The 60,992-nt window shown below is 45.3% G+C and overlaps 4 protein-coding genes across 8 annotated transcripts; 2 read left to right on the forward strand and 2 right to left on the reverse strand.

Annotated features, from left to right (window-relative positions):
* Positions 1-4,864: 4,864 nt before the first annotated feature.
* On the reverse strand, positions 4,865-11,822 carry JMJD6 (jumonji domain containing 6, arginine demethylase and lysine hydroxylase). Of its 2 annotated transcripts, XM_065896810.1 has the most exons (7): positions 11,529-11,657; positions 10,621-11,009; positions 9,881-10,167; positions 8,864-8,999; positions 7,458-7,596; positions 6,546-6,673; positions 4,865-4,901 (listed from the first exon to the last, which is right to left on the reverse strand). In XM_065896810.1, exons 1-7 carry the CDS (start codon positions 11,655-11,657, stop codon positions 4,865-4,867), a joined length of 1,245 nt encoding a protein of 414 aa, XP_065752882.1. The 2 variants fall into 2 exon arrangements, with proteins under 2 accessions (XP_065752882.1, XP_065752883.1); XM_065896811.1 differs by lacking the exon at positions 4,865-4,901 and having other exon boundaries at positions 6,255-6,673; positions 11,529-11,822.
* Positions 11,823-12,342: 520 nt separating this feature from the next.
* Positions 12,343-18,420, forward strand: METTL23 (methyltransferase 23, arginine). 2 transcript variants are annotated; one of them, XM_065897500.1, is made up of 5 exons: positions 12,343-12,417; positions 16,583-16,687; positions 17,688-17,925; positions 18,011-18,095; positions 18,255-18,420. In XM_065897500.1, exons 2-5 carry the CDS (start codon positions 16,604-16,606, stop codon positions 18,418-18,420), a joined length of 573 nt encoding a protein of 190 aa, XP_065753572.1. In that variant the 5' UTR covers positions 12,343-12,417; positions 16,583-16,603. The 2 variants fall into 2 exon arrangements, with proteins under 2 accessions (XP_065753572.1, XP_065753571.1); XM_065897499.1 differs by lacking the exon at positions 12,343-12,417 and having other exon boundaries at positions 16,599-16,668; positions 17,686-17,925.
* Positions 18,421-18,859: 439 nt separating this feature from the next.
* Positions 18,860-22,060, reverse strand: SRSF2 (serine and arginine rich splicing factor 2). Of its 2 annotated transcripts, XR_010656781.1 has the most exons (5): positions 21,479-21,840; positions 20,950-21,260; positions 20,568-20,671; positions 19,829-19,937; positions 18,860-19,319 (listed from the first exon to the last, which is right to left on the reverse strand). XR_010656781.1 is itself a non-coding variant. In XM_065896784.1 (3 exons), the coding sequence occupies exons 1-2, from the start codon at positions 21,838-21,840 to the stop codon at positions 20,957-20,959; spliced, it is 666 nt and encodes a 221-aa protein (XP_065752856.1). In that variant the 5' UTR covers positions 21,841-22,060; the 3' UTR covers positions 18,860-19,937; positions 20,950-20,956. The 2 variants fall into 2 exon arrangements, 1 of the variants encoding a protein (XP_065752856.1); XM_065896784.1 differs by lacking the exon at positions 20,568-20,671 and having other exon boundaries at positions 18,860-19,937; positions 21,479-22,060.
* A 1,010-nt stretch (positions 22,061-23,070) lies between these two features.
* On the forward strand, positions 23,071-46,001 carry MFSD11 (major facilitator superfamily domain containing 11). 2 transcript variants are annotated; one of them, XM_065896899.1, is made up of 13 exons: positions 23,071-23,166; positions 23,674-23,729; positions 25,224-25,331; positions 26,248-26,327; positions 26,450-26,546; positions 27,598-27,656; positions 28,202-28,346; positions 32,038-32,078; positions 37,466-37,531; positions 39,022-39,147; positions 43,924-44,098; positions 44,818-44,953; positions 45,837-46,001. In XM_065896899.1, exons 1-13 carry the CDS (start codon positions 23,071-23,073, stop codon positions 45,999-46,001), a joined length of 1,350 nt encoding a protein of 449 aa, XP_065752971.1. The 2 variants fall into 2 exon arrangements, with proteins under 2 accessions (XP_065752971.1, XP_065752972.1); XM_065896900.1 differs by lacking the exons at positions 26,450-26,546; positions 27,598-27,656.
* The last annotated feature ends 14,991 nt before the right edge of the window (positions 46,002-60,992 follow it).

A 60,992-nucleotide genomic window follows, 5' to 3' on the forward strand; every position in this document is an offset into this window, starting at 1 on the left:
TCAGCATCATTTTAGACCCGAGCAGGTCATCTTAGAGCACTTTGGAATTGCTAGCTGGGGAATGCTAAGGGCCAAGTAAAGACAGGAGGGTTCACTAGACGGTAGCTCTGGACTGCCTGTAAGACAATGAAAACACCAACTCTGCTTACTTTTAGCCACTTTATAGACACGTCACCAGCTGCTTTTACTCCTTGGGATTGCTCTGATACGTTTTCACAAAGAGGACGTTTCTAGGTGCTGGCCGGTGAAGGCCCCTTCCCGGTCTGGACCCAGCGGCCTTCCACACGGGCCTCAGGGTATGGAGGCTGCCCCCAAAGACGGGCTTCAGGAATTCAGCACCAGGTGCCGTGGGTCAACTCTATTTCCCCTACTGTCTTTCTTCTTCTCATAATTCTGGAATGTAGGAGGGTGGAATGAGGGAAAAGAAGCCTACTGTTTTTGTTTCTCCAGACCCTTCCAGGGCTGTCACTGAACAGTGTATGCTGGAGACAAATGCACTGCAACCGAAAACTTCATTTCCTACCACTCCCAAACACTGCTCTAGTTATTTTTGAAAAACAAGGAGTGGACAAAGTTTGTAAGGTATCATGCCAAACACAGGCCTCATATTGAAAAACCAGGGTTCCGGTTTTTGTTTAGGATGCATTTAATACGTTTTTAGAAAACGTACAGTGATATCTGATGTAAGCCAAGATGCCGGAAGGAGTGAGTGCCTTTTTTTTTTTTTTTGAAGAATTGCTTCTTTTTTCTTTGGCTCCGCCACACAGGGTGAGCTTAATCCTGCTGCATCACATAGTACTGGGGGGACACGCAGAAAGAATTTTAGTCGCAGTTGATGAAAGATGCCCCACGGCTATAAAATGTGGAGTGAGGTTTATCTCTTGGCTACTGGCTTTTGACCAGGGGGCACTTTCAGCCTAAGTGTTTGGGCCTTATTTTTGTCACCTGTCCACCTTGTTTTAAAATATACAGTTGACCCTTGAGCAACATGGGTTTGAAGTGCATGGGTCCACTTAGATGCGGGTTTTTTCCAATAAACGCATACTGTGGTACTACACAATCCGAGGCTGGCTGCAGAAACCAGAACCACAGATACAGAGGGCTGACTATATGTTTTTCTTGAATTTTCCACTGTGTGTAGGGAGGGTTGTTACCCCTAAACCCTGAGTGGTTCAAGATCAAGTGTATATCTAAGAGGTCCTATTGTGCAGACCAACTCAGTACACTTTATTGACTTTCGGATGAGTAAGAATGAAAACAAGGACAGGACAATGCAAACGACCCAACCCCAAATCAAGTTGCTTTATTTAAAATGATGAACAAGTTTCATCCCAGTGAAAAGTTAAAAATGCCAATCCAGTCGCGGCCCCACCGGCATTTGGTGGCAGACCCCACGGGTAAGACCCAAGCAGAACTAGGAGGCGCTCAGGGTGCTCTACGTGACCCCGGAGGAGACACCAGGCTCTCAGCAGACAGTCCCAGTTCCTCTGTAGTGTCCAGTCCCCGCGGAGACAGCAGGCAGGCGGGGCCAGCTCTCCTGCTCTCGGGAGAGCAGAGGATGGGGTCAGGTGCTCCAAGTTTTTGAACTTGAATCATGAGACAAAGTTGAGAGCCACCTCTGCAGTTCTCCTGCATACAATGTAACATCCGTGTAACCTCATGACAGAAGCCGGGGAGGGGTGGAGTATGAGGAGAAACCAGACTCCACGTGCAACCATCAGCAGGACCCAGTACACAGCAGGAACGACTTATTTGTGGAAATGCTACATACAATTCAAGAAACCTACAGCTGCGTGCTTATACGCCTACTTCCTAGACAGGGGTTTTTACATTTACTACAAAACCCCGGCTCCACCCCACACTCTTTTCTGGAGTCCTAAACATATCAAGGCAGAAACTCTAATAAATGTGTAAAGCACTTGCACCAGCAACCTTCTTGCTGATCCTTTGTTTAAATACCTTTAGCTGATTCACAAAGAAGCTGTGTCCTAAGTTAAAAATACAGCTATAATTATAATTATGTTCTTTTATGAAGATCTCATAAACTTGCATTTAGTAAGGACTGAACTTGCTTTTCTGGTCACGGAGATGGACGTGCACGGCTCTACCCACTCTGACCCGTGGCCCTTGTGAACAACAGCCAACTTCACTGTCTGTGAAGCTCCACGAGGTCAGGGAGCTGCGTTTATCACTGTGGCGTCTACAGCACCTAGAATAGTGCCTGGTGCTGAAACATTTGTTGACTGTTTTTTTTTGGTATGCGGGCCTCTCACTGTTGTGGCCTCTCCCGTTGCAGAGCACAGGCTCCAGACGTGCAGGCTCAGCGGCCATAGCTCACGGGCCCAGCCGCTCCACGGCATATGGGATCCTCCGAGACCGGGGCACGAACCCGTGTCCCCTGCATCGGCAGGCGGACTCTCAACCGCTGCGCCACCAGGGAAGCCCTGTTGACTGTTTTAATAATTAACAAATGGGCATCTGCAAGCGTGAGCAAAACGTGAATAATGTCCCTGCTTTTGGTGGCTCTCCCCTCAAAGGCATCACCCTCAACACAACAGCACTACTGACCCCAGAGGCCCCTGTGTGCAGCACTGACCACCTTGGGCTGATGGTCAAGCCTTTGGCACCTCCCTCATCCCCAAAGACCCAGAGCCCTCCTGATGTCCTGGGTCCCCCACTCCTGTCTCGCCCACCCCACTCCTCCTCTACAGCAGTTATTAGTCCGGATCCTTTCTTCCAGGACCCAGCTTGTCGGCTTTAAGATCTGCTGTCGTGTCAGAAAATAATCTTTAAAAATAGTTTAATGTTGTATCTTTCTCCTTACTATCCTTGACACCACTCAAAGGAGTAGCTCACGCCAGGTGGGTAGAAAAGGTTAACTTTAGAACAGATGGACCCTTGGTTCCTGCTTCCTACCTCACCGTGATCACCCAGCCACACTCCACTGCTTTCTGTTTCCCCACCTCGGCCCTACTTTGCTTCCACAGTGGTGTGTTTGCCTGGCCCACCGTGACAGTAAAACGGGGGCTTCTGAATCTCTGGCCTGGCTAAGACAACGAAAGAGTGTCCCACAGTCATTCGTGTGGGGTGGCGAGACCCAAATGTAATCCGTGCTACCCAGGCACTTTCAGGAGAGGTGACTGCGGGCCTGTCAGACGGGCTGGATCCCTTATATCTATCTGGGTATTGTTTTTCAAACAGGAATCACTTTTGGCATCTGGGGAAGTAAAACTGGGTGGCTAGTCTCTCAAACCAAACTTCCACTTTACAATCCCTGCTGCTGCAAATGCATCCCACCACGCCCCCTGGTGGCAAGAAGCCTGTTTGGTGGTTTCATCCTTTAAACTGAAGTGGAGGGAGGCGCAGTTGGTATGGATTTTAGAGGAAAGGGAGTGAGTGACAGCCCGGTAGCAACACTGGGAAAAGGAAAAAAGCATTTTGAAGATGTCAAGAAAAGTTTTTTAAAAACGAGGAGGAATGCCATTCAAATATGAATAAAATCTCTCAGGGTTTGGATCTGCTCACAACCACAGACACTGGAGCCAGAGGGCCAGTGAGGGGGAGCGGCAGGTAGAGCGATGCTAGGAAGCGAGCAGACGTACCATCCAACCCAGACGCGTGTTTTGCTTGGCATTTCAGAATGCAGAAAACTGGACGAAGACAAAATAGGGGACCAGCCTTCTAGAGTAAAAGCCACATGACCGACCCAGAGAGTCAGGAAGTGATAACTGGTCTATCAAACATGGAACATGTGGCAAAGAAGCGACCAGGAGTTCCCTGATCACACCCGCTTGAAGGGAGGCTTTGGAGACACCCCACCATACAGCTCCAGCCACCTGCCCACACACCTCTGCACCAGTGAGGCTCCTCAGCCCCAAGCTACCGGTGCCCTTCGCTTCCTCATTCCAGCCCAGAAAATGCTTTTCACAGGGGCATGCCCTCAACAACCCCCTCTTAGGGTGAATTTAGGGACAGATGAAGGCGAGCAGGTGAACTGACAGGGCAGGAGATGGAACCTGCTGGGCAGTCCCTACCAGAGTTAGTTAGAGGCCTAAACAGATCCCAAAGGCCAGAGGCACCACCTCTGCATTTATTCCCAGCACGTAACACGATCCCCCACCTAATGTCTGCAGGTCCAAGAAGTGGGGACACTATCATGAATCCTCTTACAGAGTGAGAGCTTCTGACTTATGGATCACGTGGTGGGAATGATGGTGACAAATCTTTTAAGAACTTGGCCCTGTTTATAATTTAAGTTCTGTGATGACAAAATTATCCCTGGACTCTAACAGCTTCTCTCATTGTGGAGAAAATGTAACAAATCCTAAGATAGCACTAGGCAGTGGTGAGTGGCCGGGTTACTGCCACCGAATGCGTTTCTGGACGGATGATGGCATACAGGAAGGCGGCACACTCGTGGTCCTTCTTACACGTAATCTCTTCACACAGAACTCACCGCTCACCACTCTCGGCGTCTCCGCTTGCGTGCAGCCGGCCACGTGGACGGCGGGGGTCCCTCACCAACACCAGCGAGGCAACAGATGCAACAAGGCATTCAAAGGATCACAACCCTCCAGCCTTGAGGTCGACCAGCTTGGTTTTAAAGGAGAAGCACAGCACCTTCTCACGCGACATCACGGAGGCCTTCGGTGCTTCACTAAGCATGCAGAGTTTTTTAACTTCTTGACAATCTAGTCTCAGTAAGCAGAAAAAAACAGCATTTGACCGGAGACGGGAGCTTGGGCCAGAGAGGATTATCCAAATTCAAAGAAGACAAAGGAGAAGGTAGGAGCAGAAGACAGGAAAACTGAGTTGGGTGGCTGCCAACAGCTCACGTGGGAGCCACTTCAGGGAGAGCTTCTGCTCAGGGGTGAGCACGGCCTCCACAAGTGTCCCTAATCCTGCCAAGGAAAGTACAACTGCCTGTAATCAGCATGTAGACAGCACAGCTTCGGCAAAGCTGGAAGGATATGTTAAAAGCAGGACCCCCAGGACCCCAGGTTGATATAATGGTAGGGCTTTCTCTAAAAACTTTTCTTACAAAGTCACACCCCAAGGGCAGACATAAGTCTACAATATAGAAAAAACTTAAAAAAGCAAGAAGAGAAATCTAAGTATGCCTGGGAAAAGGACAACTCGGGTTGAGAAATGCACCATCTAGTCTGATAAATCCACTTGATTAAGACACCCGAATTTCCCCCACGGAATTCCAGCCAGACCCCAGAGAATGAGGAAAAGACGACAGAAAGGAACGTAGGTCCTGTTCATCACATTTAAGCAAGCGCTAGGCTGCTTGGAGATACAGAGAATGTAACAGGAACGTCAGCTGCAGCAGTCAGGGACTTTAGACAGAATCCCACAGGCCTCAGTATTTCACTATCTTTGCAGCAGTCAGGGACTTTAGACAGAATCCCATAGGCCTCAGTATTTCACTATCTTTGCAGCAGTCAGGGACTTTAGACAGAATCCCACAGGCCTCAGTATTTCACTATCTTTGCAGCAGTCAGGGACTTTAGACAGAATCCCACAGGCCTCAGTATTTCACTATCTTTGCAGCAGTCAGGGACTTTAGACAGAATCCCACAGGCCTCAGTATTTCACTATCTTCCTTGAAACCTCACGTCTTTCTCTCTCTCTTTTTTTTTTTTTTTGTGGGCCTTGTCAGGCGGCATGTGGAACTTCCCCAACCAGGGATCGAACACGTGCCCCCTGCATTGGAAGCTCGGAGTCTTAACCACTGGACCGCCAGGGAAGTCCAAAACCTCACCTCTTAATGCTACCTATAGTTGACACTTCAACTAGCAGCACATGGACAACAGGGTTCTGGGGTTTAAAGACCCTGGATGCACGCAGAGTCACCAAACTTCAGTGGGAGCCTGTCGTGTGCCCAGCACCAGAGCAGGTGCTTGCAAAAAGATTAGCTTATGGATTTTTATCTAAAGTTTTAATTTATTTAGATCCTATAGGGTTTAAAACAAAAACCAAAACCCACTGGAGACATGATTAAGATTTTATAAGGAATCTGCAAGCGCTCAAAGCAGCAGTGGCAAACTGGGAGAAAAAGCAGGAGGCCACGCCTCAGGCTCTTCAGAAGATATGAGGTAACTCCTCAGCATTCTCTTACTTTACTGCGGCAACTATCACTTCCCCATCAAGGGCACCCACCAGCGGAAACACTATCTTCTCCCAAGATCATGACAAGAAGAGCAACAAGGGGATATTCTGGTATTCTCCAGGAAAAAAGTTCCCAAGATATAAAATGAATTTAACTTTTATTATTAAATAATGTAAAGGGTTCCCTTGGCACCATCCACGTAGATTCTCGCCCTTATGCATAAAACAAGCCACGTTCACTTGCATCGGTAGCGGAGAAAAAAGCTACTGTAGCAAATGCTAAGTGACTGGACTCCCATTCCCAGAGCATCCTCATTCTCTGGCTTTCGCTGGCCCTCCCGGGTCTGCCGGATCCACAAGGCTGCCCCCCAGGGCCCTGCCGCAGGCTGCAGGCACATCCTTGCACACAGACGACAGCCACGCGCGGTCACCTGGAGGAGCTGCGCTCTTTGCTCACACAGTCGTCCTGGGAGGTGGTGTCCCCGTTTCCCACTGCACTGCACGTCCTCCTCTTCTTCCTGCGGTGCATCGTCCCCTCGCCTTCAGAGCCAGACTCGCACTGGACACGGGAGGAGAAAACAGGGGTTCGGTCGGATACAGCCCAGTTCTTCGCTAAACGAACCTCGGCCCTCAGGAGACAGCACGATACTGTCCACGCCTCCCTGAGGCAAAAGGGCCATTTAGGACACAGTCGGGATATCCGTCTCCTCAGACCCCAAGGGTCCCTCCAGTGTTCTCTAACAGAAGGGGTGTTTGTTTGAAATCAAGATCCCCCTCTAAGACTGTGTGAGAGCCAGCACTTTGCGATGGCATCGTGGAATTTCACCGCACAGCACTTAACACTCATAAAACACACGGCCTCCTCCAAAGAGGAGGCAGGATCAGCGGACCACACAGTCATGAGACAGGCATTTCATCTGCTAAAAGCACCGATGCTCTTACCCAGTGTTGTGTTAGCTTAAACAAGGTGACTGAATTCGCTGAGTTTCTAGGCTTATAATTTACTATCCACGGGGGAGATTCCTAACGTGGGCTTTGAGTTTGGAGAATTCTTGGAGGTGGAATCCTGACACCAGTGTCCGCTAGCTGTGTGATCCCGGGTCATTTACAGAATCCCCGGACACTCCTCTCACCTCTAGAGATGATTGTAACGATTCACTAATATGTGCACAGCTGTAAAACGGGCAAAATTCACCCCACAGCGAGAACGTGGGCAGCTGCAGTTCTTGCAAGAAAGCGAAACACGTTCCCAGCGTCCTCCCTCCCGGGTAGGAGGCGGGAAGGTCACAGCTGGTTTTCAGGGCGACCAGCCCCGGAGGCCTGGGCCGCGAGCACGGACTCACCTCTGAGTCCGAGTCAGACGAGCTGGAGCTGGAGGAGCTGGACGAGTCGCTGGAGCTGTCGGAGGCGATCCCCGTGGACTCCTGCAGGTCGACGGAGTCAGCCAGCACCGCCAACTCAGGGTGCTCCTGCCTCAAGATCCTGAGAGACAAGACCCGGGTCCTCAGTGCTGGGACAGGCAGTGACGCCCACATGCAGTACCCCAGACTCAGAGCTGAGCCCTGTCTCTCCTAGACGCGCCCGTACGGTGCTGAGGACACGCGGATCCACAGGTTGGGGACAAAACCCCCCATGCTGCTCAGGCTTTCCTGAAAGGAAAACTAGCCACACACAACTCGCTACCCGCGGTGCAGACGAGACAGACGTGCTGCTGAGACGCGAGGCAAACCTTCCTCGAGTTAGTCTTAGTTTTCCCCTCGGGAGAAACAATCTCTCTCGCTCGTCGTTTTTCCTGAACCTTTCCTAGCTGTTGTTTGTTAACCTCTCCTTTCCACAGCACAGTACTTAACGATGGGAGCTGGGCTTGGTTACGTTGGTTTGTAAGAGACAAGAAGTATCGAGCAACAGAGAGGGTCCCCCCTCGCTGGAAGCTGAAGCTGAACGGGACCGTCGGGGCAGCAGGCAGCCCTCCCCTTGGAACCTATTCTGGCGGCCACTGCAGCCAGGGACAAAAGACCTGCTGTTCAGGACGGCCTTCAGCGTGACCGAACGGCAGCACGCGGCGGCCTGCGGGACAGAGTCAGTGGGCCTCAGATGCCCGAGAGTCTGGGGAGAACAAAGCCACCACCCTTGCTGGCCCTCTCAGCAGGGAGGTTGAGCACTGAACAAGCCAGAATCCCTCTCTTACCCCGAGAGCTGGTCCCTCCAGGTCAGGGTTGGGACACAGTGGCACGGGGTGGCTGGGGGTGGCTTGCACTGCCGCTGCCCGTGCTGTATCTGTTCTGTGGATAAACAGAGGAGCTAAGTCTCCAGGGCAGTCACCTCGCTCACAAGAACTGAAGGTCATAAGTTTAAATGGGAATAATGCTTTGCGGTAAGAAAAAGAAATAACCAAAATAAAACCCAAACAAAACGGCTTCCTTTGCTAGTGCTAGCTTTGGGAAACCAAACCAAACCAAACCAAAAACAAAACAGAAAACGAGGAACAATCCCAATTGTGACCATGTTTTGACCGAGTGGCTTCAATCAAACATGCAGTCTTACTCTGTCACCTCAAGGCTGGCCAATATCCTGAGAACTAGCCCTGACCTCGGACCCACTCTCCTCTCCCCGTGAGGTTTTGCGGCCCCGGCTTTTCCCAGGCCCGTCTAAAATCAGCACATGTTATGGCACCAGTGGACTCTTTCCATTTTATCTCTGGGGTAGAAGTTGGAACAAAGCAAAAATAAGGAAAAAAAAAGTCTCTCACCTATACCATTTCCTTGATAACTTTGGTCTCCCTCTTACCGTCTTGTGCCAGACAACAGGGAAGTTGGTGCTGCTGGCAAAATTCTGGGTAATCGCAATGGTGGTGTCAAGGTTGAGGACAACGTGCCACCAGCCTCCTGAAATCCAACAAGTAAACAGTTAAACACGATTGGTTCTACACACAATCGCTCCATGACATAAACTTCACATAACGAACAACACAAACTTCAGAACCTGGGGATTCCTGTCCACAAGGGACAGCTTTAGAGACACAGGACCCAGAGAGGTAAATGCTCCTTCTGAGGGCAGCACTCACCAACGACCTGTTTGTGTAAAGTTTTACTGGAGCTTGGCTGCACCTGTTCGTTTATGGCTTGTACGTGGCTGCTTTCCTGCCACTTGGGCGGAGCTGAGCAGTTACAACAGAGACTACCCAGCCCGCAGTGCCTAAAATATCTGTTCTCTGGCCCTTTTACAGAGTAAACGTGTCAAGCCCTGTTAATCCAAAGCTGTGACCAGAAGTGTAAAGGTAGCAAGTTCTTCAGTTTCTAGATGGAGGATGCCCATCTGGAACACCCTTACTTCCCACACTCAACCTATCAAAACAAAGTGTAGTTTTCAGGTGTAGGATTTCCTGCCTCTTGGCTCCTAAGTCACTCTTTCCTGACTCAATCCACCCAGTGCTACACTGATCAAAAACCCCATTTATAGAAATTAAGCACAAGTCACTGAACATATTCAATAAACAAAGACACTAAGTATCTACTCGGAATAAAAATGAATAGGCTCTCTACATACAGGAAGTTTATCCACAGTCATTATACATTCAGGTTACAAGAAACGTGGACAGCAGCCCCCTGAGCGTGTGACCACACAGCAACACATCACGGTCAGAGGCGGGAACCAGTCAGTTCACCCAGTCAGCGTGCAGAGGGATTTCTTTGACTCCCCCTATATAGTTGTGTTCCAAAGTTACAAATTACTGAATTCAAAGAATGTACTTTCAGTTCATCTGTACCTGGTACAAAGACAGTCTCTCCTGGTTTTTGTAAGATTTCCAGGGGTTTGAATTCCGGTGGCCAGGTTGGAAGCTGTGTCCGGGGATAGATGATATTAAACCAAGTAATAGCTTCATCTTGCTGGTTCCCTCCTTCTTCTCGGGTCACCTTGATGAGTTCCCTGGGCGTGCTGGTAGGGAACAGGCACCAGCGCTTGTGGCCCTGGACTAAGGCATTCCAGGCACTGGTTCCCAGCGGGTCGATGTGAATTCCGGTTCCAGAGCGTGGTGGCCCCATCACAAACCACCTAAAGGATGGAAACATCCAAGATAGGATGTGTAATTTAACCACACATACACACCACAAAAGAAGCTTTAATTTTACACAAACATGTTACCGTTATTTCGAACACTACACACATTCTGGTATGCAGAAACGCTGAGGAAATTGTGCATGGACTGACCCCTAACAGAAAAAGGAAAAATCACCAACATGTCTTACTGCTGGACTTGAACTATTAAAATATCCCTTAGAGATCACTGGTTCAACTTTGTTTGCACGTCGGAATCACCTGGGGAGCTTTCAGAAATCCTGATGCCCAGGCAGGAGGCCCTGGGCAGGCACCAGAAGCCCTCTAAGTAAGGGCCATGTGCGGCCAAGAGAGAACCACTCACTGTTTTGGAAATAGATGCGCTGACTGAGCTCAGCGGCTCCTGCTGCTCTAGACAAGATTATAACCATACCACTGCCCAGTATTTACCTGTAAGGGGGCCTGCGCTTCTCCCCCGCATACTGGAAAAGGTCATCGGTGAAGAACTTGGGCACCTTGTAGTCTTCCAAAAGTTTCCTTCTTTTGGGATGTTCCCCATAGCTGCTGTCAAAGATGTAAAGGGGGCTGTCATCTCGGGTGCTCTCCATGTACTCGATGTAGTATTTCATCTTCATCTTCACGGAATAGCCGTCGTTATCCTCACCACACTTGAATTTCTGGTTCCGGTATTTCCTTTTGAGGCGCTCCAGAGTCCATTTCTCCTGCGCGGACCAGCCCTCTTGGGCATTCAGCAGAACCACGGGCTTGTACGGTCTTTCGTAACGTTCCACAAATTCACCCACCGACAACTGTAAGGCGTCTGCCCTTTCCACATTGTCCTGAGGGAATCAGAAAAGACCTATCGCATTAAAGAAAAAAAAAAAAAAAAAAGTCCGGCGGCAGTTAAGGGTGTCCCCCAAGGCCAATTAGCAATCACATACCCAAGGAGCCAGATTCTATTTCCGGCTCCTCTTAGGGAGGGAAAAGGACCTGCGTGTGTTCGGCCACTGCGCACCGAGCGCCACCGCATCAGGGAAGGGGGGCTTCGCGTCTTCCACTCGTGGCTTTTGACAGCCGGGGTCCCTAGGGCCCCGCCGCCCAAAGGGATGCAGGGGTGACAGGCCTCGTGAAGGGCGTCAGAGGCGTGGGACTCCAGCTGCCTCGGCAGGCGCGTTTGCGGCGCATAGAAGGAGGCCCACCCTGGGATCTGGGCCCCGATGACCTCGACCTCCGCGGGGTGCGGGCGAGCCCGTCGTAACTCCAGGGGCCGTGCTGGGCGCGGACCCCGGCCCCGGTAGAGGTGCGCAGCTCCCGGGGATGCCCGTGCCCCGCCCGGCCCGCGATCGCGGCCCGCTCACCGCCACGGCCGCCGGATTCAGCGAGAAGCTCTCGTAGTAGTTGTGCCGGATCCAGTCCAGCGAGTCCTTCAGCTCCGGCCGCGCACTCCGCTTGGCCTCGCGGATCCGCTTCTTGCTCTTGTGGTTCATCCTGCAGGGTCACCAGCTGGTTCCGCGACGACCCTGGCGCAGCTCGCTTCCTGCCACCAGTGCGTCCCCTCCCCGACCCGGGCGGTGGCGGCGGCACCAAATCCTCCTTCGCTCCAGCCCGGCGCCTTTAAAGTCGCCTTCCAGAAAATTCACTCCCTAACCACCTCCCGAGCCTCGGGTTGGGCCTGCGTCGGCCGTCTTCCCCGCCCGCTACGGCCTCTTGCGATAAGCCATTGGCCTCCGAGCCTCTGGGGTCCGCCCTCACACACGCCGGGTCTCCGCCATGTTGGGAAGGTCAAGACGCTCAAGGCACCACCTCGCTGCGGCCCCGCCTCTCCCGCACCACCTTGCGGTTCGCGTCACTTCCGGCAGCCAGCTGGTCTTTCGTGGCCGTCTTCCGTCAACCTCACAGTTGGGGCCTCCTGTCTTCTGTGTCTCGTTGGCCGGGTTTCGGGTCTGTTCTCGCCACGTGGCCATTTCGTCGCCCGAGGGGTGCTTACCCCCTTTTGCTGTCGGGTAGTAGCAACTCGACGTGGCGCCGGGGAGACGGCCCGAGCCGGTCTGAGAGCACCCGCGCGTGCAGCTTGGCAGCCTGGCGACCCGGCGCCCTCCCCTGCTCCCGGCCTGCCCGGGGGCCACCGACTCCCCTCCGACCGAGCGTGGTCTCCGAGGGCATGTGGTCCGGGCCAAGCGTTTTCGGTTCTCGGAGGAGCCGGGCCTGGGAGCTGAGGGGGCCGTGCTGGAGGTCCGCGTCCCGCAGGTGCGTGCGGAGGCACCCGCCGGGAAGCGCAGTGGGGCTGGAGCGGTTCTCAGCCGACCAGGGGCTATAGGGAGGGGGGTCCGCGGCTTCCCGCCTTAGGCTGGACCACAGAGCGAAACGGTTTGGTACGAAGCCGTTTGGCAGATTAAATGTCTTTCAGTAAGAAATTTGAAGACCCTGCTAGGAAGGAGACCTTTCCATACCTAATATTTCTTGCCAGAAAAGTGGCATTCTTGACACTTAATATTTTTTTGATCTTGTTGAAGGGCTTCTTAATTCAGTTTCTGGGGACGGGGGGAAGGGATTTCCAACCCTCACTGACCAAATAAAGTTTCTCAGGCTGGCATTGCTTCCTTTCAGCTCATGGCTGACCCCGAACTCTCTCAAGAGCAATTATATTTTATATACCTCCAGTTTTTCAAAGCACTTTCACATTGCAGTGTTTCATTTTTTTAAACATCTTTGTTGGAGTTTAATTGCTTTACAATGTTGTGTTAGCTTCTGCTGTATAACAAAGTGAATCAGCTATATGCATACGTATATCCCCATATCCCCTCCCTCTTGCGTCTCCCTCCCACCCTCTTTTTCCCACTCCTCTAGGTGGTCGCAAAGCACAGAGCTGATCTCCCTGTGCTATGCAGCTGCTTCCCACTAGCTATCTATTTTACATTTGGTAGTGTATATATGACAATGCTATTCTCTCACTTCGTCCCAGCTTACGCTTACCCCTCCCCGTGTCCTCAAGTCCATTCTCTACATCTGTGGCTTTATTTCTGTCCTGTCCCTAGGTTCATCAGAACCTTTTTCTTTTTAGATTCCATATATATGTGTTAACATAAGGTATTTGTTTTTCTCTTTCTGACTTACTTCACTATGTATGACATACTCTAGGTCCATCCACCTCACTACAGATAACTCCATTTCTTTTTATGGCTGAGTAATATTCCATTGTATATATGTGCCACATCTTTTTTATCCATTCATCTGTCGATGAACACTTAGGTTGCTTCCATGTCCTGGCTATTGTAAATAGTGCTGCAATGAACATTGTGGTACATGACTTTTTTTTTTTTTTAACATCTTTATTGGAGTATAATTGCGTTACAATGGTGTGTTAGTTTCTGCTTTATAACAAAGTGAATCAGTTATACATATACATATGTTCCCATATATCTTCCCTCTTGCGTCTCCCTCCCTCCCACCCCTCTTGGTGGTCACAAAGCACTGAGCTGATCTCCCTGTGCTATGCGGCTGCTTCCCACTAGCTATCTATTTTACTTTTGGTAGTGAATATGTCCATGCCACTCTCTCACTTTGTCACAGCTTACCCTCCCCCCTCCCCATATCCTCAAGTACATTCTCTAGTAGGTCTGTGTCTTTATTCCTGTCTTGCCCCTAGGTTCTTCATGACCTTTTTTCTTTTTTTTTCTTAGATTCCATATATATGTGTTAGCATACGGTATTTGTTTTTCTCTTTCTGACTTACGTCACTCTATATGACAGACTCTAGGTCTATCCACCTCACTACAAATAACTCAATTTCATTTCTTTTTATGGCTGAGTGATATTCCATTGTATATATGTGCCACATCTTCTTTATCCATTTATCTGTTGGTGGACACTTAAGTTGATTCCATGTCCTGGCTATTGTAAATAGTGCTGCAATGAACATTGTGGTACGTGACTCTTTTTGAATTATGGTTTTCTCAGGGTATGTATATGCCCAGTAGTGGGATTGCAGGGTCATATGGTAGTGTTCTGTTTTTTATTTTTTTAAGGAACCTCCTTTTTAAGGAACCTCCTTATACTGTTCTCCATAGTGGCTGTATCAATTTACATTCCCACCCACAGTGCAAGAGGGTTCCCTTTTGTTCATACCCTCTCCGGCATTTATTGTTTGTAGATTTTTTTTTTTTTTTTTTTTTTTTTTTTTTTGGTACGCAGGCCTCTCACTGTTGTGGCCTCTCCCATTGCGGGGCACAGGCTCCGGACGCGCAGGCTCAGTGGCCATGGCTCACGGGCCCAGCCGCTCCGCGGCATGTGGGATCTTCCCGGACCGGGGCACGAACCTGTGTCCCCTGCATTGGCAGGCGGACTCTCAACCACTGTGCCACCAGGGAAGCCCCTGTTTGTAGATTTTTTGATGATGGCCATTCTGACCAGTGTGAGGTGATACCTCATTGTAGTTTTGATTTGCATTTCTCTAATGATTAATGATGTTGAGCATCTTTTCATGTGTAACAGCAGCTGGTGGTGTAGGTATTGGCAGTAGCAGTTTAAATATGAGAAACAGCTTAAAAGGAGTTGAAGGCTGGAGTGGAACCCATTTCTGGCAGTTTCTAAATGTCTGCACGTTGAAATACCCCTTTGGATTTTTTTTTTGCTGCGCCACGCGGTGTATGGGATCTTAGTTCCCTGACCAAGGATCCAACCCGTGCCCCTTGCAGTGGAAGTGTGGAGTCTTAACCACTGGACTGCCAGGAAAGCCCTCCCGACCTCCTTTGGATTTCTTCCCAAATTTAGGGAGTGGGTGAAGATAGGCCTTGTGGAAACAGATACACTTTTTTTTTTTTTTTTTTTTTTTTAACACCGAAATCTGCATAACTCACTCCTCAGGTCAGAAATCCTTCGTTGTACTCCTGGGTAAAATCCACCAGGGCAGGCATTGAATCATGCCTAGCATATTTTAGGCACCAGTATTTTTGTTGAGTGTATTGAATGATTAGGTTCAGTTCCTTCACCTTTGATATTTTTACCTCTTCAGCCTCCTTTCCTACCTCCCCAGGAGGGGCACCCTTTGCTCTAGCAAACAAAGTCTTGCGACTTTGCAGTTCAGCAATCGCTAACTTTGTATACTTACTTTGTACTAGGTAGTTTTCATCGAATCTTCCTTTCTATGAAGATAGTATTTTGCAGTTGAGGAAACTGAAGCATAGACAGGTTAAATAACTTGAGTGAGGTCACACAGCTAGTAAATTATAGATCTCACGTTTGAACTCAGGCAGGCTCATTCCGGAGTCCTGAGCTATGTTACCTTGCCTCCCTAAATACCATGCTCTCATCATTCAGTGCCTCCCCAAAGGCTTTGTAAGTTGCCTACCTTCCTAACTGCAGGCTTCAGCTTACTCAAACCTCTTCGAGGATGTCATCCTAGAACCCCACTGTTCCTCCTTAGCATTACCAGGTTATGCCTGTGCTTAAAATCCTCCAGTTACCTTCTCACTGCACTTAAATAAAAGCAAAGCTTCCCGTGCCCTACAAGACCTCACAAGTCTGGCCTCTGCCTTGCCTCTGACCTGTGCTTGTACTACGCAGCCCTGCCTCCAGCCCTCAGGCCCACACTGCCAGGGCTCTCTGTGCCCAGTGAGAGGCTTTTCAGTTCCTGCTTCAGGGCCTTTGCCTGAATCATTCTCTTCCTATCTCGAGCAGACCCCTTGTGGTCACTGCCCACTCCCATTTCTCTCACATTACCCTGTTGCATTGTGCTTGTTGCAACCAAAAATATCCACTTGCTTACTTGTTGCTTGTCTCTCCCCAGTAGGAGATAAATATATGTGTATGTAGTTCATATTCCAAGAGAGTTACATCCTCAGCCTATGATAGCCACTAAGCCACTCAGGCCCTGGATAAACTCTTGTTGAGTAAATGAAGGTATGAAGAATGCCTATCACATGGTATTGCAATTTTATATCCCGACCCTCCCCCCACCATAGGATGCAAACTGGAGAGAGGGAACTGTTGTTTTTGTAATGGATGCCAGTGCCAAGCGCTCAGTAATTGCTGTATAAATATTCTTTTTTAAAAAACAAATTTATTTTTGGCCGCATTGGGTCTTCACGGCTGCGCGCGGGCTTTCTCTAGTTGCGGCGGGGGGGGGGGCTACTCTTTGTTGCGGTGCTCGGGCTTCTCATTGCGGTGACTTCTTGTTGCGGAGCACGGGCTCTAGGCTTGTGGGCTTCAGTAGTTGCAGCACGCAGGCTCGGTAGTTGTGGTGCACAGGCTTAGTTGCTCCACAGCATGTGGGATCTTCCTGGACCAGGGCTCGAACCCGTGTCCCCTGCCCTGGTAGGCGGATTCTTAACCACTGCGCCACCAGGGAAGCCCTGTATAAATATTCTGACTTCCAGCATGAGTTATTTATGGCATACAAAACAATTCTTTTCAGGTCCTGCATCTTCAATATGGAATGTATGTTTGGCCCTGTGCTGTGGTCCTGGCCCAGTACCTGTGGTTTCACAGAGGATCTCTGCCAGGAAAGGCTGTCTTAGAGGTACAAGTGCCCTTGAGGTTTGCGAAAATCCTAGATTATTTTCCAATTTGTCTATATGCTGGTTATTGGGTTTTGTTAGGTATTTTTTAGGGATGATCTGGCCAGCTTGTGAGGCAGGTGAGCTAAGAATGTTTTTAAAAGTGTTTAAAAAGAAAGTATGCACCGGAGACCATATGTGGCCCACAAACACTAATATTTACTCTCTAGCCTTTTAGTCTTAAAATGTATCCCATGCTTTCTCACCACTCCATCTGGCTCGACTGCTGAAAGCTTCCAGCAGAAATACTATGCTTAAACCCAAAGCCTAAATACAGAAGCTCAAGAACATCTCTTAACTTTTGCAAAACCATGTAAATGAAATGAAGGCTTTTGGTGCTTACTTCTGGCCCAAAGCAGTGATGATTGTCAGCAGTTCAGTAAAGGTAGGGAATCTCTATGCCCATCCTCAAACGGGAAGCGTGTGTTTCAACTGATGCAAATAGTAATATTTATGAAGGCACTCCTTGGTATTATTCCTTAGTATGTTTAAGCTCCTTGCTGCTCTCAAGACCCAACTGGAAAATCCCGTTAAATATAAGAAAGTCATGTTGCAGACCTGTCAGGTTTTAGCCACATGAAGGCTATTTATAATTGGTAGTAACAACTGAATGGCTGGTTGTGTATCCACATCACCCACTGAGCTTTTAGAGAGCTGGTGTCGTTTATAATTAGCTCCTTATAGATCACAGACCCTCACAGTTCAAACCCGTTTAAGGGTTGTCAGAATTGAGGGCCCGTTAAAATGCTGAAATGGGTTATAACTCCTTTGACCCAATTAGACCTGCCATGACAAATCTGGAGGAAGCGCCACATAGTAAAGCAGTGTTAAATTATGGCATGTTTTATAGATATGGCAAACTATCTTTACACATTGACCAATGCAAGCATGAAATGAGAAATCATTTGCCAAGATCCATTAATTCTTTGCAGTTCTAAGTGAAACCTTTAACCTTGTCATTAGATTGGAGCTGGAGTGAGCCTTCCAGGAATTATGGCTGCAAAATGCGGTGCTGAAGTAATACTGTCAGACAGTTCAGAGCTGCCTCACTGTCTAGAGATCTGTCGGCAAAGCTGCCAAATGAATGACCTGCCTCAGGTGCATGTTGTGGGACTCACATGGGGTCATGTATCTCGGGATCTTCTGGCTCTACCACCGCAAGACATTATTCTTGCATCCGATGTGTTCTTTGAACCAGAAGGTAAACCTTTTTTGCTCTTCTCAGTAGTAAATTTAGTCAGAGATACAATGGAATTAAAGTCTATTAAGAAGTTTTTTCTTCCCAGACTTTGAAGACATTTTAACTACAGTTTACTTTTTGATGCAGAAGAACCCCAAGGTCCAATTGTGGTCTACTTACCAGGTAAGAAGGTAAGCCTGAATAATCCTGCTTTACTCCCAATTTTATTAAAAGTTAACCCAAGCCTTACTACTCTACTCATTCAGTGTGTAGTTTAAGGACATAACGGGAATATATCTAAAGCAAAACAGGAAAAGCTTGGTTTTTAAAAAATAATTTATTTTTTTCAGTGCCGACTGGTCACTTGAAGCTTTGCTCTACAAGTGGGACATGAAATGTGTCCACATTCCTCTGGAGTCTTTTGGTGCAGACAAAGAAGATATAGCAGAATCTGCCCTTCCAGGAAGACATACTGTTGAAATGCTGGTCATTTCCTTTGCAAAGGACAGTCTCTGAATTATACCTAAAAGCTGTCTTGGGACAATGTCAATACTCATTAGCAACCTGGCAAGCCAACTGTGTGACTGAGACCACTTCAGCTTGGGTACAGTGGATCTGAAGATGGTCAGATCTGTTGACTTTAGATTGTGATGGGTCACACAACCATTAAAACAAAAATTAAAACTCCTATAAGAAAAAGAACTTCGATTGTTCCTAAGTCATTAAAATAGGGCATAAATTAGGTTATGAGAAGAGGGTTACTCAAAACCTTAACAAAGTGCTACCTTAGAGCATTGAGGATAGTAGGTACTGAACTGGCATTTCCACTTTATAACTTAGGGGGAAAAAAAAATCAACTACTAAACATTTCATTTTAATTCTATACAGTCAGTAACATTCACAAGATAATTGCACAGGTCTTTCAAATAAACGGGGGAAAAAAGACCAAGACATATTCTGAGAAAAGCTAACACCAAGAAAACGTTTTAATTAAACTACAGAAACAATGGTTATAGTACAGAATATTCATGAGCAAAAAGATACACCATGTTATAAGTACTTACAAAGTTACAAACCATTTGTTTCCTTAACATTTTCCACATTTTAAGTTCATACATGAAGATGATCGGATTTACCATTTTTTGGGGGGGGGGGGAAGAGGAAGAAAAAAAAAAGGTGTATTTATCATCGCTAGATGTGCTCACTGTATGCTCCGTTATTTATATGCAAGGCCCGGGTGACTGGAAGTGCAGTTGTCAGGCATTTTAATAAACTGGACAGCCATTTGTTTCTGCACGACAAGGCATCTTTACACAGGAGCAATCAGGAGAAAACAGGAAACAGCCAAGCACTCTGCACTGCAACACGCCACCTTAACAGCTAACCAGCATTACTCAACTGCTACACAACTGCGCCTAGTGCACAAAAATACATAAGAGAAGAGATTAGAATTGTGTTTGGTAAACAATCCTTTTTTTTTAAAAAAAATCAAGTCTTTTCACCTGAAAAGTCTTTATATAAATTTGGGTTCAGTTTACCATTTAGACCTGAAGGTAAATAACATATACAAACAATTTACACCAACTTTCGTAGGTTTTTAATTTTAAGGTATGAAGGCAATGTTGAGTCAATCTCTTGACAGCTTTAGGCTGTGTGTAATGGCTGCACACGTTTCCTTAAAAGTCAGGAGGCCACAAATTAGGTTACCAATCTGTTTAATTTCAAACAAAAAAAGTCAGCACTATATAAACAAAAAGGAAATTTTACCTCAAATATCCAAGCCAATAATGAAATCTGAAGTCGTTCACCTCACTAAATTACAAGAAATTTGAATAACAGCAACAAAATGGCACATAAAATGAGTTTGCCACCTGAGGCAAAGCTTAAAACAAGTAAAAAGTTAGACAAAATGTTACAAAATAACCTTTTCAATAGCCAGTTGCTTGTTCCAAGGACTCTTCAGTGGACTGAGTACTACTGAGTACGTGGGTCCTTTTCCCCCAAGTCTTCCTTTATGTTGCTTGTCGACACATCTAGGTTTGAAAAAAAATAAGTTCAGTTTACCTTCCATTATTACAAAATCACCAAAGGTGCACATGGTTTTAATTTCAGTACTTACTAAGGGTCTGGTGAAACCAGTAGGTTACAGAAAGGTTCCAACCAGCCACTAATCACAGTTTTTTAAAGGCCCAATTAGGAAGATTTCACAAAGGCTACCATCAGCATTAAAAGTTTGTGTTTATGTATTCTTGGCCAAATAACCCAGGTGAAAAATGGTAAGGGGGGAAAAAAGAAAAGAAAAAAAAAAGAGGGCTGTATCCAAACAAAAGCAACTCGAGATCAGACAATTAGTCTACATCTTAAGTTTTTAGTTTTCAAATGAAACACATCTGGCATTTCAGAATGTTTTAACATCTGAGCTACTTAGGGCCCTTTCCTTTTAAAAAATAGGACCAAACAATTTGAGAGTTAAAGACACACTATCCTTTCCCCACCCAGTGCAATCAATACCTGTCAACTTTTGGTTCCAAAAGTTCAATGCTTCGTTTTTGCCATTCGTTTGCGCCACATCCCTTAGAACAGGAAGTCCCGTCAGCACAACAACAGTTGAACTGATTGCTTTCTCTAAGAGGATAGTGCATCTTTAACATTTAAAGACAAACCTGCTCCAATACACGCCCACAGAAACTGGTCCCTGGAGGATCAGCCAAATCAGTTAAAATCTGCAATACTGGCCAATATTCTTTTATCAAACAGGAGACCGCAGCTTTAAAGGGGAAAATGCAGACGTTGGATAAAAACAGCAAGAAATAATCATTTGCATTAATAGGTCTCAAAACAGTTTATGAAACAGCCATTATTATCTAAGCTTCATACACATCCTTTCTGCAGACCCCTCTCTTCAGTTTTACTCCCAAAGCTGAGTTAGCTCAGAGCAGCACTCCTAACACGAGGAGTCACTTCTATATTAATCGGATCAAAACAACTACTCCAAACCCCATTGCTGAATTCGGGCCATGGGTCTCGGAGCCCCGCAGACATTACCATTTGCTTAAGAGGACACCGCTCCTTCCTCTTCAGGAGACTTGGGAGGACTCTTGGATCGCGACCTGGACTTGGATTCCCTCTTGGACACGGGTGGAGGACTCCTGGACCTAGACCTGGACCTGGACCGCGAGCGAGATCTGGAGACAGACGAGGACTTCGACTTGGACCTTCGCGCCGATCTGGACTTGGAGGTTGACCGCGATCTTGAGCGAGTACGGGACCGAGACTTGGAGCGGCTGTAGCGAGATCGACTCCGGGACCTGGACCGGCTCCGACTCCGGGATCGGCTGCGGCGACGCCGCCTAGGGCTGCGGACAGGGACGGCGGCGCGTTAGGGTTCCGCGGCCCCGCCCGCCCAGACCGCCATTATCTCGCCGCCAGACGCCATTTCCCTGGTCGCGAAAAGAGGGCCCCCGCCCTCTCGCGGCTCGCCGGCTCTGCCCGGCCGCCACCACGTGTCCCCGGCAGGCCTTTGTGAGTCACCCAGGCCCGCCCGGATCCCCGGCCGCGACGCCCACCCGCTTACCTGCGGCTCCGACGTCCGTAGCCACCGCCCCCGTACCTGCGGGGCGGGGGTCCCCGGCGGCTATGGTGCGAGTCCGGGGGGCGGCCGTAGCGCGCCATCTGCACCCGCAACTCGCGGCCGTCCAGCACGGCCCCGTCCATGGCGTCCATGGCGTCCTCAGCGTCGCGCTTGTCGTGGAAGCGGACGAAGGCAAAGCCGCGAGACTCCTTGGTGTAGCGGTCCCGCGGGATGTACACGTCGCCGACGCGTCCGTACTTCTCAAACACGCGCCTCAGGGTGTCTGGCGAGGTGCGGTAGGTCAGGTTGTCCACCTTGAGGGAGGTCATGCCCTCCACATCGGGAGGCGGGCGGCCGTAACTCATGGCTCTTAAGAGTCGGGCCGGGGCCCGTGACTGCGCGCCGACGGACTAACGCCCCGGTGGGCTCGCGCGCTCGGCTGCGGCGGCGGTTTCGTCAGCCTAGCTCGGCTCGACGCCGCGCCTCTCCCCTGGCGGTTGGTTTCCGCGTGGAAACGTTTGGAAAGGCCTGACTAGCACAACTGAGAAAGCGCTACGCACCTGGCTCCACTACAGAAGCAACTGGGCCGGCGGCCGGCTCCAGTGCCCATTTATATCCCTCCTCACAAAATGGCGCCCGCGCCACCCGGAAATGAATCCTCTGATTGGCTCGTCTCGCCCCGCCCCGTAACGTCTCTGCCGCGCGCCCCGCCCTTGTCCGGCGCGCCTGCGCAGAGCCCCGCGGGCGGGTCGAAAAGCGCGCAGTCACTGCCGATGGGAGGGGGAGCGGGATTTGCCGGCAGTTGGAAAGCCCGCGAAACGCTCCTTCCGGCTGCGAAGCGCGCTGTGACGGCAGGAAAGGGAGGTGCTCCCCTACTGGGCTCCGCCTTCTTTTCATGCCAATTTCTAAGCTCCACGCAGGTTTTCTGCTCGGACGTCGGCCCCGCCTCTGTCGGGGGGCGTACTCCTTCAGCTTGCCTGTCTGTGTTTGCGGCCTCCTCAGACCGCGTCTCCAGGCCCCCTTCCGCAATTCCTGTCTCCTTCGCTGCGTTCCGCTTTTTAGCAACCACCCCCCCCCCCACTTGCCGGAGCCCACGAGGTCGGCCCCGCTCTCCCGGAGCGGGTGAGGGAGCCCTAGCGGCGCGCTTGCACGTCCCGGGTCGCCCAGGACTACATTTCCCAGCAGGCCCAGCGGCCGGCGCCGCGACTGCGGTCAGGTGACCGGGTCGCCTGACCTACGGTGAGTCAGGGCCGGGAGGGCGGGGTCGTGCTGCCCGCTGCCACTGGACCTTGCCCCTAATCCCTCTCTCGGGCCCCTTAAGTTGCAGCTACAACGTTTTTGGCGCTTCTCCGGGTGTTGGGCTCTTTCCTCGGATCGTGTCCTAGGAATGTCTTAACTATACCCGTGGGGAGAACTTCACCCTAAGTCCAGGAGTCCACTCCAAGACCTGGAAGTTGACACCTTGGCTGCCCCGCTCCTGGATTTGCCTCCTCCTCTCACCATCTCATTTCTTCTCCCAGGATTGCAGTGGGTTCCCCCCGAGGAGAGCTGACTGCCCTCTGCTGCTGCCGACCTTTTGGCAGAGTTAAGCCAAAATGTCCCCGGAATCTAAAAAGCTTTTCAACATCGTTATTTTAGGAATTGCCTTTATGTTTATGTTCACCGCCTTTCAAACTTGTGGAAATGTAGCGGTGAGTTGGAATTTGATCTTCCTTTGAAGTGCTTATCATAATGCATTCCAAAAATGATAGTCAACGTTATGTCTAATAATGCGCTTAAGTTGCACCTTTTATTTTGTCACCTAGGCTTCCTCGTTTTCCATGACTAGGTTTGATTTCATGTGGCAGACGTTTCTTGTTGGGGTCGTTTATTTCTCTTACTTGATTTGGGGTTTGTATGCTGACCCATTTATTTTATTTTTTATTTATATTAAGGAATACATTAGTACTTGGAGAGTTGAGGGACTAAACCTAAGGCCTGGTTTCAGATGGTCTTCACCCTTCCCCACCCCGCCCCCACACGCCCCTCATTGGTTTGCCTTCTGTTCTGTAGTCCATTCTGTTCTCTCGTGTTAGAATTTCAGTATTAAGTATTCGGCATCTTGAATTTTTACTTTATTTCAAGTATTTGGAGAGAGACTTTCTGGGGTGAGGGCAATTACAAAAGGTTTTCATTGATTAGTTTTATCTTCCACACAGCAAACTGTCATCAGGAGCTTAAATAGCACAGATTTTCACGGCAGTGGCTATACCAGGTATTGTACTGTATGATTGGTTTTACTTTGTATATCACAGATGTTGTGTAATTTCATCAAAATCACAGACAACGTATTGTAATTAGATTATTAGTGATTTTTTTCTTTATCTAGACTATTTAGGAGAACATAATAGGATGAAGGTGATGAGTTTAGGTTTCATATAGAATTAGACACTGGGTTTGAAATACTGGCTTCAAAACTTAATTACTGCGATATCTTAGGAAGTTGCTTCTATGAGCCCAGTTTCCTTGCTCAGATCAATGCGTGTAAAGCGCTTGGCACAGTGGCTGGCATTTAATAAGCACTCAGGTATTGTCATAATTACATCTTCCAAATCCTAAACAGAGGATGTTTTATATGACTCTCGAAATATTTGGTCTTCCTGTTTTTGTGATTTCGTAATTATTAATATATTGTCATCAGGAGCTTTTAGCTTTTTGTTAAGGTGTTTAGTGCCAATTTTACAGGTGGAGAAAATGAAGTGAAAAGATCTTCACAAGTCACTAGTACGTTGTGGTTGAAGTTGGGAATGTAATACATACCTGTATGTAAACACAGATTTCTTACTTTCTCTATCGTTAAATACTAGATTGCGGCCAACCCCTTACCCGCTTCCTCCCCAACTGTTCTTATTTGGCTCTGTGTTACCTAACCTAAATCTGACCTTATATATGATAATTGAGAGTAAAAGGATGCTAATGTCCATTTTTTGAAGTGATTAATGATAATACCACAATTTTTTGTAATGTTTTGTCTTCATGTATACTGTAAAGAACAAATGAAAGAACATTTGATATTTGAGAGATTCATAAAAGCCAAAGAATAATTTACTTGGATTTATAAATAGTGGCTTATAAATGACTCTTGAAATGATTTTAGTCACACTTTGCTACAAGACATATATACTGGGGCCAGGTCTACAGTAGCTGAATAATGTTCAAGTGAGACTGTTAGGTTGAGTTTAATAAATTCTGGTTTAAGCAAGTTTTAACTATGTGATTATTTATAGCAGTGAAATTTCATGCTGTTGCCAGGAGTTGTAGGCTAAATTTGTAGAGCAGATTGGTTGACTAGGGCCTCTGGAGTCAGATTACCAGGGATGGGATTCTGGCTCCACCACTGACCAGCTATCCAGCTGGACTTTTGACACGTTACTTACCCCTCTGTGTATCAGTTCTCTTTTCTATAAAATGAGGATAATGATACGTTTTTCATAGAGCTGTGTTAGCTGCTATTATAATTTACTGGTACATTAAAAACCATATTGTCTAAGGCAGACTGATTCAAAGAAACATTTGACAAGACTTCAGTGTTTTGTACAAGTGAAAACTTTAATATGACATTCAGTGTAAGGATATAATTATAAATTCTGACTAAAGAATATGAGTGCTTATTGCAAAATAAACTGTAGACTAAGTGGGTTTGAAAAAGTGATCTTTTGACAATCTTTCAAGAGTGTTGTTTTTTTCCTTTTGTGTCTTGTATGTGCAGCATGGCAATTATTTATGGAGTGTTCTCTGCTTCAAATTTGATTACACCATCAGTGGTTGCCATTGTAGGACCTCAACTCTCTATGTTTGCTAGTGGTTTATTTTACAGGTGAGTAGTCCAATTTTCTTTCATTTAATGAGAACACCTTCAGCTTCTTTCAAGCACACAGTAAACTTTTAACAAGAACTTGCTGACTCGGATGAATAGATTATAGGAAGTGTTTTAGGGATTTGGTTCTCTACTTGATGCTCAGGGATACCATTGTTTTAATGTGATGGAATTTGTGTATATTTGCTTTCATTTTACCACCAATAAAAATAGCATCCAAAAACCTTTTTCTACAAGAGTTGAAAAGAACTCATGAAGTAATCTTATTTTGTATCAAGTTGACTAATGGGAATTAAAACGAAATAACTGAACTTTTCTTCTGGGCTATAGAACTGCAGTCCCACTGTGTACTGAGCTGTTGGCAGAGGCCAATTGCAGACCTTTATTCAATGTCTCAGTTCACAAATTTGAAATAGTACGTTAATAAATGGATAGGTCACATTTGTCCCCTTTTTGCCAGTACCAGAGAAGCCCTTTACAGGTTGAATTTTTTTCTTTTCTTTTTTTTTCTTTTTTTTGGCTGCGTTGGGTCTTCCTTGCTGCACGCAGACTTTCTCTAGTTGTGGCGAGCAGAGGCTACTCTTCATTGTGGTGCACGGGCTTCTCATCACGGTGGCTTCTCTTGTTGCGGAGCACGGGCTCTAGGCGTGCAGGCTTCAGTAGTTGCGGCGCATGGGCTCAGTAGTTGTGGCTTGCGGGCTTAGTTGCTCTGCGGCATGTGGGATCTTCCTGGACTAGGGCTTGAACCCGTGTCCCCTGCATTGGCAGGCAGATTCTTAACCACTGTGCCACCAGGGAAGTCCTACAGCCTGAATTTTAAAAGAACAGATCCCTCAGAATTGATTCCTAGAAGGCATAATTGGCATTCTGTTTCAGGTATTGTTTGACTATAATACGTTGACCTGTTATATTTTAGCATGTACATTGCCGTTTTTATCCAGCCTTTTCCGTGGTCCTTCTACACAGCCTCTGTTTTCATTGGAATTGCAGCTGCTGGTGAGTATTTTGATGTTCATTTTCCCTATTTTCCAGGTCTTATCTAAGAATAGTATTTATATGTTTAATATATAAAGCTAAATGATTTCATTCCCCTGACAAACTTTTGGTTTGAATTTTAGTACTTTGGACAGCACAAGGAAACTGCCTGACAATAAATTCAGATGAGCACACTATTGGGAGAAACAGTGGCATTTTCTGGGCACTCCTACAATCCAGGTAATAATTCTTATGGCTCAATCTTTCCTATAATTTTTTTTGTCACACCATTTTTTAGACCCTGGTTGTGTTGAAAACTCAGATCTTCTTGTTTCATGAGTTAAGTTCCTAGGTACATGTGATGGAGATTTAAAATTTTATGGGATTACTTAAAAATGCATGGACCTACCTCATTGGAATTTATGACTAGTAAATGGAAAATAATATTAACCATAATGTATTTAGCACCTGCTATACTTTAGGTACTACTGGGCTCTTGAATTTCAATAATCCTCACAACCCCCTGCGATAAGAAGGTATTAGCTCCATTCTACAGATGAGATAACAAAGGCTTAGTTAAAAGTTAACTGATCCAAGCATCTGGATTCCAAAGGCCATGTCCTTCCCACCCAGCTATGCCACCTGGTAGCTGTTAACAATTAAATTTCTAAAGTGAGACTAACTCTATAACGATACAGCATATTATATATTTCCTAAGTAAAAAGCAACAACGGTCATTCTGTCATGGAATCTGTCCTGACGATTTACCCTCACGAATCCTAAACGCCTAAAATTTTGGCCATGATAAGTCTTAACAAATGCAGATGTTGTTTTAAGAGATTGTATATTCTGAAACTGGAGTGTAAGTGAATGATCTCTTCCCTAGGAAAATACTAAATAAAGTATCTCATTAGATGCAGATAACTAAATCATGGATTTTTTTTTTCACCGATTCTTTAAAATATAGGATTTTAGAGGAAGGGTAAACTTGTTTCCAAGGAGTCATTTCCAGAGCTTCAATAAGTCACATGTTTCACAGTGAGTCAGGTCTTTGGAGGACAGTCTGAATCAGGCTTCTCTCATGTGGAAGTAGACAGTTCCATCTGGCTCAGTTGAGTTTTTCAGAAAGAGGGTGAAGTTGATGTTTTAAATGACTTAGGGCGGGTAGATAACTTCTTTAATTATGTAGGCCTCTCTTTCTCTTCTTTTACAGGTAATGGAAAAATTATTTCAAAACCCATAAATATGAAAATAACTTCCCAATATCCTCTCCCTCCTTTTCTTCCCCCAGCTTGTTCTTTGGAAATCTCTACATATATTTTGCTTGGCAAGGGAAAACTCAAATATCAGGTTTGTCTTATTCACCGTGCTTCATTCACATAGGTTCAACGCAAAATAGCTGTTCCACGGGAATGCCCCATATTACTTTGTTCACATTGTTCTAGTGAACCGTGGTACCCTAAGTCCTCTCAGATTTTAGCTTTTAGTCATCTTTTCCCTTGGATTATGTTGTTATACTAAGACCACAGTTTATGACTGCACTTCAGGCAGCATCTCAAAGTGCGGGAGAAGGTTATGCTCTGTGTGAGACGAGTCAGTTGTCAGAAGGCTTTTTAATTCAGTTGTCTTGTCTGTTCCCTTCTTTGATTAAAAGAATAAGATTAAGTTCTTGTGCTGTTTTTCTTTTGGCTTATTAGTATTTCTCTGACTGAAAGACAAAGGGGGATGTATCCTATTTTTCTCCTTGTCCTAGGTTTTTACTGATGCAGTAAAGTAAGATCTAATGACAAAGTGTGTTGATGGTTATAAACAAGCATAGTACTGAACATAATGCTAACTCTGGAATTGTTTGTATGGCCAGTACTATCTACTTTCGTCTTTGTTTTTCTCCCTAGAGAGTGACCGAAGAACAGTGTTTATCGCCCTGACAGTGATTAGCCTTGTGGGGACAGTTCTCTTCTTTCTCATTCGGAAACCAGATTCCGAAAATGTCCTGGGAGAAGATGAATCTTCTGATGACCAGGACCTGGATGTCAACGAGTAAGAAGTTGGAAACATTCCTTTCTATTTTAAACTATATTTTGAGTAGGTCTAGTCTAGGAATTACCAGCCTTTTATAGCCCTAACTGATAATCCAGTGCTGGGCAGACATGAGGGAAAAGTTTTAAAGCAAATAAGCAGAGAAAGAAGATAAAGGGGAGCTGCTAGGGAGGAGGAAGGGAAAGGAAGGTAGACAGAGGCGGGGAAGGTAGTGAAAAGGTTTGTGGGGGATTTAAGTCTAATCCCAGGTCACCAGCTGTGTGACCGTGGACAGTAGCAATGTTCCCCTGAGTTTCTCTAGGCCTCAGTTCCCTCATTCAATTCAGCAGACATTTCCTGTGTTTTAATGTGTGAGGATATAGGCTCATAAAGTTATATAGAAAACAGGGCTTCCCTGGTGGCACAGTGGTTGAGGGTCCGCCTGCCGATGCAGGGGATGCGGGTTCGTGCCCCGGTCTGGGAAGATCCCACATGCCGCGGAGCGGCTGGGCCCGTGAGCCATGGCCGCTGAGCCTGCGCGTCCGGAGCCTGTGCTCCACAACGGGAGAGGCCACAGCAATGAGAGGCCCGCGTACCGCAAAAAGAAAAAGAAAAAAAAAAAAAGTTATATAGCAAACAATCCTCAGTTACTGTTTCTTGGATCCAGCCCTAAAATTTTCCGATCATATGGTACAAGTGAGTGGCAGGGCCGTCAGCAGTCATTACAGATGAGCTGTGGTTAACACCCATGCTCTGGATTTTTTTTTTTTTTTTTTTTTTTGTGGCACGTGGGCCTCTCACTGCTGTGGCCTCTCCCATGCGGAGCACAGGCTCTGGACGCGCAGGCTCGGCGGCCATGGCTCACGGGCCCAGCCGCTCCGCGGCATGTGGGATCTTCCCGGACTGGGGCACGAACCCGTGTCCCCTGCATCGGCAGGCGGACTCTCAACCACTGCGCCACCAGAGAAGCCCCATGCTCTGGATTTTGCAGTAACCTGTGCAGGTAGTTTTCCCCGATGTAGTCCCTACTGGGAAACAATTACACAGTCCTGTTTTTCTAAAAATTGTGAATTACCTTGAGCATATTTCTTTTCTTTTATTTCTTTTTTTTTTAACAAAACTTTTTGTTGTTGTTTTGTTTTGGCCGAGCTGCATGGCACACAGGATCTTAGTTCCCCGACCAGGGATGGAACCCGTGCCCCGTGCAGGGGAAGCACAGAGTCTTAACCACTGGACCGCCAGGGAAGTCCCAACAAAAGTTTATTTTTAAATGTACAATAGGCTCCCAAACAACACTTCATTCTAGCTGTAGGTGGCAACAGATGTTATGACTGGGAAATCCAGATGGTTAAACAGGAATGGAATTAAGGGCCATCATTGCCTCAGGCACAGAGAACAGCTTACTTTTGGCCATATTTCTTAATTCCACCTCTGGCCAGGGGCCCTTCTCTGAGGCCTCCTCTTTCTGTTTCTGCTTAAATGTCTTATCTTCTTCATCCATCTCCTTGTCCTGGTCCTTGGGCTGCTTCAGGGGCTGCTTCTTGCCACGTTCGAGGCAAGACATGGCTCCTTCCTCCCCTTCCCCAGACCCTGCCACCTGAAGCAGGGACCTATTTCAATTATAAGTAAAACTGTTTGAAACATCACAGATGATTTCTCTGCAGGTTATCATCTGGATTTGAAGAAAGGGGAATGAGAAATCTTTGCCACTCTTGTTTTGCTTTGTGAATTGATAAAATTATGAAGCTTGCCTTATAAGCATTTTACCTATTGTTAAAAACTTTGCATCGAACTTTCTGTGCTGCCTTTTTAAAGCCCAAAAAGGGCATAAAATTCTCCAGTCATAGGATCATTAAGCCTTCAAAATTTGCACCGTTCAGAGCAAAAAAGACATGTTTATATAAGTATACAAACATTTATGTGTATATGTACCACATACATATTTTTTTAAGCACAAACCAATGGATATTGGAGAAGGGGTCTGTGAAGATGAATGCCACAAATTCAACAAAAATTAAACACCCATTCATTCAGCAAATGTTAGGTGTTGGTGCTGTAAAGACAAATACAACCTGTCCCTGTTTTCAAGGAACTTTTCTGATAGACAAGGGATCATGTAACTGTCATAAGGTGCAATGCTGAGGGGTACCACTTAGCCTTTTTTTAGCATTCTCTGTTTCTGAATTGTCTTCCAAACTCGAAACTTGTGTCTTTATTCTGTAAATAGCACCATGTGCCAGCCATCTTCTAAAGGGGAGGGAAGGAGTAATGAACAAGACAGAGAATTCCCTGTTTTTATGTAACTTAATTGTAGAGGGGCTGGTAGACGATACCCTGTAAGAAAATAGCAGAGTAAGTGCTAGAAGGCAGTGAGAAAGGGGGAGGTGGTGGAGAGCTGGGAGGTGAGAAGGTGTGAAGATCTACTGATGGCCATTGCAGCAGATGCCAGGGGTGGAAAGGGGTGTGGTGGGCACCAGGAATGCCAGAGGTGCCTGGGCCTCTCACAGTGCAAGTAGGAATGCACTGTGGGAGTAATGCAGCAGACAGAGGGTTGATTAAATAAGGATACAGCAGGGGTTTGGATTTTCTTCTTGATGTGCTTAGAAGCCGCTGAGGAAATAAGTAGGATCTGATTTTAAAGGATTCCACTTTGTGGAATCCACTTTGAATAATTTGCAGCTGATAGTAGCTGAGTTGATTATATTTTAATAGTCTATAGAGTACAAATCAGTTTCTACTTATTTGGGGCCTTGAGTGTGAAATAGTATAATCCACACCTGATCCTGTCCAAGTACTAGATGAGGGAACTGTCATTAAATGGCATTCACATAGTATTTGCTTCCAGGGAAGGCATGAGTTTTTATGGTGGGGGAAAAAGTTTTCCTGTTGGTTAGGAGATACTACCATTTTTGTGTTAGTAATTTATTTATTTAAGTCAACTAGATCTCCTTTAGGTTTGTTTTCTGCTGTCCTTGTTGTTTTCGGTTTGTTTGTTTGTAAATGATATCCTTTAAAGATCTAAGAGGAGTAGACTTGGCTGGTAGGGTAAGAAATGTAATTTCTTAAAAATTTTCTTACCCTAACCTTGTAAATAATTACACTTAAGTTACTTTATCTCAATTAATTCTCACAGGTAAGTGATAGTGTCCCTGTTTTATAAATGAGGAAATGAAAATTAGAGAAATGAAGTCACTTGTCTAAAACCACACGACTAATAAGTGGCAAAGCAGGCCTCAGCCTCAAAGCCCGCGTTTTTAACCCATAGATGACATCGCACCCAACCCCCTACCGCCAATGATGGCGATGCTTTTCAAGAGTTCTAACACTGAAGAACCACAGAGTAGTTTTTACATAGTTGGAGTGGTGGAAGATTGAGCCCCTCACAAATTGTTTTTACAGTTTGGAAACAGCGTAGAGGAGATTTCTGTCCTGCCTGGAGTATCATTTGTGAAAAAGACATGCAGGACTCCGTGCCATAAATTTAATGTGAGGGAATCGTGCTCCACGGTGGCACTTTAACCACATCGTTCTCTGAAGCAAGGACCTGGGTCATGAAGGGACACCCTGGAGCAGGGAGCGTTGAGGCCACTGAAAGTGTTTGCCAGACCACGTAGAGGACAGAGCTTTTACAGATTTAAGTGAAAATGTGATAGTATTTTTGTTCTCTTTCTCCATTTTCAGGGGAAAAACTTTTTTCTTTTTATCTTTTCAGGTCTGCCCAGAACAATATGACAAAGGCAGTAGATGCATTTAGTAAGTATTTTCTGTGTCTGAAATGCAGGAACTGTTCAGGAACAACTTCAGCATTTGCCTTTCCCCCTTTCCCTGGTAACTTTGGATTGACGATACCCCAGTATTTTCATGCTTCCAGGTATGCCGCTCTGAAATATGCTAGTCTTCTCAGTAAGTATCTCTGTAACGTGGGGGATGTGAGGGATGGAGGGTAATTCCGTGCCCTACCTGAGCACGTGTGTGAGGGGGCCTGAGGAGGAGGAGGCAGAGGGTTAGGAGTTTACCTGAGGAAGTGAGGACACAGACCATTGCTTCGCGCATCGCTTGCCACTCCTCAGAGCAACGCAGGAGCTTGGGTGACCCAGTAGCATGTAAGGCCAATCACGCTCATCTCTTGAGGGTTCTTCCTGACTAAACCTCTCGATGTGCTTTATGTTGTGTTGTTCTCACGACAGTTCTGTGAGTATCGTATAACACACACGTATTATCTCCATTTTATAGAAGAGAAAACTGAGGCTTAGAGAAATTGTTTACCCAGGGTCAAACAGGGCATCCCTTTCTTGTTATCAGAGGCCTAGAAAGCCACGTTGGCTTCTTTGGTGAACATGGAGTCAGGCAGAGGGAGGCTGATGGCCTTCAAGCTTATGGGATGGTTCGTCCAGCCTTGGGGAGGCTTGATGCAGCCTCCCTGCTCTATTACTGAACCTCTCTCTGGATGTCTCTTGATATTAACCAGTTTCAGGTTGTCATTCCTAGGCAGTTGTACAAACTTTACCTCAACTCCTCTGTCAAATGAGACACTAACACAGTTAGGGCCTCGTGCCTTTTATCACGGAGCTGGTTGGTTACTTGGTGTAGGGTTCAGTAGTAATAAGAAACTGGGCTGTCAGGTTTGAATGGGGAGAAAGAAGGCAGCGGCCAAAAGAGACAAGACATATGAGGTGCTATAGGGCAAGAAAATTTAAATTTAGGTGACGATTCCTGGCAGCTAGGGAGCAACGTGACGTTATGAGGCGGCAAGGAAGCCGAAGGCAAAGAGAGAAAGGAAAAAGAAGGTCCACGCTTTTCTGTCTGTGAGCCGGTGGTTCATTTATTATTTAATCGTGACTTTCCTTCAGTTGGTGCCATAGTAGGTATTGTACAGAAAGGGTTCTTGCTTATCTAGAAGGCACTTAATTCCTCAGTTGAATGTATATGTGTAATGCGATTCTAGAAAATTTCAATAAAATTTTCTTAAATTTATTTTTTGGTCCTGATGAAAGGTTCCTAAAGTTCACCTGGAAGAATAAACGTCTGTCAATAGCCAATATAATTTTTAAAAAGAACTTTCCCTAATAAATAGCAAAACCTGTTATGAATCCATTTGAAAACATTGGAATACAAAGAGCAGTGGAACTGAAGTCTAGACCCACAGTGGAATTCGGAATACAGTAAAGTAGTCTTAGAAAAGCAAGGCCAGACAGCTGACTGCATGGGAAAAAATGGAGTCTTACACTAACATTCCAGGTAGATTAAATGTAAAAATGAAGCCATAATAGTAACCGGAAGAAATTAATTTGGTGAGGAAAGCCTTTCACGCAGCTCTGTCAAACAGGGAAAAGAATGCTCTTTGGGGGACTTCCCTGGTGGCGCAGTGGTTAAGAATGCGCCTGTGAATGCAGGGGACACGGGTTCGAGCCCTGGTCCGGGAAGATCCCACATGCCACGGGAGCAACTAAGCCCATGCGCCACAACTACTGAGCCTGTGCTCTAGAGCCTGTGAGCCACAACTATTGAAGCTTGCACGCCTTGAGCCCATGCTCTGCAACAAGAGAAGCCACCGCAGTGAGAAGCCTGCACACCACAACGAAGAGTAGACCTCGCTCGCCGCAACTAGAGAAAGCCCGCGCACAGCAATGAAGACCCAATGCAGCCAAAGAGAAATAAATTAATAAATAAATAAAATTTTAAAATAATATTAAATTTAAAAAAAAGAATGCTCTTTGGTTACCTAAAATATAAAATTTCAGTCTCTCAAAATCTAATGAGTTAAAATGGCAGGGAAGGGCTTCCCTGGTGGCGCAGTGGTTGAGAGTCCGCCTGCCGATGCAGGGGACGCGGGTTCGTGCCCCGGTCCGGGAAGATCCCACATGCCACGGAGCGGCTGGACCCGTGAGCCATGGCCGCTGAGCCTGCGCGTCCGGAGCCTGTGCTCCGCAGCGGGAGAGGCCACAACAGTGAGAGGCCCGCGTACCGCAAAAAAAAAAAAAAAAAAAAAAAAAAAAAATGGCAGGGAAAATATTTACAGTATATGATAGTTATGAACCAATAAGAAAAGCATAAACACTCCAGTAGAAAATATTTATTTTATAAACAAAGGAGAATTATTATAAGCTAAGTATAAGAAATGCAAATTAAGTTTTCTATCAAATTTCAAAAGATAAAAAATAATTCTCAGTATATGGGGCATAGGTACATGCGTAAGACCACAACGCTAAAAATATACACTTGTATTACTTTCTGTGATTTGTCAGTAAGTATCAAAAGCCTTAAAAATGTTTATACCTTTACCCCAGCAATTCCACTAATAGGATTATCCTCAGGAGATAATTAAGAATTTTGGCCAAGATTTAACTACTGTTTATATTAGTGAGAAATGGAAATAATTTAAATATTCAACTACAAGCCATCTATCCAACAGATTACTGTAGCCATTAAAATGATCACTACGAATAGTAGAAAATGTTTATGTGAAAATAAATTATAAAATAGTATAAATAGTGGAATTTCTTTTTAATAAAAAAAGCATAGAGAAAGTCTGGGAAGAGACCCATTAAGGTGTCAGATTATTTTCCTTAATAGAATAACTTTATTGAGATGTGGTTCGTAGTAGTGTACCGTTCACCCATTGAAAGTGTATAATTCAGTGGTGTTTAGTATATTCACAGAGTTGTGCAACGGTCACCACAATCAATAACCTATTCAGGGAGTTCCCTGGTGGTCTAGTGGTTAGGATTTGGTGCTTTCACTGCCATGGCCCAGGTTCAGCCTCTGTGTGTGTGGCCAAAATCAAGTTAAAAAAAAAAAAAAAATTATTTTGGCCACGCCATGCTGCTCATGGGATCTTGGATCTTAGTTCCCCGACTTTGGATTGATTTTTCATTTTCTTGATGGTATCTTTTGAATCACAGAAGTTTTAAATTTTTGATGAAGTCTGATTTAGCTATTTTATCTTTTGTTGTGTGTGCTTTTGGTGTCCTAGAAGGCTTTGCCTAACTCCAGGTCACAAAGATTTACTCCTGTATTTTTTTCTAAGACTTTTATAGTTTTAGCTTTTACATTTTGGTCTGTGATCCATTTTGAGTTAATTTTTTGTTTGTTTGTTTTGTTTTGTTTTTTTTTGCGGTACGCGGGCCTCTCACTGCTGTGGCCTCTCCCGTTGCGGAGCACAGGCTGCGGACACGCAGGCTCAGCGGCCATGGCTCACGGGCCCAGCCGCTCTGTGGCATGTGGGATCTTCCCAGACCGGGGCACGAACCCGTGTCCCCTGCATCGGCAGGCGGCCTCTCAACCACTGCGCCACCAGGGAAGCCCCATTTTGAGTTAATTTTTATGGATGTTGGGATGTAGGAGTCCAGCTTCATTCTTTTGCACGTGGAGATCAGTTGTCCTAGCACCATTTGCTGGAAAGACTATTCTTTCTCCCATTGAATTGTGTTGGCACCCTTGTTGAAAATCAATTGACTGTGAATGTAAGAGTTTATTTCTAGATCTATGTCTGTCCTTATGCCAGTACAATGCTGTGTTGATTATTGTAAATTCTGAAATTGGAAAGCATGAATTTTCAGCTTTGTTCTTTTTCAGGATTGTTTTGGCTATTATGGTCCCTTGAATTTGCATATGAATTTTAGGATCAGTTTGTTGGTTTCTGCAAATAGATTATATTGGTTTTTTTTTTTTGATAAACAATTTTTTAGAGAAGTTTTAGGTTCACAGCAAAATTGAGAAGAAGATACAGAGATTTCCCATATATGCCCTACCCTCACCCGCACATAACCTTCCCCATTATCATTGTCCCTCACCATAGTGGTACATTTATTACAATCAGTGGACCTACAGTGACACATCATTATCACCTAGAGTCCATAGATTACATACATTAGGGTTCACTCTTGGTGTTGTACATTTTATGGGTTTGGACAAATGTATAATGACGTGAATTCACCATTATAGGATCATACTAGATTATGTTTTAAAATTTCTTTTCGTTACCTAAATCTTCTGATTAGTCAAAAGCAGATATGCTTTGCTAATGTAATGTTTTTAATTAAAAATATTGTTTTAAACTTTGTTGATCATGTATTTTTTTTCTGGAAGTATGTGAAAATGATTGGTGAAAATATCTTCTTGCTTTTAGTTTCACTTTATTTTCGTGAAATTGAAGAAGAAAAAAAGACTATCTTCTTTTGTATATGGAGAAATTCAGGACAGAGTGTTTGTGATTTATGTGAGTTTTCTAGTCATCCGTTGAATAGGAACTAAAATCTGGATCCTCAGGCCAAGGATGAGCTGTAGGGGCCACACCACCACCTCCAGGGCTGAACTGAGGCCTGAGCACTCCTGCTGCAGAGCTGGCCGCACCAAATAATGTCTCTGTGAGACTGGAGAGCTTTCATTTATTTCCAGGCTGGTTCTGATTTGGGGTGGATTTTGGTTTCGTTTTCCCCGCCACCTTTTTAAAAAATCTGGATCTGCTATTAGTAGGATCCTAGATAAGTGGCCTTAAATTATGAAATGTGAGCAGGTTCAAAAAAGTTAAAATGTGCAGTTTTTAGAAATGCATTTTCCATTGCAGATTTCAACTAAGTTGAACAACATAAAAATAAACATTAAGGGGATCAGAAGCAAATAGGCAGAACTGAAGTTTCAGTCCTCAGATCCAGAGAGAGAATCTCAGGAAGCGGCATCCCAGCTTCTGGTGGTCAAAGAGCTCCGCTGCTGATTCTGACCTAGAGTCCAGTGTTAAAGCTGCCCTGTGACAGTTCCTTAGGGAAGTCAGCACTTTGCCAACTGCTGACTCTCTTAATAGCCTAGCCTTTAATCAAGTCTGTTGGAATATTCTGTTGTTTTGTTTGGTTCTATTTCTTTTCTCTGTTTCATGTTTTGTTTTCATGAGAGCTGGAGAATGTGTTAGAGAAAGCACAACTCTAGACTATATTTACACAGTTGAAATCAACATTTTTTTTATAGGGCAGATTTAGTTCATACCTTAACCATTTTAATCTGAATCATTAACCTCTGTCCCAATGTATTTGTTTATTGGCATTATTGACAAGAGGTGTTTTGGTTGAATGAATGTTTTATAAGTTTTGTTTGATTGATTAGAATGTAGTTAAGTACTCCTAAATTTTTTTTTTCCTTTTTTATAGAAAAGTCTCTTAAGTTATGTGTCACCAAGGAGATGCTCCTTCTTAGCATTACAACTGCTTATACAGGTAATGGGATTAATTATGGTTTTGGTTTTCTGTGGCTGCATAATTACAGTAAGGGTTGAAAACAGCAACTGTGTTACTTTCTCACAATTCTGTGCATTGACTGGTCTCAGCTAAATGGTTTTTCTGATGGTCTCAGGGTCTCTTGTGGCTGCTGTTAAAGGGTGGCTGAGGCTAAAACTTCCAAGCAAGTTTCATTTGCATGTCTGAACGGGTCTGATGCTAGCTGGGTCTCAGATTTCTCCTTGTGTCTCAGCCAGCTATGTGACCCCCTCCCACACTGGTGAAAGCAAATAATAGGGCCAGCCCAGATGCAGTGTGGGAGGATTCTGCACAAGAGTTTGAAAACTGGGAGGCCTGGTTCATCCCAACCAGTGATTTTAGGGCAAAATAGAACACTACAGAAAATAATCATGAGTAAATCTGTGTAACTTGGCGTGAATTAAGATAATTTTTAATGAAATGGAATGAGTTCTGTGGCTTATAGTGATAATGTGATGTGATAATAGGTGGAATACTCTTAGGTCTTAAGGAAATCAGTTTCCTTGTAAAAATTGCTCTAATGTGTCAATTATTACTTTTGCCGTTACAGTTGACCCTTGAACAGTGAAGGGATGGATTAGGGGTGCTGACCTCCCCCGCAGTTAAAATCTTCATATAACTTTAGTCCGCCCTTTGTGTCCGTGATTCCTTATCTGCTGATTGAACCAGCTGTGGATCCTGTAGTCTATATGGACCCACACAGTTCAAACCCGTGTTGTCCAAGGTTCAACTGTATGTGCCTCATTGGTATAAACGTCTTATTTTTAGGTTGAACAGAATAAATATTAAACATCCTCAAAATTCAGTTAAGGTTTTGTAGCGTTAAGGAATCAGGTCTTCTACTCATTTGCTCTAATTTGCTACCCGAATTTTTGGAATTTCTTTTCCTAGGACAGTGTGTTTAATTAAAACTTTTGACTTTAAGCAAAAGTGGATAGTAGGTATTGGTCTTACAAATGTATATCCCTGTTCCCTTGGGAAGCTATTAATAAGGATAATGAGCACTTTAGTTTCACTGTTACAAGTTTATGTTAATTATGTTCTCTGTTCATCCCCTGTCTGCGCACAGAGTGACCATTTTTAACATAAGGATGTCTTCGCTTATTTGAGTTGTATGCTTTTATCTGAAATATGTGACAACTGCCATCTTGTGGCTAGTTCCATGTCATCAGTTAGGTCACGTAAAATTATGCTGTGCTTGGGGAGTAACATTTCAGCCTGTGTGGATTTTGTTTTATGCGTGTATAGCTCAAATACTACTAGTCATGAAGAAAAACCAGGAAAGGGAGACTGCATTTTTTTCAATACTAAATCCAGTGCTTCCCAATCCGTGGTTGGTTGAATCTGAGGCTGCAGAGTCTTGGATATGGAGGGCTGACTATGGGACTTGAGCATCTATGGATTTTTATACCTAGGGACAACTGTAATTTAAATTTCATTTTTTTCTGAAGGTCTGGAATTGACTTTCTTCTCTGGTGTATATGGAACCTGTATTGGCGCTATAAATAAATTTGGAACAGAAGAGAAAAGCCTCATTGGACTTTCTGGCATTTTCATTGGCATTGGAGAAATTTTAGGTTGGTTTAAAAAAAAAAGTTTTTGCACTAAATCACTTTGTTATAGAAATTTTAAATGTACTTCACCTCTCTATCCTTGAATTTCTATTTCCTTGCTTTTATACAAATGGGTATGTCTTTTTTGTTGTTGTTGTTATCACTGTTCTAAAACTAAATTACAAAACATTTGCCAAATAATTCAAGACAAAACCATAAGTAAGAAAACATATGGTCTCTCCCAGCTTTTCCTCTTAAAATACTTAGGGAAGGTGTATTAGAATTCCTGAATTTTTTTAAATTTATTTTTTATTTTTTAGTGTGTTAGTTTCTGCTTTATAGCAGAGTGAATCAGCTATACATATATCCCCATATCTCCTCCCTCTTGTGTCTCTCTCCCACCCTCCCTATCCCACCCCTCTAGGTGGTCACAAAGCACTGAGCTGATCTCCCTGTGCTATGCGGCTGCTTCCCACTAGCTATCTGTTTTACATTTGGTAGTGTATATATGTCCATGCCACTCTCTCACTTTGTCCCAGCTTACCCTTCCCACTCCCCATGTCCTCAAGTCCATTCTCTACATCTGCATCTTTAGAATTCCTGAATTTCTTATTCTCTGAATCTCTGACACCAGTTGGATGTGCGACAATACAGTTCAATTCTGACACTACTGGAGTTAGCATCGGACTCCACAGGTTCAAGGGTGTAGTCCTGCAAGACCAGCCTCACTTGAGACATCAGTCGTTAAGTCCTGGGTCCCAGGCTATCTTACCTTCTGTCCAGCTTGGCTACACATTCAAGGGTTCCCACCACACCCCTGGAAAATGCTATACTTACTGTTAAAGTTTATTATAAAGGATACAAATGAACAGCCGGATGAAGAGGTACCTAGGGCAAAGTCCAGAAGGGCCCCTAGTGTAGGAAGCTCTGTCCGCCTGGAGGCTGGGTGTGGCACCCTCCCATCATGTGGATGCAGTCATCACCAGGAAGCTCTCCCAAACCTGTTTTGTAGGGATTTAGGGAGATCTCATTATGTCACATGGTTGATTAAATCATCCACCATTGGTGATTAGACTCAGTTTCTACCCCCTCTCCCCTCCCCTGAGATTGGGGGGTGGGGCTGAAAGTTCCAACCCTCTAATCAAGGCTGGGTCCTTCTGACAACCAGCCCCCATCCTGACTATCTAGGGCCACCTCCAGACCCCCTCAAGGATCACCACATCATCATAAACTCTGGTGTCATTGGAAGGGATTAGTTAAGATAACTAGAGACATTCCTTTCACTGAGAAGTTCCTAGGGTTTTAAGAGCTCCATGCCGGAAAGTGGAGCGGAGAAGAGGACAAGGCAAAGACCAAATCTCTTTTTATTATACCACCAGGTATTCCTTATTCAGCAATGATCCGTTCAATGCTTGCAGTATATTGGGTGTTGTGTCACATATGAGGAACTTACCAATTCAACACATATTTGTTGTGAATCCATTGTATGAACAAAACATGGAGCTTATATTCTTGGGGAAGAACACAGACAATAAAAAACATTGGAAACTTAGAATGTCAGACAGTGATAAGCACTATGGGGAAAGCAGACTTTGGTGTATTTTTGTTCCCTAATTCAGCAGTCCCCAACCTTTTTGATACCAAGAACAGTTTCATGGAAGACAGTTTTTCCATGGATGGGGGCGGGGGGATGGCTTCGGGATGACTCAAGCACATTACATTTACTGTGCCCTTTATTTCTATTATTGTTACATTGTAATATATATAATGAAATAATTACACAACTCACCGTAATGCAGAATCAGTGGGAGCCCTGAGCTTGTTTTCCTGCAACTCGAGGGTCCCGCTGGGGGCGATGGGAGACAGTGGCACCTGACATGCGTTGCTTATGTCCAGTCTACTCCATAAGATGCAGCTTAATTGTCACGTGGCACTCACTGATAGGGTTTGTTTTTTTTCTTTTCAGCAATTGATATTGTCATATTTTTGGAGTTCAGCAATCCTGATAGGTGTGCTGGGGATATGATTTTAATTTGTAGTTCCCTAATAGTATATGATTTTTTTGTATGATTTTTACTATCTGTATATCTTTTTTGGCCAGGTGTCTTGTTCAAATCCTAACCCATTATTTATTTATTTATTTATTTATTTTTGGCTGTGTTTGGTCTTCGTTTCTGTGCATGGGCTTTCTCTAGTTGCGGCAAGCAGGGGCCACTCTTCATCGCGGTGCGCGGGCCTCTCACCGTCGCGGCCTCTCTTGTTGCGGAGCACAAGCTCCAGATGTGCAGGCTCAGTAGTTGTGGCTCACGGGCCTACTTGCTCCGTGGCATGTGGGATCTTCCCAGACCAGGGCTCGAACCCGTGTCCCCTGCATTGGTAGGTGGATTCTTAACCACTGTGCCACCAGGGAAGCCCCGCTGATAGGGTTTTGATATGAGTCTTCAAGCAACTGGTTTATTATGGTCTCTGTGCAGACAAACCTCTCTGCTAATGATAACCTGTATTTGCAGCCACTCCCCAGCGCTAGCATCACCGCCTCAGCTCCCCCTCAGATCATCAGGCATTAGATTCTCAAAAGGAGCCTGCAGCCCAGATCCCTCGAGTGCACAGTTCACAGTAGGGCTCACGCTCCTATGAGAACCTAATGCCGCTGCTGACCTGACAAGAGGCGGAGCTCAGGCAGTAATGCGAGCTATGGGGAGCGGCTGTAAATACAGAAGAAGTGGCTGGCCTGCTGCTCCCCTCCTGCTGTGGGGCCCGGTTCCTAGCAGGGCACCGGTACCCCTCCTCTAATTTATTGCCAACACCTGGCACGTGTGTGTGTGTGTGTGTGTGTGTGTGTGTGTGTGTGAACATGTTAATACAGTTACAGTAATTGTTTTAATGTCTTTGCTCATTCTAACATCTGCAACAGCTCTGGGGTAGTGTTGTCTTTTTCTTTACAACTTTATCGAGACATAATTCACATGACGTGTAGCTCACCCATTTAAAGTATACAGGTCAGTGTTTTTTAGTATATTCACAGGGTTGTACCGCCATCACTGTAATCTAATTATAGAACATTGTCATCACCCTTCTCCAGGAAACTGCTAATCTACTTTATAGGTTTGTTTATTCTGGACATCTTGTGTAAATGGAATCATACAATATATATAGTCTCTTGTGTCTGGCTTCTTTCACTTAGCACGTTTTCAAGATTTTCCCATGGTGTAGCATGTATCAGTACTTCATTTCTTTTTCTTTCTTTATTTTTTACTTCATTCCTTTTTATTACCAAATAATATTTAGTTGTATGGATCTACTACATTTTATTTATCCATTTATCATGTCACAGACATCTGGGTTGTTTTTGCTTTTTTTTTTGTTTTTTTTGTTTTTGTTTTTTTGCGGTACGCAGGCCTCTCACTGTTGTGGCCTCTCCCGTTGCGGAGCACAGGCTCCGGACACGCAGGCTCAGCAGCCATGGCTCACGGGCCCAGTTGCTCCGCGGCATGGGGGATCTTCCCGGACCGGGGCACGAACTCGCGTCCCCTGCATCGGCAGGCAGACTCTCAACCACTGCGCCACCAGGGAAGCCCTGTTTTCGCGTTTTGGCCATTATGAGTAATGCTGCTGTGAACATTGGTGTATACTTTTTGTGTGAGCTTATGTTTTCGTTTCTCTTGCATGTAAACCCAGCACTAGAATTGCTGGGTCATGTGCTAACTCTGTGTGTTTGACTGATTTGTCTGCTTACGATGGGTCCTGTTTTCCTGTCTCTTTGCATGCCTGGTAGTGTTGTGGATACGATACATCGTGAACTGTACCTTGTTGGGTGCAGGATATTCTTTATATTCCTGTTAGCGTTCTTGAGCTTTGTTCTTGGATGTGGTTCATTTACTTGGAAACAGTGTGATTTTTTTTTAGATCTTGCTTTTAAAATTTGTTGGACGGGATCAGAGCATTGCTCAGACTAGGTCTAATTATCCCTCACCCCTGATGGAAGACCCTTCTGTGTACACCCAGTGCCCGTGAATAATAAGATTTCCAGTCTGGCTGGTGGGACCAGGCACTCTTCCCTGCCCAGGGCAGGGCACTAATACCTCTAATCCTCTTGGAAGTTTCTTTCCAGGCCTCTGCTAATTTACTCACATCCTGTGCTGATCAGCTGTCCTTTCTTATACTCTGTCTTGGGGACTCAGGCACCTTGTCTCCCCAGACTCTCAGCTCTGTCTCCTCAACTCAGAGAGGCTGCGGACCTCCACCTGCCTTCCCTCCTCTTCTCCCTCTCCCTCCCTGCAGCCCACAGCCTCTCAGTCAGCTGGGGCAGGTGTGGGCCTCACCTCATTTGTTTCCTGACTCTCAAAGATCACTGCCCTTTGTCGCGTCTTCAAAACCATTGTGTCATATTTCTGGTACTTTTTTTTGGCGTGTGGGGGGGTGGGTCACCTGTGTGCATTTTGTGATCTGTTTGGTCTTGTTTATTTTTAGTCCATTTGCGCAGCCGTGGCATTTTTCTACAGTTAACTACCTTCTCCTTCATTGGCAACTCCTGGTCATGGTGATGTTTGGGTTTTTTGGAACTGTTTCCTTCTTCACTGTGGAGTGGGAAGCTGCTGCCATTGTAGCCCGGGGCTCTGTTAATAACTCTGTTTCAACAGTTATTTCTTATTTTCTATATTTGTGCCGCCTTTGTTTCTTTCTTTTTTGATTAAATTAGCTATTGTTTTGTCCGTTTAATTTATTTTTTTAAAGAACTAAGATTTTGATATATTAACATGGCCTTGGGTTTTTCTGTTCTCTCCTTCATTGATTTTATAGGTGGAAGCCTCTTTGGCCTGCTGAGCAAGAATAATCGTTTTGGTAGGAATCCAGTTGTGCTGTTGGGCATCCTGGTGCATTTTATAGCTTTTTATTTAATATTTCTCAACATGCCGGGGGATGCCCCTATAGCTCCTGTTGAAGGAACTGATAGCAGTGCTTACATCAAACCCAGGTACAGTGACTCTCCTTTTTCTAGTAATTTAAGGAAGGGTGGGAGGTAGAGCATGGCTAGGAATTTAGAATGGAGCAGTTAATCCTTTTCTGCAAGTCTGTTATCTTTATAAGGTCATCTGTCCAGTGTTAATGAAGCCAGAATGAGTTTAAATAGGAATCCATAGAGAATCCCAAGTTATTTTTCTAATTGCTGGTTTTAACCTTTCTCCCCACTAAATCTTTTTCTTGATCTGTGAAGGAGCACATAAGTATCTGATTTGAATTTTATATCTCTGCCTTTCAACCAGTGAAATCTCTAGAAATTTGGGCCCCGAGGAAGAGCAATGAGGAGCGAGGGGTGATCTGCCATCTGAGCCGGCCACCCCGTTCTCTCACAGTGTCCACAGGAGCTTTGAGGGTATCATTTTCTTGCGCTCAACTCTAAAAGTCATTGTAGATGTGAGTGTTTATGTCTAGATCCACAGTCCAAGAGCAGCTCTGCCCCAAACACAGTGTTTGCTTCCCCAATAGTTAGTAGACCAGAGTTTGCTAGACTGCGAAGGTGAGGGCGTTTGAGCATGAATTCTGACTTTGTAAATTCCAGTATTTATTCATACTTGTTTCATAGTGTTTAAAACTTGAAAGTAAAATGCTTCCGTGGGTGAGTTGTTTGTACATTTCAATCAGCTATAACAAATATTGTCAACGCTCACTCTAAATTGATTCTGTTTTATTCAGCAAAGAAGTCGCCATCCTCTGCAGCCTCCTGTTGGGGCTTGGAGACAGCTGCTTCAACACCCAGCTGCTTAGTGTTCTAGGTTTCCTCTATTCGGAAGACAGTGCACCAGCTTTTGCAGTCTTTAAATTTGTGCAGGTGAAACCGCTTCTTCAGATTGTGTTTAAAGCAGGGTCTATTTTTTATGGCGCTTTAACTTTGTTTTCTTAATGTTTCTTAAATGAAAGTCAAGGACAACCTTTAAAAGGATTTGTGGGACTTCCCTGGAGGTCCAGTGGTTAAGACTCTGCACTTCCGATGCAGGGGGCGCAGGTTTGATCCCTGGTCAAGGAACTAAGGTCCCACGTGCTGCATGGCGCGGCCAAAAATAAAAAATAAAATAAAATAAATAATAGGGCTTCCCCGGTGGCGCAGCGGTTGAGAGTCCGCCTGCCGATGCAGGGGACGTGGGTTTGTGCCCCCGTCCGGGAGGATCCCACATGCCGCGGAGCGGCTGGGCCCGTGAGCCATGGCTGCTGAGCCTGCGCGTCCGGAGCCTGTGCCCCGCAACGGGGAGAGGCCGCAACAGTGAGAGGCCCGCGTACCGGGAAAAAAAAAAAAAAAGGATTTGTGACTAGAGTTAGGAAGCAATGAGTAGTGTGATCTTTTTTGCCCCATCACTTGTATAAGAGATTTTATGTTCTGGTCTCTCTGTGGCTCAGACTTCCTTAGATACCAGAACTCATAGTATACACATACAACAGGAGTGTTTCACACTGTTCACGTACATTATTTTATAACTCCTGTTTTTTACAAAATACTATTTTAAACAATAGCTTACTTGATTGTTCTCAGCTCTCAGCCGGAGTTTGTGGTGCATGTTTGTGAGCTAGTGACAAAGGAAGTGCCATCTAGATGCAGAAAGAGCAGGGAGCAGTGCAAGGCACAGGAAGCCTTGGGTCAGAGAGCGGTGGGGCTCTTTGTGGAGCGGCTGGGTCACCTGTGTGCATTTTGTGATCTGTTTTGTCTTGTTTATTTTTAGTCCATTTGCGCAGCCGTGGCATTTTTCTACAGTAACTACCTTCTCCTTCATTGGCAACTCCTGGTCATGGTGATATTTGGGTTTTTTGGAACTATTTCCTTCTTCACTGTGGAGTGGGAAGCTGCTGCCATTGTAGCCCGGGGCTCTGACTACCGAAGTATTTGATGAAGGGTGCCCACGAGAGGAGGCTGCCTCTTCAGACAGCTCGGCTGGGCGGTAGGGCTCGGTGGAGGAGGCCCGCTCTCATCTTCACAGTACATTGGAGGATGTTTAGGATGGAAAATCAGAGATTTAAGACTGCTAAATCTGCCAGAGTTGGTATTCAAGTTTACAGATGTTAGTTGTTTAAAACTAGTGGAATAAGGGAGACTTGTACTGTCGATTGTGATTGTTCAAAGATGTTGTTTTTTCAGTTCATCTGTCTCACGTTCCTTTTGATCATGTTATAAACGTGTAGGTGTTTTCTTCTCCCCCTGTTCTCTTTGAACGATCTTGCTCTGATTGAAACTACTAGGCCATATGTCATATAAAGACTCCTGCTGGGTATGGCGTATGTGTTACTGTGTAATAAGAGGGAGCATATGCCACCCCACACGTGTCTGGGAATGACATTTAAATAAATCATGTGATGCTGAAATGGAATCTTTGAAAAGATTTGCACATTCTTTCTCTTTAAATGTTTTTGTTTGATAAAGTTTTCTTACCTTGTAGTTCATAGCAAGGGAGGGGGGCGCTAATCAAGTATTATGAAATGAGGTAAAAATTGTCTTAAGTTTTAAAAACAGGAATCTAACATTTGTAAATGAACAAAAACACATTTCCTGGGGGAGGATTTTGCTAGTAATTTTCCTGGAGGATGCAACGCATTAAAAAAAAAAAAAAACAACCCCAAAACATGTAGTGAGGTCTAAGCTATGGTGGCAGGCTGCCGTCACTTATATATCTTTTTACAGCAGACACCATTCCATAAGTGTGTCTGGGAATGGAATGTAACTATCTGGGGAGATGTTTAAATGGAAATGTTAACTTTTTTTTTTTTTTTTTTTTTTGCTGTATGCGGGCCTCTCACTGCCGTGGCCTCTCCCGTTGCAGAGCACAGGCCCCAGATGCGCAGGCTCGGCGGCCATGGCTCACGGGCCCAGCCGCTCCGCGGCATGTGGGATCTTCCCAGACCGGGACACGAACCCAACCCGTGTCCCCTGCATCGGCAGGCGGACTCTCAACCACCGCGCCACCAGGGAAGCCCGGAAATGTTAACTTTAATCCATAAGAGCTTAAAACAATTATTTTAATTGAAGTATAGTTCAGACACCATAAAATTCACCATTGTATACAATTTAGTGTTTTTTTTAGTACATTCGCAAGGTTGTACAACTGTCACCATTATCTTTTTTTTTTTTTTTTTGTGGTACGCGGGCCGGGCCTCTCACCGTCGTGGCCTCTCCCGTCGCGGAGCACAGGCTCCGGATGCGCAGGCTCAGCGGCCATGGCTCACGGGCCCAGCCGCTCCGCGGCATGTGGGATCTTCCCAGACCGGGGCACGAACCCGCATCCCCTGCATCGGCAGGCGGACTCTCAACCACTGCGCCACCAGGGAAGCCCCTGTCACCATTATCTTTTCTGAACATTTTCATTATCCCAAAAGGAAGCCCCGTGCCTGTTAGTAGTCACTCCCCGTTCTCTGGCCTGGCACTGCCAGTTACTCATCTACTTTCTATCTGTGGATTTGCCTATCCTGGACATTTCATGTAAATGGGAAAGCTCACTTTTGAAAGTCATGCTTAACTGTACAAATGAAGACTTTTATGGCAAAGTAAATTTAACCAAGAAGACAGACAATATTTTGTTTTCCATTGTTTTTAAAAACCAGCTTAGAAATTTTATGGAGTGTGATGTTCAGACTTGATGGCAATTGCAGGGAGTCGGAAAGCTCTGTAGTTAGCTGGAACCCTCAGAGAAATTTCATTTGTATGCAACACTAAACTCTTTTGCCCCAAGTTGTAAAGTTTTGGTTTTCTTCCTTGAAGTTGAGATAAACTCAGTTGATTTTATATAAATAATTTGTAAATGCTATTTCAGAATTAATAACAAATGATTTTATTATCTCCTTAAGCACATCATTGTTTACCCAGGTGTGTTAGTTTTCTATCACCACCATATGACAGATCATCCCAGAACTTAGCCACTTAAAACAGCGCCTGTGTATTTTCTCACAGTTTCTGTGGGTCTGGAATCTGGGCGGGGCTGAGCCAAGTCCTCCAGCTCAGGGTCTGTCACGAGGCTGAGGTCAAGGTGTTGACCGGGTGCCCCCGGGGGGAAGGGCCTGCTTCTCAGCTCCCTCGTGTGGTCCTGGACAGGAGGCAGTTCCTCGCAGCCTGTTGGACTGAGGGTCTTAGTTTCTCACGGTTGTCCTCAGGCAGCTGTCCTCAACAAAGAGAGCAAGTGAGGAAAGCCAAAGGCAAGCGCCAGCAAGTCAGAAGTCACGAAGGGGGCGGGGGTTACGCCAGGGAGTGAGTAGGACCAGTAGTGGATCCCCAGCACCATCTCACAAGGCTGCCTATCTCACGTGTCAGCTGGGAACTGGGTCCTGCACTCCCAGGTCGCTTATTCTCCCAGGCTCGGGCTCCCTCTGCCCCTGATGGATCTGCAAAACTAGGCGGCAGAGGTTAAATAGCCTCTGTTAATGCCACTGAGTACATCCACCCAAGGCAGCTGTAGCCTCTCATCTCCACTGCTAGGATTCTTGGTAACTTGTCAAAAGGGAAATGAAACGGAGTGAGGTAAGTGGGTCAGAAACACAACTTCTGGGCTGCCTCCCTCCCATTGCTGTGTGTGATGGTATTCACGTTAAGTTCTGTACTCACGTTTTGTGTTTTGAGGGTTTGGTTTTGTTTTTCACTCAGTTTCTGTGCCTATAAATAGTGTTGACCTTGGTGAGCTCTTTATTTGACTGGTAACAGTAAGCTCATCTTTTAAATTTGTACCATTATTTGAGTCTAAAATGATGAAATAAAGAGTTTAATTTTTATGCTCATCTTATGGACTCTGTCAAATAATCTATCTTCATGCCTCTAGGTAAGTAAAAGTCTTCGCTTTGTCTCACATGCGGGTGTGTGTGTGTACATACGGGTGTGCCGCTCTTTTGCTACACATTTCATACCGTATGTATGGAAATTTGCCTTAGCCCTTGAGCAGCCTTTACTGGGTCACAGATGTTTCTCTCTGTGTGAAGAGGTTCCCCTCCCACGCCCTATTTTCTTCCCATACCCAAAGGCTTGGAAACCTTAGAACCTAGGCTTTGGCTGTTTATCCCGAGGGTTTCTTTCCTCTGGGAGTTTTGGCTGGCTGGTTGGTTGTTGATTTATAATACAGAAAAATCCCTTGGAAATTTTGAAGGTCTCAAAATACAGAAAAGTTGCCAATTAAACAGAAAAAAAAGTGCTGGTGAGGATATAGAGAAATTGGAATCCTTGGTAGGTAGGAAGATAAAATGGTGCAGCCTTTATGGAAAACGGTATAGTAGTTCCTCAAAAAGCTAACACTGGTCACCATATGATCCATCAATTCCATGTTTGGGTGTATACCCCAGAGGATGAAAACAGGGACTTGAAGAGATATTTGTACAATCATGCTTGTAGCAGCATTATTCACAATGGCCCAAGTGTCCATCAGTAGATGAATGGGTAAACAAGGTGTGGTCCATACGTACAGTAGTATCCTGCATGCTATTTAATGGCGGCAGAGCCGCCGCACACTTAGCACGCGGCAGTTAACGCGAGACCCTGAGTGCGAGACCAGGGTTAGAGGTCCCGCTCAGTCAGCCTCGTTGGGGTCCTCGAGCAGAGAGTGCGATGAGAGCTGATGGAGGCCTTCTCCCTGGGGCCCTCCGGCCTTGGCATGGGCGGGTGAGGTGGGGGCCTGAGGGCGGGCTGAGGGCCCTCCCCTTGGCTGCCCGCTGGCTGGGACCAGGCCTTGAAGCAGCAGCGAACCTCTCCCCATCCCTACCTCGGCAACCTGATGGCGGCGGCAGTCTCCATGGGTCACAGACCATGGAGGCCTCAGCACCTGGAGTATATGGACATTGCCATTAAGGTAACAGCTTCAGGGAATTCCCTGGTGGTCCAGTGGTTAGAACTTGGCGCTTTCACTGCAGTGGCCCAGGTTGGATCCCTGGTTGGGGAACTGAGATCCCGCAAGCCGCACCAGAAAAAAAAAAAAAAGGTAACAGCTTCAACCAGCTTCAGTCTCTCAGTTCAAGTTTCAAAAATTGGTCCAGCTTAGATCCGTTGTCTCCCACTAGGAGGTGGCCAGAGGTCAGGGTTCAGTTGCAAGGACGCTGCACATCATTACTTCAGGTCCACTTCTGTGGCTGGGGCTATTCTCAAGGGCAATTGTTTGTGACCTGGGACTTCACCTGATGGGTATTTGCTACAACATGTATTCCTATCGATCCTATACAACGGATCCCCTCCAGTTTAAATGAGAAGCCTGAGTCTGGCTGGTCCTGGGCCCCTGGCTCCCTCAGTGATGACAGCTGGGCAGGGTCTGGGGACCTGGTCCCGAGGGCACTACCAGATTTGCCTTCTCAGCCGGGCCTGGGCACTGGCGGGAGGACCCAGACTGAGGTTCTGGACGAACGCTCCCAGGCAGGGTGACCGGCCTGTGCAGGGACCCCCTACTTTTAGCCAGGGCCTGGACCTCAGAGGGTGAAAGTTGAGCCTTGGGACCTTGCCCTTTCTCGTCAGAACAGAGAATAACATTTGTTTTGGTGGAGGGTTACAGGAACCTGTGATCTGACCATGACCTGGCCTCAGGAACAAAGGATCTGACACCAAGAAGTCTGCAACAACTAACCACGCCCCTCCCTCACCTTTCCTATAAAAGGGCTTTGCTGAAAGCTTTTGGGGGGTTGGGGTGGTGGTTTTCTTTGTTTGTTTGTTTTTGGCCGCCCCACACGGCTTGCAGCATCTTAGTTCCTTGACCAGGGATCCAACCTGGGCCACCGCAGTGAAAGCGCCGAGTCCTAACCACTGGACTGCCAGGGAACTCCCAAGTTGGGAGTTTTTTAAGGCATGATTCACCCGTCTCCTTTTTCTGCTCCAAACTCCAGCGTTTTGGTATTGTTTGGCTTCGCCGTGCGTCGGGCACACGGACTTGGTTCGATAACACTACAACATGGATGAGCCTTGAGGACATTATGCTAAGTGAAATCAGCCCGTCACAAAAGGACAAATACTGTATGATTTCACTTATGTGAGATCCCTAGAAGAGCCAAACTCATAGAGACAGAAAGTAGAATGGTGGTTGCCAGGGCCTGGGGGGCTGGGGGGAAACAGAGGTATTGTTTAGTGGGAGTAGAGTGTCAGTTTTGGAGGATGAAAGAGTTCTGGAGATGGATGGTGGTGATGGTTGCACAACAGTTTAAAGGTACTTAATGCCACTGAACCGAACACTTAAAAATGGTTAAGGTGGTAAATTTTATGGATAAAATTTTCATGTATTTTACCACTTAAAAATAACAATAAAATTTTGTGGCGCCGCATGGTATGTTTCAGGGGACCCCAGGACTTCTCCTAAATTGAAAGGTTTGCTAGCAGGAATCAGGGTACTCCCAGCTAGGGTTCACTACAGTGACATGGTGAGGATATATATACAACCAGGTCATCAGGGACAAAGACCCGGGGGAGTCTAGAGGAATCCAGGTGCAGGCTACCTTATGCTCCCTCCCTTCTCCGAGGGGTCACCTAGAGCTTCCTCTTCCCCCAGCATTGAAGGTGCAGCAGCACATGTGCGATGTTTCTATCCAGGAAAGCCCACTAAAGACACAGCACCCAAGGGTTTTACAGGAGCTGGTGGCAGGCACCCTCTGCCTGGCATTTACCAAGATTCTAGACTTGCAGAGAGAGAGCAGGCAAATTATTCAGCACAAACCGCATTTTTTTGCACAGTCTAGACACAGTGAGCTACTCTTGCCCGTTAACTGTTGGCTAGAACTGATGATCAACCCTGCCTGCTGTGTGTACCCTTTCATGCACAAGGCCAAGGCAGTGTTAAAGTAGCGCCTTACAAACAAGGTTAGAATATTTCTTCCCCATCACCAATGACACAGAAAATCCTATAGAGGGAAAGGCCTTGAAGTGAACTAGCCCTGGGTTTATCGTTGTCAGGCTTTTCCTTCAGGGCCACAATCCTTGGAATTGTTCTGGCTTGTTCTTGTGAGCTAGATGTATGTGACTTTCACAGATGGGAATCTCCAGTTTCCCCCATTCTGAGGCTTCCCTGGGGTGCTTTGTATCAGGGGATCTTAGAATTGTTCTCGAGGATGATGGTATTTCCTAAACCCCTGTTGTTAGGTGTGACTCCTGTACCAGTGTCAAAGACCAGGATAGCAAGTGATTCTAGAAACTGTCATTGCTGTTCTTGGAACGAATTTTATGAAATTTTAGGCGAATTAAGTCATCTAAATAGAATATGTGTATATCCTTATTTTCTCAAATTGAGAGACTAATTGAAAGCAAACATTCTTTGCAATATGACCTAAGTGTCCACTTCTGTTACTTTTCTAAAAATAAATACTTATTTAATTATTTGGTTGCTCTGGATCTTAGTTGTGGCAGGAGGGCTCCTTAGTCGTGGCATGTGAACTCTTTAGTTGCGGCATGCATGTAGGATCTAGTTCTCTGACCAGGGATTGAACCCGGGCTCCCTGCGTGGGGAGCGTGGAGTCTTAAACCACTGCACCACCAGGGAAGTCCCCCACTTCTGTTACTTTTGGTCTTTCAAGAAAATAGGAGTCTTGGGAAGATTGGATAAGATTCCAGCCATATAAGGGGATAAATGTGATACTGTGAGCCTTTGTTTTATAATCAGCAGTGAAATTTTTATGAATATGGATTATGGATATTGATTAGGAGACAAATTTGATAAAAAAAAAAGCTGGAGAGGTTGTGGAGAAAAGGAAACCCTCCTACACTGTTGGTGGGAGTGTAAATTGGTGCAGCCACTATGGAGAACAGTATGGCGTTTCCTTAAAAAAAACTAAAAATAGAGTTGCTGTATGATCCAGCAATCCCACTCCTGGGCATATATCTGGAGAAAACTTTAATTCGAAAAGATTACATGCACCCCAGCGTTCATAGCCGCACTACTTACTATAGCTAAGACACGGAAGCAACCTAAATGTCCATCAACAGATGAATTGGTAAAGAAGATATGATATATATATATAAATACACACACACAGTGGATTACTACTCAGCCATAAAAAAGAATGAAATAAAGCCATTTGCAGCAACATAGATGGACCTAGAGGTTATCATACTAAGTGAAGTAAGTCAGAGCAAGACAAATACCATATGATATCACTTATATGTGGAATCTAAAATATGACACAAGGGACTTCACTGGTGGCACAGTGGTTAAGAATCCACCTGCCAATGCAGGGGACAAGGGTTTGAGCCCTGGTCTGGGAAGATCCCACATGCCGCGGAGCAGCAAAGCCCGTGTGCCGCAGTTCCTGAGCCTGCACTTTAGAGCCCACGAGCCACAACTACTGAGCCCACGTGCCACAACTACTGAAGCCTGTGTGCCTAGAGCCCATGCTCTACAACAAGAGAAGCCACTGCAATGAGAAGCCCACGCACCGCAATAAAGAGTAACCCCCGCTCGCTGCAACTAGAGAAAGCCTGCGTGCAACAACGAAGACCCAACACAGCCAAAAATAAATAAATAAATTAAAAAAAAAAAAATGACACAAGTGAACTTATTTACAAACCAGAAACAGACTCACAGACATAGAAAACAAATTTATGGTTACCAAAGGGGAAAGGGGGTGGGGGAGGGATAAATTAGGAGTTTGGGATTAGCAGATACAAATTACTATATATAAAATAGATAAACATGGGAATTCCCTGGTGGTCCAGTGGTTAGGGCTTGGCAGTTTCACTACAGGGGGCCAGGTTCGATCCCTGGTTGGGGAACCAAGATCCTGCAAGCTGCACCAGCCAAAAAAAAAAAAAAGATAAACAACAAGCTCCTACTGTATAGCGTAGGGAACTATATGCAATATCTTGTAATAAACCACAATGGAAAAGAATATAAAAAAGAATGTATGTGTGTATAACTGAGTCACTCTGCTGTACACCGGGAACTAACACAACAGTGAAGGGACTTCCCTTGTGGCGCAGTGGTTAAGAATCCACGTGCCAATGCAGGGGACATGGGTTTGAGCCCTGGTCTGGGAAGATCCCACATGCCGCGGAGCACCCGTGCTCCACAACTACTGAGCCTACGCTTTAGAGCCTGTGAGCTACAACTACTGAGCCTGTGTGCCACAACTACTGAAGCCCGCGCACCTAGAGCCCGTGCTCTGCAACAAGAGAAGCCACCACAATGAGAAGCCCACGCACTGCAACGAAGACTAGACCCTGCTCGCTGCAACTAGAGAAAGCCCGTGCGCAGCAATGAAAACCCAACACAGCCAAAACTAAATAAATTAAAAAAAAACAACAAAAAAATACAACATTGTAAATCAACTATACTTCAAAAAATTTTTTTAATTAAAAAAAGATAGATTTGAAAAGTTAATGTCTCATTAAAATGTAATGTCTCATTACATAATTAGTCAAAATGTCTTATTAACATAACTACTTTGGCTTGTTTGGTTGGCTTCTTTTGGTTTGATTTCCAGCAAGTAAAACACAGTTAAACAACTTATAACTCATACTTCTTAAGAAAAGAATTGTCTATGTTTTCTTAAGAAATAAGGAAATGAAAAAAAATAATAAAAAATTAAAAAAATTTAAAAAAAAGAAATAAGGAAATGTCATCCATGGAAATAGTCTGACTCTTGAAATTTTGTGTGATTTATTTTTTTGTTTGTTTCTTTAGAAACTTTTTATTTTATTGAATTTTTTAAAAGCAGACTTTTTTTGGCCATGCCACATGGCTTGTGGGATCTTAGTTCCCCAACCAGGGATTGAACCTGAGCCCTCAGCAGTGAAAGTGCCTAGTCCTAACCACTGGACCACCAGGGAATTCCCAAGTCTTTCATTTTGTACAGCTCCTCAGACCTCCTTTCTATCTGCTAGATTGGATGCTGCCTGATTCGAATTGATGTTTGCCCAAACGTTTAAAAGTTTTAATACGACTTAGTTTACCTTTGAACAGGATGTACACAGTTTATCCATTCACCAGTTGAAGGACATCTTGGTTGCTTCCAGGTTTTGACAATTATGAATAAAGGTGCTATAAACATCTGTGTGCAAGGTTTTGTGTGGACATAAGTTTCATCTCCCTCGGATAATTACCAAAGAGCACAATTGCTGCATCGTATGGTAAGAGTATGCTTAGTTTTGCAAGAAGCTGCCAAGCCATCATCCACAGCAGCCCAACCATTTGCCTTCACGCCAGCAATGAATGAGAGAGCTCCTCTTCTCCACGTCCTAGCCAGCATTTGGTGTTGTCAGTGTTCCAGATTCGGGTAATTTTAACAGGTGTGTATTGGTATCTCATTGTTTTAAGTTATGTCAACAAAAAATTAGTCAATCTAAGAAAGAAAATGGAAAATTTTATTCAAGCCAAATTTGAACATTTTATAAAACCCGGGAAGAGCATCTCAGAAAGCTCTGAGAAAAATTGCCTGTTAGAAGTCAAGGCACAGGTATATGAGTTTTTTGAGACAAGAGAGCTGTACATTTTTTTTTTTTTTTTTTAGCGGTACGCGGGCCTCTCACTGCTGTGGCCCCTCCCGTTGCGGAGCACAGGCTCCGGACGCGCAGGCTCAGCGGCCATGGCTCATGGGCCCAGCCGCTCCGTGGCATGTGGGATCTGCCCGGACCGGGGCACGAACCCGTGTCCCCTGCATCGGCAGGCGGATTCTCAACCGCCGCGCCACCAGGGAAGCCCGAGAGCTGTACATTTAATGACGTATTGTTGACAGTTTACACAATCCAGATCAGAGCGTCATCATGGCGGTGGGTCATGTGGCCTCTTACAAGATAAAGACGGAATGTTATCTTTTAAGGAATTGCCTTGTTGATGCTAGGAGAATGCTGCTTTTTTTTTTTATCAAGCAGGTATTTCTGCTGCTGGGGGAGGTTTGCTCGATGCCTAATGCAGATACACAGAGCAAAGTAGTGGGGAGAGAGGACGCCCAAGGGCAGAGGAAATTTTTTATGTTTAAATCTTTCTTGTCTTGCCATAAGATATAAATTTTATTTCACAGTTGCATTTCCTTGATGACATATGATGTGGAGTATCTTTTCATGTGCTTATTTGCCATCTGTATACCTTCATTGGTGAGGTGTCTATTAAATTCCTTATTCTTTTTATATTTTGGATAACAGTCCTTTATCAGATGTACCCTTTGCAAATATTTTCTCCCAGCCCATGGCTTATCTTGTCACTCTCTTGAGTGTGATTTCTTTCTGTTGATCCATAATATACTAAATTTTAATTACTAAGTACATTACGAAGTATATTTTTGTTAATCTGGTAAGCCAAGAAACTACGTTTCATAGTGGCTTTCAAACTTGAGACTATTTTCAACTTTGTGTACAAATGGTCAGAATATGCCATCAGCTCTTCCCTGGTGCATCTGGTTGTGACTGTTGGTTTTCTGAACTGCTATTAAATCTGGAAGGTTTGATGTTTTTATCGCGAGTAGTTCTGCCCTAATTCTGTGTGAACTGAGATGGGTAATTTAAAGGAAAACCTGATTGCCATTTTAGAGACGCCATATCCAAAAGAGGCTCATTTGGGCATTTCTTTTTTGACTTCATTTCAATTCATTGGTCTTCCTTTTCTCTTTTCTTACTTAAAACATTGTCAGATATTCCCAGTTCTTCAATCTTCTTTGTTTATATTCTAAGCCTGTTTGACTTCTTTTTAAAATTGGTTTCATTCTATTTTACATTTTAAAAGGGATCTTTTGGGATAACTGTCACGTGAACTGAAAAGCAGAGTCTTTGGATGACTCATCTCACAGACACTGGGAGGGAAAAAGCAGATTTTTTTTTTCCTCTAATTTTGTGTGGTTACAACCATTCAAATAAGAGAGGAGCCAGTAAATCTTTTCAGTCACTGTGTTGTGCTGGGTAAGGGGACTGTTGGATAGATGCTGCTGACAGAGAGAGCCACGCTGGGGGTCTGGGCTGGGTCTCCTCCTGCAAGTGGGTCTGCTCCTGCAGCTGGTTGCACCTATAACTATGCTGTGTGTGCCCGACTCTGCAGGAAATGATTTGTTTTGTGTCCAGAACTTTATTTATCTTTTAAATTCATTCATTCATTCATTCATTCATGCATTTTTGGCTGCATTGGGTCTTCGTTGCTGCACGTGGGCTTTCTCTAGTTGCAGCGAGCAGGGGCTACTCTTCATTGTGGTGTGTGGACTTCTCATTGCGGTGGCTTCTCTTGTTGTGGAGCACGGGCTCTAGGCCGCAGGCTGCAGTAACTGTGGCGTGCGGGCTTCAGTAGTTGTGGCTTGCGGGCTCTAGAGCGCAGGCTCAGTAGTTGTGGCACACGGGCTTAGTTGCTCTGCGGCATGTGGGATCTTCCCGGACCAGGGCTCGAACCCGTGCCCCCTGCATTGGCAGGCGGGTTCTTAACCACTGTGCCACCAGGGAAACCCCTGAGCTATTGTTTCATGACTGCTTTTCCTTTATTCCTGCATTTCCTCACTTCCCTAATTAGTAAATGCTTGAATCTGCTCTTTGGAACTCCGGAAAGGCCCAGGAGACTAAAGCCTTTTTCTACAAATAAGAAACGGGGGACACAGAAAGGCCTTTGTACCCAGAAGGGCCCTGCAGGGTCCTGCTCCATTTCACTTTGACTTAGTGTTGACTGAAAAAAAAAATGTACAACCTAAAAGTTGAGAATTATGTTTTATTTGGTGGACTTACTCAGGTCTTAAGCCTGGGATGCAGCCTCTCAGATAGAACCGAGGGACAGTTTTTTATTTATTTATTTATTTATTTATTTATGGCTGTGTTGGGTCTTCGTTTCTGTGTGAGGGCTTTCTCTAGTTGCGGCGAGCAGGGGCCACTCTTCATCGCGGTGCGCGGGCCTCTCACTATCTCAGCCTCTCTTGTTGCGGAGCATAGGCTCCAGACGCGCAGGCTCAGTAGTTGGGGGTCATGGGCCCAGTTGCTCCGTGGCATGTGGGATCTTCCCAGGCCAGGACTCGAACCCGTGTCCCCTGCATTTGCAGGCAGATTCTCAACCACTGAGCCACCAGGGAAGCCCCTGAGGGACGGATTTGAAGAAGTCAGGGAGGAGCCAGGATACAGAGGAGTTTTTGCAAAAAACGCAGGTAGTCAGAACATCAAAAGATTACTGTTAATTAAAGAAAACCAGACATCTCAAGTTAATGACTTTAGCACTTTTCTATGTATGGGAAGATGCAAGAGTCTGGGGCTTACTGCAATTTTTCCTTTGATGTGCACCTTAACTATCTGGGCCAGTATCCTGTTCATCTCCATCCTGAGTTCCCCTCAGGGTGCACCATGGGATGTCTGCCGTGGCTGATGGCTTGATGGCCACACTCTTTGTCCATTTTTTTTGGCCTGTCCCATAATTTTGCAGGATAAGGTAGATTGTGTTTGGTATACAGTCAGTTTTCCTTCCCGAGAGATCAGCTCTATCATCTTACTCCTTTCTGGATCAGTGTAATCATTGAAACTAGCAAAAAAGTGAAGAGCCCAATACAGGGCATGATTATTATTAAAAAAAATTTTTTTTTCTATATCTTTATGTATTTATTTTATTTTTTGGCTGTGTCGGGTCTATGTTGCTGCACGTGGGCTTTCTCTAGTTGCGGCGAGCGGGGGCTACTCTTCGTTGCGGTGTGCGGGCTTCTCGTTGCGGTGGTTTCTCTTGTTGTGGAGCACGGGCTCTAGGCACGCAGGCTTCAGTAGTTGCAGCACGCAGGCTCAGTAGCTGTGGCTCAGTAGTTGTGACGCACGGGCTTAGTTGCTCCACCGCATGTGGGATCTTCCCAGACCAGGGCTCGAACCCATGTCCCTTGCCTTGGCAGGCAGATTCTTAACCACTGCGCCACCTGGGAAGCCCCAGGGCATGATTATTTGTGTCTGTTCATGTTAAATACTTAATATGCTAGATGGGCCAGTGCCACCAAGCCCTCCAAGGCCTGATTCCCCAAGGCTAATTTCCTTTGTTTACAGACTTCACTAATCTGTAGTGAGTACTTTACTGTATCTATACTGAGTGCTTAATTTAACTACACTGTTTTGTTTGGTTTTGTTTTGTTTTTGGCGGTGGCTTGTGGGTTCTTATATAGGTCCCCAACCAGGAATCGAACCCAGGCCCTCGGCATTGAGAGCACAGAGTCCTAACCACTGGACCACCAGGGAATTCCCTTAACTACACTGTTCTATGCCCTTTTGTTTGCCTCTTGGTGGGTGTTGAGCCAAAAGAAATAACCAAACCAAAGACCAGGAGAAGGAAGGATTTCTTACTACTTGCAGCAAGGAGAACACTGGGGATCTCTCCTAGAGCGGTGTCTCTCCAAACAGCAAAATTAGGGAGGCAAGGAAACAGATTGTCCCTTAGGGTCCCCAGAAGGAGTGCTGACCTGTTGACACCTTGATTTTAGCCTAGTGAGACCCGCTGTGGATTTCGACCTCTAGAACTATTATAGATTTGTGCTGTTTTAAGCCACTAAGTTTGTGGCAATTTGCTACAGCAGCCATAGAAAATTAATACAGGGAGAGATTAATTTTTAAAAATCCTATCTGATGAACTACTCAACTACTTCTTTCGTGATGGTTGGGAATAGATCTAAGATAAGAGGTGGTGTAATTTTCATTAAATGTCTTAGTTTAGAAAATGTTGTTGGTTCCTAATTTCCTACCAGATGAAGCCTAAACATTTTTTTAAAATAAATTTATTTATTTATTTATTTATGGCTGCATTGGGTCTTTGTTGCTGCCCACAGGCTTCCTCTAGTTGTGTTGAGCGGGGGCTACTCTTCGTTGTGGTACGCAGGCTTCTCACTGCAGTGGCTTCTCCTGTTGTAGAGCATGGACTCTAGGTGCATGGGCTTCAGTAGTTGCAGCATGCTGGCTCAGTAGCTGTGGCTCGTGGGCTCTAGAGTGCAGGCTCAGTAGTTGTGATGCATGGACTTAGTTGCTCCGCAGCATGTGGGATCTTCCTGGACCAGGGCTCGAACCCGTGTCCCCTGCATTGGTAGGCAGATTCTTAACCACTGCACCACCAGGGAAGCCCTATGTTTCTTATTATATCACAACCAGTATAGATCTGAGCTACATGGTGACCCTTGGGAAGTAGGTAGCAAGTAAATAATTATTGCTCTGTTATGATTCTGAAAATATGAAAACATAATAGATTCAGACTGGCAGCCCTGAGATCTTAAGGTTTGGACATGGAAGGAACCTCAGAGAATATTTAAAACCTAGAACACAGATACAGAATATAAAAGTCTTCATCATTTCCAATTAGAGCACAGAACCACACCTCTGTGTCCTAAATTTTGGTATAAACTTATCCCACCTCAAACCTGTCTGTCCAAAGCTTAAAAATCACCAAAATCTTCCCCCATGATTTTTCTTGCTTTCCTTCTTGCTTTTCTAGCCACTCTCGTAGCCTTAAGTTTTGTTTTCTCTTTTTAATAAATATCTGGCTAAAAGGCTTTTCTTGGAGTCAAAGCACTGAGGTAATATCCTTAAGGGAGGTAAAAAGTTCAAAAGCTGGCTTATGTGTCCAGTAAGAAATCACTTATTCTGGCAGAGAGAGGGAAGAATTGCCTTAATAATGCCATAAATGGTCTTTATGAAATTCTCTCCAATTAAACAGCCTTCTCCTCTGTGCTGTGGTCTTTAAATAGGCCAGGTCACTCCTCTGTGGGTAATAGCCAGCTCGCAATGGATTGTTGCTGCTCGTGATCTTTTTTTTTTAAGAAAGAAAATCACACACATAATAACCTGTTTGAAAAAGCCGCTTACGGGGACATTGTTATCTGTTTTCTGGCTGCAGAACAGTGAATGCAGTGCACAGCTGTCCGTACGCTTCCCTGAATGCTACCGGACTGATTGGCTGCAGTGAAAGAACCTGAGATGTGTTCCATGCATCAGAGCAGAAGGTACTCATACTTAGAATCGCCCGCATTTGTACGCATAT

Source organism: Phocoena phocoena, chromosome 19 (assembly GCF_963924675.1).
Source record: "Phocoena phocoena chromosome 19, mPhoPho1.1, whole genome shotgun sequence".
In the NCBI taxonomy this organism is placed as follows: domain Eukaryota; kingdom Metazoa; phylum Chordata; class Mammalia; order Artiodactyla; family Phocoenidae; genus Phocoena; species Phocoena phocoena.

What these genes read in the sequence shown, in the direction of transcription:
- JMJD6 (XM_065896810.1), bottom strand. Translation starts at nt 11,657, where the DNA reads ATGAACCACAAGAGCAAGAAGCGGATCCGCGAGGCCAAGCGGAGTGCG. An exon ending in AAGCGCAGGCCCCCTTACAG is followed by an intron (nt 10,168 to 10,620) that starts GTAAATACTGGG and finishes TCCATCCTTTAG; the next exon opens with GTGGTTTGTGATGGGGCCAC. An exon ending in CGTCTGACTCGGACTCAGAG is followed by an intron (nt 6,674 to 7,457) that starts GTGAGTCCGTGC and finishes TCCCGTGTCCAG; the next exon opens with TGCGAGTCTGGCTCTGAAGG.
- METTL23 (XM_065897500.1), top strand. Translation starts at nt 16,604, where the DNA reads ATGTATGTTTGGCCCTGTGCTGTGGTCCTGGCCCAGTACCTGTGGTTT. An exon ending in CAGGAAAGGCTGTCTTAGAG is followed by an intron (nt 16,688 to 17,687) that starts GTACAAGTGCCC and finishes CCTTGTCATTAG; the next exon opens with ATTGGAGCTGGAGTGAGCCT. An exon ending in TCTACTTACCAGGTAAGAAG is followed by an intron (nt 18,096 to 18,254) that starts GTAAGCCTGAAT and finishes TATTTTTTTCAG; the next exon opens with TGCCGACTGGTCACTTGAAG.
- SRSF2 (XM_065896784.1), bottom strand. Translation starts at nt 21,840, where the DNA reads ATGAGTTACGGCCGCCCGCCTCCCGATGTGGAGGGCATGACCTCCCTC. An exon ending in TACGGACGTCGGAGCCGCAG is followed by an intron (nt 21,261 to 21,478) that starts GTAAGCGGGTGG and finishes CCCTGTCCGCAG; the next exon opens with CCCTAGGCGGCGTCGCCGCA.
- MFSD11 (XM_065896899.1), top strand. Translation starts at nt 23,071, where the DNA reads ATGTCCCCGGAATCTAAAAAGCTTTTCAACATCGTTATTTTAGGAATT. An exon ending in AGGGAAAACTCAAATATCAG is followed by an intron (nt 27,657 to 28,201) that starts GTTTGTCTTATT and finishes TTTTCTCCCTAG; the next exon opens with AGAGTGACCGAAGAACAGTG. An exon ending in CAGTCTTTAAATTTGTGCAG is followed by an intron (nt 44,954 to 45,836) that starts GTGAAACCGCTT and finishes GTTTATTTTTAG; the next exon opens with TCCATTTGCGCAGCCGTGGC.